The 62,085-nt window shown below is 41.9% G+C and overlaps 1 protein-coding gene across 1 annotated transcript; it reads left to right on the top strand.

Annotated features, from left to right (window-relative positions):
• The first annotated feature begins 36,934 nt into the window (after positions 1-36,934).
• On the top strand, positions 36,935-59,252 carry MSANTD1 (Myb/SANT DNA binding domain containing 1). Its single transcript, XM_009960988.2, has 3 exons — positions 36,935-37,188; positions 47,261-47,545; positions 59,012-59,252. The coding sequence occupies exons 1-3, from the start codon at positions 36,935-36,937 to the stop codon at positions 59,250-59,252; spliced, it is 780 nt and encodes a 259-aa protein (XP_009959290.2).
• The last annotated feature ends 2,833 nt before the right edge of the window (positions 59,253-62,085 follow it).

Here is a 62,085-nt window from a genome sequence, read left to right as displayed (position 1 = left end):
TGGTTATTATTTCACATGTACACAGTCAGTCTTTACTGGCTAGAAAATCTCATGTAGACAGAATGACTTTGGGAGCTGAGTGCCATAAGCAAGAATTTACCCGCTAAATGACATATTTTGGAGAGAGTTTCAAGGCCTGTCCTGAAAGGCAGGCACTCGTTCAAAAGAATCAAGAGTTGACGTTTTAGCAGGACCCAAAAAGAGGTAGCGATGAGGGTTCTCTGACATGCTTTTTTTTTTTTTTATATTCTCTTGTGCTTTTCTGTTCTGAATCTGCAGGACATGATGCAGGAAGCCAATGATGGCATTCTATTCAGCAGCCCCCTGTGTGCTATATACAAGTAAAGGAGCTTGTTGTCTGCTGATGGCTGGTTATGGCCAGGGAAAAGTATCCATGTTTGTTTAAAAAAAAAAAAAATCAAAAATGATCCCAACCCCAAGCAACTGGGTGACTCATTGCTGTCTGTGGCATATCATCAGCTTTTCTTTGTGCAGCCTTCACGTGGACATACATGGGCAAGGCAGTCTGTGGGCCCTGAAGATGGTGCCTTCTCCCTTGAGACCAAACAGCTGTTCTGCTCCCAGGACAGAGGCGCCTATGACACTTTCAAGGTCATTGTAGGACAGAGTCAGGCTGAGAGCTTCTGAGCTGAAGAGAGGGCAGCAATGGCTTCATGTAACAAGGTACCGCCCAGGGACAAAGCAATGATAGGAAGCATCATCCTCTTATTCTTCATCTTCAGTGGCTGTGTCCACTTCACCACATTATGCCTGAAAATGTTTCCTACCTTTTGTTTTAGGTTCAAGAGCATTTTCCAGGTTTGCTTCCAGATTTGGGTTTTATATTTTTTCTGGTTCCATGAGTGTTTACAGTCCAGCAAGGAAAAGATGCATGTTTTAGTGAGCTGTGATGGCAAGATGGAAGGTTGCAGAACTTGAAACTGCTTCTTAGTAGTGTTATTTACCCTTATAATTAGACTTTTAACTTGAATGTTCCTTTATATTCGATTATAAAAAGAATAAATACTTTATTTGTTCTTTGAACTACCGCTTTCCCTGTAAACTGCTACTCCAGAGTCAGCCAGAACTATCTTCTTTTTACTGGTGCCTTTCATCTAGTTGACGAAAGCAAGTGTGGGGATTTTTTTTTCCTCTCCTGACAATCAAAAAAGTAAAAATTTTTCTGTTTTTTCTAGTTACATTTGCACCTTCTCATATTGCTGCATCTTTCTCTAGTGACAACCTGACGCTTTGAATTTTCACAGGTAGTATTCTTGTGCTATTTTGTATCTCAATCACATTCCAGAAAGTTACTTCTCTGAAAAGACATTGTCGTTAAGTTATACAGTTGTGATATACCAGAGTGCAACACAGCCAACATTCAGATTTATCGGACACTGGTTCTTTCTCATTTTGTAAACTCACCTCTTGATACAATGATTTTTAAAAAGAAAAAAAGGTTTGACTGGAGCTCAGTTGTAACAACTTGGTATTGCACAGCTTATTCCTAAATATTTAAGTGTCGGGTGGTGCTTAGCAGTCCTGCTGTCAGGGAAATCATTAGGAAAAGAGGGGTGTGATTTGGTCTTGTCCAGTCGTGGAGATTTCATATCTCAGCGCTATGTGCTTACAGTCATACTGGAGAGCATGCAGCCCTGCGAGTTGCCTTATCCATGCAGCGCTGTCTCTTTGCTCTTCCCTTGCAGCATGCAGGTCAGCTAGAGCAGGTTGCTGGCTCATGTTTCATTTGTCCATCAGGTCCACCAGCTCTTTGGCTGCAGAACTGCTTTCCAGCCAGTCAGCCCCAGCGTATACTGGTGTATGGGATTATTCCTCCTCAGGTGCACAACTTCCACTTCCATTTGTTGAACTTCGGGAGGTACCTGTTGACCCGTTTCTCCAGCCTGTTCAGGTCCTGCTGGATGGCAGCACACCCATCTGGTGCATCAGCTACCTTTCCCAGTTTTGTATCCTCTGCAAACTTGCTGAGGTTTGCTCTGCCCCATCACCCAGGTCATTAATGAAGATATTGAGCAATATCGGGCGCAGTATTAACCCCTGGGTTATTCCCTGAGTGACTATGATCCATTTTGTGCCACTGATCACAACCCTTGGAGCCCAACAGTTTAGCCAATTTCCAATGGACCTCATCACTGTCCACATACCTAGCCCATGCTTGATGGCTGTTATGGGGGACAGTGTCTCCAGCCTTGTTAAAGTTGCACTTCCCTCCCTCCATCCGCTGACCTAGTAATATCATCAAAGAAAGCTCTCAGCTTGGTTAGGTACGATTACCCTTTCCTAAATCCATACTGGTTATTGCCAGTCACCTTCTTGTCCTTAGTATCTTTGGAAATGGTTTCCAGAATTATTTGCTCCATCACCTTCCTAGGGATCACGGTAAGGCTAAGCCTGTAGTTTCCCAGATCCTCCTCCTTGAAGACAGAAGTGGTGCTTACTTCCAGCCCTCAGGAACCTCCCTTGATTGCCACAGCCTCAATGACATCAGCCAGTTCCCTCAGCACCCATGAATGCATCCCATCACGTCCTGTGTACTTGGGTTTGCCCATTTTGTTTAAATATTCCCCAATTTGATCCTCTTCCGTTGAGGGTGAGCCTTTGTTGCTCCAGACCTTCTTATGGGTGGGACTGGGGTTACTGGAAGCAAGTTTTACCAGTGACAGCCAAGTTGGTGAAGCCATAGAATATCACAGCCATTTCTGTGTCCTTTGTCACCAGGTCCCTCACCCCATTCAGCAGTGAGCCCGCAATTTCCCTTGTCTGCCTTTTGCTGCTGATACACTTCTAGAAGCCTTTCTTGTCCTTCGTGTCCCTCACCAGGTTCCACCTTCAGGTGGGGACTGACTTTTCTAAGCCCCTTCCTGCATACTTGGACAGGATGGCTGCAACTGTCATCTAAACCAGCATTTGTGAATCTGAAGGAAGTATGATATGAAGTTAGGTGGAACCAAGCTGAAAGCAAAAAAAATGAGGTTTTTTTTTTTTTTTTTCACTTAGCAAATAGTTAAGCTGAAGAACTTACCAGATGTTTGGATGCTAAAGGTTTAGATGGCTTCCAAAGGAGACCAGACAAGATCAGGGAGTGCAGTATTGACGACTGTTACATACACAGGAAGCACATCTGCCTTGGGAAGTCCCTGAGCTGTGAACAGTTGAAGGCTTAGAGGATGCTTTGGGAAATTCTCCTACATGCCTGTCCTGCTCTGGTACACATCTCCAGGTGACCACTCGCAGCCTTTGTTAGAGACAGGACACTGGCCTTGGACTTTCTTTTCTGACACAGTAACATCTGGTTCCTTTGTGTTTGAGAATGAAAGTCTGGATATCTAGAAAGCCCCTTCCAATTCTTTGTTCCTTCTTGTTTCAAAATGGTAATATCTTCATTTCCCTAGATTTTTGCTTTTTGACTTGTGTTTTTGCACCTCTGCAGCGAGTGTGTCTTGGCCAGTGATAAAGGCAGTCGTGCAGTGGTGGTGTCAAGAAGCACCGGGTGCTAAATGTTGTCCATATACATAATTCAAATATGCAGAGCTGACCTTAAATTTGGCCAGTTCAGCTTTGTCAGCTGGAAGAGGAGAGGGTGGGAGAATCACACATCTAGTCAACATATAGCTGTGCCTACTAAAACACTTCTCTGTAGATGTAAATTTTTTTTTTCTGATCTAGCTTATTTCTTTGAGAAACATAAATGCTGAACTGCCGTGAGAGGCTTGTTCTAGGAGCGGGTGTTTGCTGGCATGTCTAGATCTGCAAGCTCTTTTTATCGTGGAGAAAGAACAACACAAGGCTACATCATTAGGGAAAGGGAATTTAAAGAATTATTTTTTCAGTAGAATGTCCTGGTGTAAGACTTTTTCTGGAACTTGCATAAAGGAAAATATATGAAGTTTTTACGGCTACACCTAGATTCATGCCTAAGTTGAAAGTTTTGCTGTTTGTCCCACAACTAAAAGCCATCAAGGATCCAGAAGGCAACGTAAGCGTTCATGTGTGTGCTGACCTAGTGCTCCTGGACAATGTGATGAGGCATCTTTTTCCTTTAGTCACAATCATCTTTTCCTCCTGTCTTCCATCATGTGAGAACACGTAAAAAAGATTCCGGAGACCAACCACATAATGCAAGCCAGGGTATGTCAAAATAAACAAATAAATTTTCTAAAAAAGGCTAATAGCGCGAGCCTTCAAATACGTTTTAATGTCAGCTCTAAAAAAGTGAGGTTTGAATAATTTTGCAGAGTCATCCCTTCTCCACCAAATCTGGCACTACGTTGGACATGAGCCTTGGTTCCTCATTTTCCTTTCAAAATGTGCTTTTACTATGCTTTTAGTACCTAACGAGGATGCTGAAACCAGGCTTTTTTTTATAGTAATTTGAAATTAAACCCAGCGCAGCCCACCAGCTATGTGGGCTTCCCACCTGAGGAGAGGTCTGCTCTGCGCTGGGGCTGGTTGGAGCTGGCGCAGGCACTGCCTTTCAGGCGTGGGGAGGGAGACGCTGTCAGGAGACTGTTGGTGGCAGAGAAAAACCTGAATTCACAGCCTGGTTCTGAAGTGACCTCTTCCCGAGGTAAAGGCTTTTGTAGCTTTTTCACTTAACTTTGAGCACTCCTGCCTTTCCTATCGCACAGTTTAGCTGTGACTTTCTTCTCCTTATCTGTCACTAGAGAGTAATTGTTCCTTTCATTAGGACCTTGCTTTAACCTTGAACAGCAGTTTGTGTGGCACCTGATGTGCATTATGAACTATATATACTGATGAAAGAGCGAGGTACAGTCCTAATGCCTTCCTTGATGTTTTCTCTTTTAATCTGTTTCAAGGAGCCCTTTCAGATGGGACATGAAAGATTTCCCAATTATTATAAAACTCCTTGTGAAATGTTTTTATTTGAAACATAGACTTATATTTAAAATAGTAGGGAAAAAAAAAAAAAAAAAAAAGAAACAGTCTGAGGCTGAAGCTGCAATATCTAAGCTGTTACCAGTTGCTGTTATCTGTCTTTTCGTCTGGGTCTGAATGTGAAATGGGTATTTTGTTATTAGATGCATATGGAGCCTTTCATTCTGGGGGATACCCAGGTATATACTTCACTGGGGGTTTTTTTGCAGTATGTGGTATCTTGCAGGTAAAAGATAGATGTTTTTATGATGATATTCTAACAGGGAGTGCTGCAACAGGATCATATACTGGAGAGGGAGAACTCTTTTTCAGCACGTGGTTGAGGAGAATCAAAGGAATAAAACTGAGGAGTTGTTCTGCAGCAGGTGCCTTTTTGTGCCTCAGCTGGTGGAGACGTGAGTTGGTTGTGCCAAGTGAAGGCAAGCAGAACTGAAGAGTTGCTTTGTGAATGGAGGGCACGGTGAGGGCTCCTAGGCTTTCCGCCTCAGATGTACTTGTAGAAAAAGAAACGGGTGCCGAAACTGAGCTTTATTCAGCTCGCAGGAGGAAAGCTACAAAACTGCCAGACGTGCAGAAAAAGGAAAAGCAAAAAAAAAGAGTAGAAGTGTTATTAAGGGTAATGAGCAATGCACATTCTCTAGCAGGATTAGGATGGGAGCAGGAACAGACTTGCCAAGCTAAGGCAAAATCCAATTTCTGAAAAATGAAGGGGAAAACAATCCTTTGATGAGATTTGATAGAAAAAGTATTGACAAGTGTTACCAAGAATCAGGAAAAATAAGTTATACAGCCAAGCTGTGCAAGATGGCTGAAGTTCACAACTCTTCACAGATGAACTCAGCAGTGATTGGCAGAAATAAAAGCTTGAGTGAAAATGCTGGAGGATACTTGAATTTGTTGTTAGCTCACTAGCACCTGTGATCCTTGCTGATGGAGTCTGCACAAGCATAATCTGGGCAGATGTGAGCACTGCAAGTGCTGCCCTTCTTACCCTGGGCTAGATCCTACCAGAAGTCCCAGTGTGGGGTCGGGTTTGGTAGCTCTGGTCCGGCATTGTACTAATGCAGTTGTTTGCTCTCTTGGTGGGCTATGGGCACAGCAAACTTTCTTCTGCCCAGAATATAACACGTGGATGCTCCTGTCCATCTCCCACAGCCTGCAGGGCGTATGTAAAACTTCTGGAAAGGAACAATGCAAGCAAAGAAAATTTATGGGCTAGCTCGGAGACATAATGAAAAGCACTTTGAAAAGTGCGCTTATGTTTGTGCAAAAGCAAGACGCAAAGATGCGAAGAGGAGGAGATAGAATGCCATGAGAAAAGTCACCAGACAAGAGAAATGCAGGGAGATGGAAAGCACTGAGTTGAGACACAAGTGGTGACCCAGTGAATGAGATTTTACAGGCACGACTTAGTGCAAAGCAGCAAAAATGATTTGTGATGTGCAGAGCATCACTGCATGCTCGGGGAAGGCAGCGCTGCTCCCAAAAGCAGCAGTTGGCAGGGATGCAGTGATGAGCATGTGGGGGTACAGAAGCTTCCTCAACCTGATGTGATAGAAGAGAAACTTTCAGCAAGCAGAGCCCAAGGAATATCGAACAACAGCATGACTGTAGTATGGTAAGGACCAAGTAAATGGAATTACAGGGTGTTTGGGAAATCAGGCATGCTGGGATTACCGGTCACACAGAAAACACAGGACTAAATGCAGGTGAAAGAAGAAACATACCCATATTAAACTGTGGACAATAATCCATACCCAAACAAAACAAATCCAAATAATTGATAGAATAGGGAAAGCAGCATCATAGATTCACCAGTTCCTTCAGGCTGAAAGTTTGTTAGCCTTCTCTCATGGAATGTGACAGCTGTACTGGGTTGCCAAAAAATTAATGCAGAGAGAATGAAGAAGCACAGGAACTCTGAGACACAGCCACTGCCTTCGGAGGGCACAGAGGTGAAGGCAGCAGCAGAGAATGGGGTTTTATGCAAGTTCTCCAGGGAACCGCAGGGCTTTCCCATGAAAGGCCCTCTTGACCTGAGGCCAAAGACTTCAACAAAGAAGAGACTTCTCCTCCTGATAGTACCCTTTTTTCCCCTCTTTTCTTTCCTAAAGAAAAAGAGGACTAGTGAGTGATCTAAGGTTAAAGGTGCAGTGTTGCAATTTTGGGGCATGTCAATTGTGAGAGACCAGACTGCCAATTAGAAAAAAAAAAAGGTAATTTCAGAAGCATTACTAGAAACCCCTTTATTAAAAAACCATGAAATAATCCTTGATAAACCCATGAATATTTGCCAAGCCAAGCAAAGGAGATTCCCTAGTGCATATGAAAATTTAAGAGACAGCAGGCAGTGCTCTGAGCATGATAAAAAAATTAAAGCCATTACAAGACAGAGACCTGGGGTAGTATGTCCTGCAGAGCTGAAAAGCTGATCTGCAGGGAGCTGCAATGCAGGCTAAGCAGCAACCTAGTTGGGGGCGGGGAGGGGGAGAAAAAGAGGTGAAATCTGCAACAGGTTGTGTCATTTTGCTGCAGGTGTGCAGCAGGGGCTGGGAGAGGAGGGCCAGCGAGGAGGACTCCTTCACAGGGGGAGCCAATGCTGCTGCAGCGGGAGATCATCAGCCTGAAAGGAAAATTGGGCTCTTGGGGAGCTGGATGCTGTGTGCAAGCTAGTGTGAAGCTAGCAATACTGAAAGAGCTTCACAGTCAGGAGAAGGTAAATAGATGAAATTCAGGGTTAGATTTGTACGATTTTCCTTGTAGAGGGAAGGTGGGAACCGAGCGCAAGTAACAAATAGGGAAAGGTACAGTTTGTAGCATATACTTGCTAAAAAACATTAAAAAAAACGTATGTCACCCTCCTGAATGGGTGGGAGCAAAATGATTGCTGCATTTGGGGATGTCTGAGGGGAAAGGAAATTGCTCAGGAAGGCAGCAAAAAGTATTCAGAGAACCCTGTTTTGCTATATTTTCCCCACAGGCTGAAAGACATGGTCAGAAGGGTCCCTGCTCTGCAAAGTGAAGTGCTCAGAGCTGAGGGAGTGTGTCCCGAGCATGGAGGGGCAAATGAGGCACTTTGATCCGTGGTACCAGCCAGATGAGTTTCTGATGATATATATACACATATATTAAAAAGCCTCACTAGCACTGAGATTATCACTATAGCCATCCCTATATGTATACTACCGTGGGCTCATGCCTATATATGCATTGGCATCAGCCAATGGTAGTTTTAGTCCAACATCTTTGATTTTTTTTTTTTTTCCGAAATACATTACAGTGAGGTATCAGCATAAAACGGTAAAGGTGCTCACCACAATGCCTCACCAAAATGCCTGTCTGGGAGACAGGAGGGCTAGACAAACTGGCACGCTGAGCTGTGCTGGGAATTGCTTGTTTATCTTAACTTGTGCCATGGCCAACTGCAGAGCTCTGCCATCAAGTATGTCTGTGGCGCATTGTAATGGGTTTGTGTGGCAAGGTTGTGGTAGTGGGGGGGTTGCAGGGGTGGCTTCTGTGAGAAGCTGCTGGAAGTTTCCCCTATGTCCAGTACAGCCAATGCCAACTGGCACTAAGACAGACCCACTGCTGGCCAAGGCTGGGCCCATCAGCGACGGTGGTAGCACCTCTGGAATAACGTGTTTAGGAGAGGAAAAAGTTATTGTGCAGCAGTAATTGCAGCGGGAGCGGAGTGAGAATATGTGAGAAAGCAGACACCAAGGTCAGTGAAGAAGAAGGAGGGGGAGGAGGTGCTCTAGGTGCCAGAACAGAGATTCCCCTGCAGCCCGTGGTGAGGCAGGCTGTCCTCCTCCTTGGTAGTGGAGCGGATATCTGCCTACACCCTGTGGAGGACCCCACGTTGGAGTAGGTGGATGCCTGAAGGAAGCTGTGACCCCCCGGGAAGTCTGCACTGGAGCAGGCTCCTGGCAGGACCTGTGGCCCGTGGAGAGAGAGAAGCCCACGCTGGAGCAGGTTTGCTGCCAGAGACCCCATGGTGGGAGCAGTCCATGGAGCAGTCGGTTCCTGAAGGACTGCACACCAGGGAGGAGACCCACGCTGGAGCAGTCCATGGAGAACTCTAGCCGTGGGAAGGACTCAGGCTGGAGAAGTCATGGAGGACTGTCTCCTGTGAGAAGGGACCCCCCATTGGCGCAGGAGAAGCATGTGAGGAGTCCTCCCCCTGAGGAGGAAGGAGCAGCAGCAAACAAGAGTTTGATGAGCTGACCCCAACCCCCCTTCCCTGTCCCCCTGTGCTGCTCGGGGAGGGGGGGGGAGGAGGGAAAGAAATCGAGACTAAGTTAAGCCCGGGAAAGAAGGGAGGGGTGGCGGGGAAGGGTTTTTAAGGTTTGGGTTTATTTCTCATTACTCCTCTCTGAGCTAATTGGTAATAAATTACATTTTTTCTCCCCATGTCATGTCTGTTTTGTCCGTGACGGTAAATGCTGAGTGATCTCCCTGTCCTTGTCTTGACCCAGAGCCTGTTGTTATGTTTTTCTCTCCCCTGTCCAGTTGAGGAGGGGAAGAGTGATAGAGCGGCTTTGGTGGGCGCCTGGCATCCAGCCAGGGTCAACCCACCACAAGCACGAGGTATTAGTCCTGATAAACAGCTTGAGAAACTGAATTTGAGGAAAGTGCAGAAACCAAAGGCTGAAGGTAAACTGGTGAAAGCCAAGTTTAGGTGAAAACGTTTGCTATCTTTTGTTTCACAGAAACAGGTGACCCTTGTGTTCCCTTATAGACTCTGACTGCGTACCATGAGCCAATATGCAGTGGTAGACAGAAGGGCTCGAGTGACAGATGAACACAGCCTCTAGCAGCACAGGTGAGTGCCTTCTGATCCCAGCTTTAGGGTAGACCATGCCCAGGCTGATAAGGCTTTGAGGTCAGGGAAAGTTTGCCCAGTTGCAGCACTGAAAGGGCAGGTACTGCTGCGGTCCTCTGGTATCAGCAAAGGCACTATCACTGGTGCAAAGCAAGTTAAGCATCGATATGCTCAAGCAGAGAAAAAGCAACATGGCCTGCTAACTGTGAGAAAGGCTCAGTCTTAGCTAAACTGACCTCTTAAGCACAAGTAGATAGTTTCCATAGTCAACTCAGGCACTGGAATTACTGTTCAGCAATCCTTGGAGATATCATACGCTGCAGACGGTGCTACATCTGATACCAGTGTCCCACAGCCTTCCACTCCAGGCACTGGGATGGTCATGGAGCGAGGACAGAGACAAATGTGCCTGTGGCCAAATCCGAGCTCTGCCCACCTGCGCCTTTGGCCGTACCTGCTTGCTGTCAGCAATACAACCCCTGGAAACACCCAGAGCCTCGCCCCAGCTTGCTTCCCATTGGGGCTGCGGCTCTGGGGAGGTTGCTTCCATGAAAGGCTTCGATATGGGGAAAATCTACCAGATGTACTAAGCAAGGGGGGGCAGGAGTGGGCAGACAGAGGGAATAAGCCCTGAGAAGGAGAGGAAGGCAGGTGCCTTTCAGTTCTGCTCTGTGCTGGCTAGGTTACACCTAGGACCTGAGCCAGCTTGAGAGCAGTTTGCTAGGACTGTCTGAGAGGTATCGCTATCCATACCCTTCGTTCCCCACTAGTAAATCTTCCCTGCAGCATTAATACAAGTTGCTTGAATTTAAATCTTTTCTGTTTCTTTTGTTTAGCCTGGTTTGAGTTGCCAAGTGGCTTATGACACTTTGCACCGACACAGTGCGGCTGTGCAAGCTGCTGAGCGAGGGGACCCCCAGCCAGTGCTCCCAGTCTGCTCGGGGACCGCAGGAACCATGCGCTGGTGAGTCCGGATTTGTGAAATGGCTGTGTCAAAGCCACGATCACATCCTGGTTGCCAGGGCACTGCTGTCTGCTGAGCCAACGTGTATGGCTTGTGGCTGAGACCATTCTCCAGTGAGCTGCAGCGTGGTCAAGCCCAGAGCTACATCACTTCAGTTTTCGGGGAATTTTGCCTCTGGCTTCAGTCAGCATTTACAAGTCCTGTTAAACCTGAATAGCCACAATCCGGGACTCTTGCTTCAAAAACATCAGAGGTGAAAATGATGGTTCCCAAAGCTTTAGTGGAGTAAACTTGTCTCTTAAGAATACTGCTTATGCACCGGAGGGGGGTGTGGGGGGGGTGCCTTAAGAAACAGACAGATTCATGGATTATAGTTGCCCGTGTTAGTGTCTAATCTTTGTACTTTCACACACTTTGCACTACAGATACTGAAAACTTTGTGTGAAGGGTGTATTTGCACATATTCACTCCCAGGACTCTTGCAGGGAGGTTTCAGTATGCAAAGTTTCCGGTCCCCTCACATGCCATCAGCCAGTGACTGCTAGGTCACATCTGCATTAAAAGTCACATTTGTTTATCTAAAGTTGAACTTTGAAACCTATTTAATTACACTGGTGCAAAACTGTTTGTAGGTGCTCTTCTGTGTGCTTTAATTGAAATCTGCACCACGTTAGTTTCTTTTGGAAAGCTGAATCTGTTTAAGAGTATCCACAAGGGTTTGCAATTGGTTTCAATAAATAGAATTAAAACCAGGTTTTGCTTAAATCGCTGCAAGTTTTACTGCAAACAGGGCCTCGGTGAAACTGAAAATCCCCTTAATTCTTCTGGAGCGTTTCTCTCCCCTGTGACACCCGAACGCTTTCGTGTGTTCAAACGCGCGCTGCGAACCAGTCTGCAGGTTCTCCAGTATCCAATCTTTTCCTGAAACAAGCAACCTACTTTAAGTTTAGCAGCCTCTCCCCTGCCCCTGACTGGCTCTTGCGCTTCCAATCAGGCACAGAGGAAACATTTAAACACGCAGCCCCTCTGCTTTGCCTCCCTGGCTCTGCTCAGAGCAGGAATCAGCCATGCAACTCAGCCCAGGTAAGGCCACGCTTCACGATCCCCATTGCGGCGATGTTACGTTTAACAGACTTTTCCCCTCGAAGCGCCTCGATTTACTCCTTGCCTCCTCACTGCACAAAGAGAGGGAGAGAGTAAAACCTTCCTGTGCCCCGGGAAGGCAGAGGCATGGTGAGAGCAACTCGCACACAGCTGCTGCTTCGCCCTGGTACAGCCGACACCAGCAGCTTTCCCTGGCTGAGGGCTGGGATGGGAGAGGATGGTGGGTGGGATAGGAAGGCTGCCAGGGGCTGGGGAATCAGCCCAGGTCCTTGTCCCGCTTCTGCACAAGACTGGTGTGGATGCTTGGGGCATGGGCAGCCCTCCAGTTCACCCTCTTGTGCAACTGGATGCTGTTTTGGCCGGGCAGTGTAAATGGCAGCGTCTAACGCAGCATCAGGTTTGCCACTGATGAACAGAACAGTTGCAGGAAATCCAGGAGGGCATGCACCTCCTAAAAACCTCCTTTCTGCCTTCTTCACTTGCTGTTAAATTGCCCTGATGCCTGAGTGTGATTTTCTGGCTGTTCCCTGTGCCCATGAATTACTCAACATGGCATGCTGGATCCTTAGCTGCAGGACAGTTTTTCCAGTTGTTTGTTTTGAAAGCTCTTAAGAGCAATATACTATCAGCTGAGGTTTCTAATTAACTCTGAATAGCTAGTCTGCTGCCACTCAAGTATAATTCTCATTAGCATCTCAGCTAACAAGCTTCAGTGTTTGCCCTCCTAATTAGCTTCTAGTTAGAAGTCTTTCCCTATCCTAAGATGTGCTGTTGTTAATTGCAGTTCCAATTGCTTCTACAGCAAACTCCTGAGAGACTGCTAAAACTGCTGGTTTATGTAGCCTGGTAGAGATCGATATCTGGGATACTTACAACTGCGGGTTCTTTATTCTCCTGTAAGTGTGTGTCTATACGGCATCTTTATGCAAAGGGGGGGGGGCAGAGCTGCAGCTTGTAAAATGAACGAGGAAATATTTTGCCTTTTGAACAGGTGGTATGATCCCGAAAGGAGTCTGCTCAAAGCAAAGCACAACTTTCACAGCTAATGCATAAACCGCTTTCCAGTTTGGGTTTTTTTTCATGCAGCTCTCCTTACAATAGTTGATTTTCTATGCCCATGGGTTTCTAAGGGTTCGTGAGTGCCCCGCAAAGTGCCCCACTGATGCTGAGTTTAAAAAGCAAGTGTCCTTGTTGCCTGGACAGAGCATGTATCAGGTTAGCTATTCCTCCTGGGCTGCTAGCTCAGGGTGGTATTTCTGTGGAATGCTCTTAGCATGGTTTAATGTATGCCTGTGAGTTGGATTAACCCCTTAGTCCCTACAGCTTGGGAGTACTTACAGCACGCTCAGTATTAGTGGCTGTGTCGGACAGGCGCGCTGATTCAGGGGGGCAGGGTGTGGGGTTGTGCAGGTTTCCCCTAGAGCAGAATGAAGCATGCAGATGGAGAAAGGTAGGTCCTACAAGTTTCGCTAAATACTTTCAGTTGTCAAGTGCTTGTCCCATGGAAGTAAATCTGCTCTGTGCAGACTTTCAAACCACACATGTACTTCTCAAAGAGAGGAAAAGTACTGCTGAGCTTGTGAAGCTCACCAGGGGGCTTCTCCCTCTGGACATGCCAGGAGTCCTTCTGTTGCCACTCTTTAAACCGAAACCGACTTTTTGCTGAGGGTTCTGAAATTGGTTTAACTAATCGGATCCTGTGCATCCTACTGCTCTGGGCAGGGTAAGAAGCGGGCCTAGACCCCTCTGCCTTGATAACTGCTTCCTACTTCTGTTTTTTCTAAATTGACGGGTAAGGTCTTGGTATTAATAATACAACGAACCTTAGAAGATAAAGATGAGTCTTTTTTTATTTGTCTTAGTAAAATTACTATAATCTTGTGATGCTACGACTGAAGGCTCTGGTTCTAGAGGACCCATGCACCTGAGCAGAGTCCCTTTAAAGCAACATACAGGCATAAGGAGGTGCCCATCATGTCCAATTGTAGTTGGATCAGGCTTTTAGAAAGGGAGAAATTCTGGTAATGAATACACTTTCGTTCATAACTCATTGAAAAATTGAATTTAAGTATGGCCTGCTCACAATAATAGCAATAGATTTAATTAGTCCTAGACCTTTCAAATCTAATTGCTTTAGAAAAATATGTAAGCACTTAGATGGACCTAAGGTAACTGGGCAAGTTGAAAGGGCAGGAGTATGTTTACACAATGTTGCATATATGTCTGGTTTTGCACATATCAGATTTAATCTTTTGGTCATAAATTATTCATTAGCATTTTCTAGCTGTATAAAAAAACAGGTATTTAGAACACAGCCCTTGATGAGAAGCTGATTTTCTTGATTTGACTGCCTATATCCAATTAATGTGTTGGAAAATAGAAGTAATGATGGTGAGCAAATCTCAGTGTTTGAATCTATTTCAGTTACATATCAAAGAAGCATATTTAAATGAACTGTTTAACTTCTTTTATCTGCAAAACTGTATTCCAAATCGCAAATATGCTGTTTGCTGCGCTGTACATTAGTTACAGACAGCAGCCTAAGTGAAGCACGCTCAGATGATAAAACTTTTTTAGAAGTTTTAAAGTAAAACTTGAGTTAGGGTTTGAGGGAAAAATAATATTTCAAGCGAGGGATCTGTAGTGTAAGTATTAAAATACAGATTAAGGCAGGGAATTAATCAAAGGTAGCAGAAAGAAGAATTCAGAACAAAAGGTTCTATTGGTAAAGCAGAGACACAAAGCACTTAAGTGGAAGTTTGTAGATACACAATCCTTGCCCAGCTGCTGAGGGGCTTTGCCCTCGGGGAAAAAAAAAAAAAAAACAACCCCAAATAATCCTTTCAGATAAAAATGGTGCAGATGCTACTAACATGTTAGTGTGAGCCATCAGATATGAATTTGCATGTCCTGCAATGCAAGGGAGGTGTTCATTGTTTTATCCATTGGAAATAATAATATATTTGCTCCTTCTTAAAATGTCTAATTTGTGAGGATTTTAATGCTTTTAGTGTCTAGAGGGAAAAACCTCCAAAGAGGAATGGAGCTTGGGCTGTAACAACTGTACTGCCCTTGCCGATTGCTGAACAGAAAAACCTAAGTATGGAGGGCTTCTCATGAACTCTGTCCCCTTTAACATGGTTTGCCCTAAGTAATTTTGTCATCAAACCAGTTTATATAGTGCTGGCTTATTGCCAAATTTGTCACACAAAGTATTTTTCTTGATGTGATTGTAAGCTAAATTGGTGTCGTGATCTTTTTGTTAAGACAAGCAACAAATTATATTCCAGGATAGAAAAATGGTCATAAAGTACCATCTATGCTGACAGTGCAGAAAGAACAATGTTGAAATAAGTCATAAACATACTGATTGAGCAGGTTCCTCTATAGATCATGTACAGCCTTGACTCTCTCTTGGTTCACTAAATGTTCGTAAAATTATTTGAGCCTGAAAGTGGAGAGGATCTTATAACCCTAATTCTTTCTTCTAATAAGAAATGGCCTGGATCCTAGTCTTACAGCAGAACAGCCTTTCTGCATAGACGGTTAGAGAAGGCATCCTCTTAATTGTTTATACTATGCATACCAGGTGTGCTGATTATGAAATTTCCCTCGAGGTTCCAGAAGGAAATGAACTCCTAATAAACGGATGAGATAGTGAAACAATCCTAGAATCTCCTGGATGAAAATCAGTCATCTGTGTCAGTGATCCTCCTTGCAGTAGGTTTTAGAAAACATTACAGAAGATAATCTTCTCAGACTTGTCATCGAAACTATCCTGTAGGTATGGAGAAGAAACTGCCCTTCCAGGGTATTTCAGTGCTCTTGTGGAAAACGAACAAAGAATAAGGCTAGAGAAATTCATTTCTTGTCTCAGATGTGGAGGTAGCAGTGTTGAATTGGTGTTGACTGTGTAATTAGTATTATTGCACAGTGATGACTAAAACGTGGTCCTGAAAAAGTGTGAAAGATTCTCCTTATTAAACTGCTGACTAAGAAAATCAGAGGACTCTGTTTGGGAAATATGGACTCGTCTTGGCAAATGGAGTCATTGGAGGAGAGGCTCGTTGTTTGAGACACTTGTTATTAACAGAATATTCAGTGAAGTACAAGGGAGAAAAGGGCCTTTCTCTGCAGAAGTAAATGGAGAAATATCAATGACACTAAACATAGGATCAGAATAGGAGAAAGACCTTGATGTGAGAGATGGCAGGGAAAGCAATGTATGGATGTGAAACAACCTAATATAATAGGAAAAAGGCAACACTGGTTTTAACCCAGAGCAATGTGCAATGACCAGGACAAACTGTTTTCTTGTCCCTGCACAAACAAAAACAATCTCTAAGAGGTAGAGTGCATAAATGTAGGAATGATTCTTACAATTTTGTAGTTCAAAGGAACAGCTAAAAGAGCAAGACACTTGCAGAGAACGTGCAGCTGGTGAGCAAACATCACAGTACAAGCTCAAGGAAGTGTGTGTGGCTCTTCTATCAAAAGGCTTGAGCAAAACTCTGAAAAGCTGGTATTGTTCAGTGGAAGAGCCGAGAGATGTTAGAAGTAAAAAGACATCTTTCAGAAAGCGGAGGTCAAGTTTGAACAGAGGAAATAGAAAAGAGCATACATTCAAGTTAAATAAGGCAAGTTAAACAAGGCAGGTAAAATCAATTTTGAGGAACAACTTGCTAAACTCAGAGAAACAATGAGAAAAACCCCCTCAAACACATGAAGAGTAGGAAGCCTGTCCATCAGCAGGCTTGATAGGTGATTGTAGTGTAATAAGAACACTCAAAGTACATAGGGCCGTTACAGCAAGGCTAAATAAATCTTTGCTTTGCTGTTCATTATAAAGGATCTCAGGGAGCGTTCTCTTCTGGAGCATTTTGGGATCTGAAAGCGTCAAACGGAGTGTTTTAAATTGAAGTGTCAGCAGAACAGGTTTAGAACAATTGGATAAAATGCATAATACTATTGATAAAAATAGGTGGTAGCCATGGTAGCCACCCAAGAGTCCCAAATGTGAAGTTGTCAAGTTAATGGTTTTGTTTGATATGAATTAAAGAGTTGCTGTGGCAATTGAAGGTGGCAAATGTGATCGATGTTTAAAGGGCTATGTACATTGGTAAATCTAGCCTTCCTTGGGCAGACTTATGGAAAATAAAATGAAGACTTGAATTCGTAGACTAAATATGATATTGGGTAAATGTCAAAATGGATTTTGTAGAAGTACGAATCTGTGTACTTCGAAGTCCTGCAGCCTTTGGGTAGAGGTGATTCAGTTGACAAGGTATAGCTGGTCTTCCAAGGTCCCTTACCAATAGCCATCAAGCACCCTAAATTCTCAAGAAATAAAAGGGAAAATGGTCCTGCAGTTTTGAACTGGTTATGGTTCTTTTTAGTTAAAAGTAATAAAATAGTAGGTGGGAATTGAATTATCAGTTTTCCAATTGCAGGAAAGTCACCAGCCTGCAAGAATCTCTGTTGCTATCTGTCGTTAAATTACCTACTAACGCTTTAGAAAAAGAGGAGGGATGACAAACTTTACCTATAAGAAATTTTCAAGGTAGTTAAAATTAACACTGGCTGTGAATATTCTCCATTTTCTTACCCAGTCTAGACAACTGCAAAGTAAAGTATAAGGGAAAAAGAACTATACCTATGCATCTGCAGAGACATAACCATCCAGGAAAAATATCTTGGTATCATGGTGAATAGCTCTTGGAAAATACCAGCTCAGTCCTTAGTAGTGATCAAGAAGATAAATAGGATGTTAAAGACTTAAAGAAAAATTAAAATATTCACAATGTGCCCAAGTGTTGCACAGTGGGGTGGCTGTGACTTGAATACAGTAGAAGTAGAAATTGTACGTAGAAAAGCTGCAAGAATGATCAGAGATACAGAAGGATTTCTGTGCCAGGAGAACTTAAACACAGGCTTAGAAAGGACCCCTGGGGTCATTGTGTCCTGTCCGCTGCTACTGCTGGCACCATGGCATACAGCTTTTGCATGTGTTTCTCAAAGGGTGCCAGAGAATTGTCTGGGCTCTGATTTGAATGCATTAAGCTCGTTCAGCTCTGCTTACGTGTCAGTAGATAGCTGTCCTACTCTTGTTCATACCACCTGTTGTGTCTTTCCCCCCTGCCCTGTTCGGCAGTGTTATTCAGGCTGAAAACTGAGCTAGATTCCAAAACTAATTATTTTTTATATTATTTTTGGATCACATCTGAATTATCTATTTTATCCACCTGAAAAGCAGCCCTGCTTTCCCTTCCCTGTTTCTTTTGTGTTTGTTAAAAACCTTTTCAATATTTGTTTTGACATCAGGGAAGGGAAATTTTTGAGAGTTTTGGCATCTGTGGGATATAGGGGGAGAGGTAAGCATGTAAAGTGTCTGATGTTTCTGCTGTTTCCCATAGACCTCATTAGAAGAAGGAAGGTGGATAGCAAATTTTTGCTCGTACTGCTCAGAAAGATGGTTATGTGATAAACATCAGGAGAGAGGAGTTCACAGTTAAGCTCTGTTACAGAATAACTACACTGACAAAATCCCTCATATAGCTGTAGTTAAATGGGCTCCTTCCTTTTGTTATGTTAGTTTTCCTTACAGAATGCCTTATTTTTATTTGAGAAAAAAATTCCATACCAATGGACTCTCTTTTTTCCATAGTAAAAATCGAATCTGTGCAACAATGACTTGATCATAACAAGACTACTACCCTTTTATAGCCAGGTGTAATTCTAATTGAGGATGTCTCTTTCAAGTGGGCCAAAATTTTCTGTATCATCTGTGAAAGAAAAAAAAAAAGTTTCTTCATTTTCACTGCTTGAGGCATGTTATTTGCTTGCTTGCAACCTTATTGAAATGCATCACGAAGCAGTGGTAGATGCTTTCAGTGATTCACCGAGCCTTTTTACATCTATACTACTAAAATAAACACGTCCTGGAGACTGTTCTCTGGGAGTCACGGGAACTGTTGGAAAGACTCTGATTAGTCTCCGACTGTGTGATTTGGAACATGTTCGTGGGGAGGAGCTGAGATACTGCCCTGGTCCATGAGAAGACAACAGCAATTCTGATGTTTCTTGTTTGAAGCATGTGGGTTTATCTTAGTTAGCGCCAGGCCCAGAAAAGGCATCCATTTCAATCAAATCGAATAAAATTTTGAATGATGCATTCATTTCAGAGGCCAGACTTGCCTCCTGATGAACAACCCTCTTTTTGTCTAGGGACATAACTTAAATCTGACTAGAAGCTGTCTTTTTTAGCATTAATTGGGAGTTGTTTCTTCTTAGGGCTATTGAGCTCTGCAACCACCACCCAATCTCTAGCTTGTGTAAAATGTCTTTCATGACTGATCTAGATAGAAGTGTGAACCTAGAGGGGATATTTTTTCAGATTTTGGCCGTATTTTGCCATCACAGAAGTGACTGTCTCATTGATGAAGCTCTCATTGCTGAAGTGAATGGCTGTCTCACTAAGAATATATCCCCAAGAGCTGGGTCTCAAGGGTTTGAAGATGATGTAGGCTGGCATGAAAGTACAGCCTTGTGGGTGTTGTAGGAGAGCTACATAGTGCTGTGTAGGATTTTCTTATGTGATCTTTGCTTCCTTCTTTGTTTTGGTAGTTTGGGAAAAATGAAGGTGGTGGGTCTGAGACAACAAATGATGCCAAATTGTGGGGTGTTAAATCAATGCTGAGCTCTGGTGCTAAGGGTGGAAAGTCTTGACTGAGGTCTAAAAGAGGAGGAAGGATATAGGGCAACAGTATCTTGCTTGCCACTGAATAAGGGAGAGGTGGTGGCAGCACCAGCTGTGGGTTTGGAGAGCAGGCCATGCTGGAAGAGCGATGCAATTTGTCTCCTGCTGCAGGGGCAACGGCATCCCTGTTGGTGGGATTCAGAGGAAGGTAGTGTTGTGTGCACTGTGCACTAGGTGTTTGTGAAGTCTGAATTCTCCTTCTTCATGGTGCAGAACATAAACTGACAGATATTACAGCAACTGATACGGGTGTCAGGTGTGCTCTGCTCTGCACCTTGGTGTTCCATGGGCAAAAAAGCCTGAGCTCAGACATGCCCTATAGGGTGTGCATCCATCCCACAAAATACACATGGGTAATCATTCTCCAACAGGCAGAGAGTACAGCTCATTCAAGTTAAGCATATTTAGAGAGGGCACTATTTATAAAAACATAAACCTGACCCTGATTTAGGGCTGGTAAGGCTGCGCTATGTGTTGGCATGTAGCACAATTTTTGGATATTTAAATAAATAACGTTATAGTGCAAGCAGGATTGGCCAGCATTGCTCTCCAAACGACAAAAGCAATGTTAAAATTTGTAATGCTCCCACACCATTGGAAATGACGAAAAAGCAGCTGTAGCAAGTCAGTGGAGACACAACTGTGTGGTGTTTCTCCTATAACCAACAGGATCTTGGCTGGAAGGACTATAAGCTGTGTTTGTGTTCTTATGCTCAAACTTATCAAAATGCAGGATCCTCTTCTTTTTTTTCTCAAAATATAAAAAGAACTCCAAGGAGTTTAATCTCTGTATGACTGTGAGCTTTTTCCACTTCTCCCAAATGCTTTCTGATGCTCTAGATGCAGGATATCAAATGCCACCAGCAGCTGTCTTCAGAGCTGTGGGGTCCAGTGAGGAGGTTGTATTCCTTGGCAGAGATTTTTAAATTATCACCTTGTTAAGGTGAGTGGGAAATTCTGTCTAAAAATCATCAGCGTGGAATGACGAAGAATTTTAGTGCTCATTTTCTCATTTTGTGGGAGGAGGTTTAGGGGCACTTGCTGTTCATTTTTAATGCTGTTGGATAAACTAATGACTGTGACACTGATATGAGTCTGAAATCTAAATCAACATCTTGTGTCAAACTTTATTTCCTAACAGGCCTGAAACAAATTCTGGAGCTCTTGCGCACATCTACCTACAAAATTATCTTGCCAAAAGTCTAAAATGAATTGCAAATATTCCCATTTACTCAGCCTACTCATCTATCCCTATTTAGAGGGATTCCTCCTCTAAATACCCACTGTTTTGTCAAAAAGTGCTTCTTTTCTGCCGCATACCTCCTATTTTTATGGTTAGTATATTTCAGTGAGATTAAGATGTACTTATTTTCTCAAAAGGCTTATTTGCAATTTTCAGACAGTGCAACCTGTCCTTCCACTTCCTTCAAATACATATTTAAGGAATTGGAAGAAACAAGAAATTTGAAGAAAATCAGGCTCACAGTATTTAAAAACACATGTATAGACTTGCTCTTTAATTACGTATTCTTTTCTAACAATTAAGCATGGAGCTAGCTGTTACTTATTTTATTGCATTGGTTTGTGGTAGAAACACACTGGCTACTTTAAAAATTCCTTTAAGAAACCCCTCTAGTTAAATTTTTGCAGGTAAAATCTTTTAGTTTGAGGATGAAGAAGGTTCAGGAATCTACCTAGGCACACGATAGTTAGTAAAACTGTAGAAACTTTGTATAGCCTGTTGGACTACAGACAGTTTTATGATCTGCTTAACAGTCAAGGAGCCTAGACTATTTTTAACCTCAGCTTAAACAAACACTTAAAAATTCAAGGTAAAAGCACTTTGGTTGTGATAAAAGAGATTTCAGTTTGACTTTTTAACCCTAAAGTATTAAGTTAGGACTTCAAATGGTGGGAACTGATGTCTCTGGTGATTTCAAGTGGGCTTGTTTGCAGGATCTTGTTCCCTCCCCAGTACTTGCCCTGATATCTGCTCAGGCTCCTGGGTACTCTTTTCTCACCCGCGTCCCCGTGCCAGCTCTCACGCCGCATCCCACGAGCAGCTCCCACACTCTACAAGCTCCAAACCCAGCCAGATGAGTCAAACCTGTCCCTGTTGCTGAGCCTTCAGCTCACAGCCTTGCGCTTGCTGCTTAAGATACAAATGATTGGTGTGGTGGTTTTCATATAATAATGATTATAATACTCGTCTCAGAAGTGGTCGAACTTGGGTTTGGGTCCTCCTTCTCCCAAGGGATATTCAAATCCACCTGTCCCTTCCCAGGCTGTAGGCAACCTCTCAGCCCTTCCTATTGAAGTTATGCCATGATGCGGAGAAGCATTCGCAGAGCCGGAGAGGAGAAGCAAGTGGGAGCCTGACTGCGGCCTACCATTTGGGACGTCCCCTGAAGGGAGGTGGGGAGCAGGTACCTGGCGGCATTCCCAAGGCTGATTACCACATGCTTTGCATTAAAACATCACTGGATAAAAATCAAAACTGTCCCTGGAGGCAGAGTCCAAACCCAGCACCTCTCTCCGCAGGGAGTGGTTGCAACCACCTTGCCCTGGCAGCGGGTGCTATTTTCGTGCTACCCCAAACACACCCTCTTCCTCCAGCCACGTCTTTAAATGAAACTCAGAGCAGCTGCTCCCGCATACTGACACCAGAGCCACGTTGAGGAGCGTTAGCCGTGCTCACGCCTTCCCAATCCCAGTGGGCTTTCAGGGCGTAAGTGCTAAGAGGTTCAACTTGGCCAAAATGGTGGGATCTCAGCACAGAGGAAGAAAAACTTGAGGTACCCAAATACCTTCTTTTGGTGAAATAATGGGTTCCCGTGGACTGTTAGGCACCTAACCAGTTATTTTCTTGGAGGAGGGGAGAAGTCGTGGCTAATTTAGCTCTGCATCTTAGACCTGGAATTGTTTGCAATTGTGATATTCTTTAGGTACCTCTGCAGCTTTGAGGACCTTGCCTTAAGTGAACTGAGAGTGCGTTTCATTTTGAGATGTGACTGAAGGACATGCAAGGTTGACTTCAGCTCTGGAGTGTCCAATTCTCTTTTGAAAATTACTTCAGTTTCACAGCCATTTAGAAGCTTTTGAAATTTTTCCTCCTGCTGTTTCTGGCTTCTCCTTGTGTAAAATAGAGATAACAATACCTTCAGGACACACCATATTTTAACAAAGATTTGTGATCCTCTGAAGGACAGCACGCTGAGCATTGAGCATTAACTCACTAGTGGAAGAGTTTGGCAGACAAGAGAGAACTTGGGAAAAATTGTTTGCTGGTGGCCTGGATGAGGCTGGCATGTCTTTTAAAGAGACACCTTTTGCTGGCAGTGGTAAGATGTGTAGATGAGACTGTCATGTTTTTTTGGCTTAAAGTGAGTAGCTTTCAGCACACAGGAATGAGGCTGTTGAAGGCTTATGCGCTGATTCAAATAATTTATGATGGGACTATATAGATTGGGGAATATATTTGTCTGTGCTGTTTGAAAGGCTAGAGTTTGTAAATTAAACTAAACCCACCTCACTAGACTTTTACAAGATAACCTTGGCTAAGTACGTCTGACCTTCCTACTTGATTGCTACGAAATGTTTCCTTGTTCCCCTTCCTGCATGGTGCCTTGTTCTGCCAAATTCTCTCTCCCCCAGACACGAAGTTCTGCTCCGGGTCGGTGATCTGCTGCGAGGACTCCTGCGTTGACTTCAAGGCTCATGGAGGATCTTCTGTTCCTAGGACAGCAGGTACTGATATTTTCTTCCACACCACAAAACCCCCAAAGCTATAAAAATGTAGGTTTGTGTATTAAGCCTGTGCCTCCCTTCTGCTCCACCTCTGAAAAGCAGGGCAAGGGAACGGGGCCGAGTGTTTCAGGGCTGCAGTTTCTGAGTGTGGAGAAGTTGCCGTGTTGTCTTCTCTTCAGCCAGGGAGGGTCAAGTCGGTCACTGTTTCAGTCTCTTGTAAGGAATCGCTTCACAGGTTTGTACCTTGTGGACAGAGGAGTCCATGTTATAACACCTGCTTTCTGTGGTGATTGCTGATTTGGGGTTTTATAGGGTTTAACTGATTGCTGCTTTGTCCCTGAACCCATTTGCTTTCTTCTGAGGCACTGGTTCTGAGCTTGCCATGCAACTGGACCATTTCAGAGATGTTAGCCAGTAGACTGGGAGGTGTGTATTTTAAAATTTGTTGACTTCTAACATTTCTTCACGGTTTTGAGAGACCAACAACTTTTTGTGTCTCATGGTGGACATTCCTTCATACAATCCTGTATTGGACTGGCAGTTGGTCTCGTCATCTCCCCAAGCTTTTATAGGCAGAATTTTCTGATGAGAATATTGCCTAAAGACAGACAAAATAATTTCTATTTTTGGTGATTCTTATGTAAAGCTACATCACACAGAAAAATGACTTGTGGTGTCCAAGCAAGTCTTAGTTTTTTTTAGCAGTCTTGGATTTGTCTTGAGATGGCGTCGAGTCTGTAGGGACATACAATGCATTTCTGAATTTTTGGAGGGAAAATACAATGCCTTTCCACTTCCTGAGGGTTAATCTGCACATTGAAATCTTTCCCTGGGCTCTATGGTGAGGCAGTGGCCCAGTCTTCCTTCAGCTGTTCCTTTTTCTCCTCTTCCAAGACCTATGTTGGAATAGTTGCTATTAAAAATCAACCAAGTAAAATAATGCATGTGTGTATATGTGTATGTGTGTGTAGATATATATGTGTATAAAAACAATGTAAAAGCATGTGTGTGTATGTATATGTATGTGTGAGTATAAATAAAATGGGCAGCAGCACAGACGTTGGTGCTCTGACAATAATTAACACAGTCAAATGCGAACAAAAACCCTATTCACAAGTTTTACTTACTTGTTTATTGTGGTTTCATAGAGAATTGAGCATTCGGGAATGAAAAAGACAGTTGATTTTTGACCATTTCTGAGTGTACTGCAACAATATAGTGTTAATAATCTAAAACAAAGCTGATCTTGCTTGTAGCATGTAGAAAGTTGTGGGAAGCATCTAAACTGTCTTAAAAGATTCCAGAAACTGTGACTGATAACTCACACCACCTGTAATATTTTAAATGCTTAGATGGGAACTTGCATGTGATGCCTGCCTGAAGGAGTTCTCGTTTGTAAGATAAAAAAGACAAAGGAAGACACAGTAGAACAGAGCACAATAATATTTTGAAAATTTTTGCAGTAATAAAATGTATAAAATACTCCCAAAATATTCCCAATAGTTGTGGTGACCAGTGTACAGGATTCTCTCCTGCTTTTACACAGAAGAAACCTGCAAATATGCATTTCTGTCAAAGCAAACACTAGTAAGGATATATCTGATCCTGTTTTTGGGACCATGAATTTTATTACTGAGTGAAGTGTCTGGTTCTGACATTCCAGGGGGTGTTTCTGTAGCTTCAAAATCTTTTTGGACCATTCTTTCAGCTTTCATCTCTGGTTAAATGACTCCCTAATCCTGCAAGGCACTGCAGAAAAAGCACATTAATTTTTTGTCTGGGGGTCTGCCATGACCCAGCATTATGCCTGTGGAAATCTGGACGTCAGTTGTTGTTATCTGATAGCCATGTACAATACCCAGAGAGGTGCTGTACAGATCAGAGGTCAGGGATGGAGCTGCAGATCAGTCGATGAAAGAATTTGGTTATTGTGGAAACAGGTTAAAGCAGGGATAAATACATGCTGGGTTTTGGCTGGGTGTCGTGGTATTCTCCAGATTTCAGGAGGCAGAGAAGATCAGAGAGTTTGTCAGGAATATTTCATGTAATGTCAAAGAGCTCTTGTCAGACTTGCTTCTTTGTTTTCAGAAAGGCAGGATGATATTTTGGAAAACGTCTGCTGTCATGGTTTTGCTAGACTTGTTTTTACAGCCAGAATAAATGGATAAGGGTTTGTCTTATGCCATTTATCAGGGATGTCCCAAGTCCTCATTCCCCAGGTGTGTGTTGGGTTGTCCAGCCACTCCAGCTCCTGTGTTCAGTGGTGCTGCCAGATCAGCACTTCACTGAACTTATCCATTATGTATTCACAAAAAGTGATAAAGCACTCCATCAGAAGCCTCAAGAAATGATTAGTTTAATCTTCAATTATTTCCCATTGAGACTTGATGAGAAATCATTTGAAAAGGTATGCATGAGCTTTAATATAATGTCCAGTTATCATGAAGCATAGGTGCAGAGAGGAAAGATGTTGCAAATGCAGAAAACCACTGAATATTTTAGACTGCTGCCTGTGATGCATTTTTTTGTCTGCTTGAGTGGCTCCAGCTACTGGTATATTGCTATGGGGCATTAAAGACAGTGTGGGGGAAGAGTCAGTGCAAACAGTGTGCTCAAGCAAGCAAGTCATCACTGCTGTGTTAAAGTTGCAGTATATCAGCAGAGAAGAATATTTTCATGTATACGGCTAGTGAGATGCTGACAAGAAGCAGTTGTACTTGTTCTGCTCTTGGCCGGGAAGGTTTGTGGATTGGGCTGTTGATCTGTTTATATATCCACCATAAAATAGGAGCTAAAGCCCGTTCAAGTAGTTTTTACAATACCCTTTTACAGTAAGGTGAGTGAGGTGAGGGGAATAGAGAGCTGACTTCGGAAGTCCTTTGGAGTTGGCCGATTGCCTCCAGTAAACAGTTGCACAAGAGTGCCTCCCTTGGGAAACGCACTATTGCTTTCTGTTTGCACAGCACATGAAAAACACTGGCCACTCTTATTAAAGGGAATGAGATACCGTGTTGTGAACTAGCTTCGTTTTTTTGTAAATTGTTTATCTTGTTTCTTTGCAGTCAGATGGTAGTTCCTTGTTGCTTTGTTTAGAAGGTCTCTAGTCCTGCAGTCATTATTTGTATAATCAAAAAATCCCAACCTTCTGAGCAATTTGCTTAGACGATTTGCTTAGAACATAGGGACCCAGAAGTGCTCTTTCTGGCTATGCAGAAATCTGTCAATTGAATCTTTAGGGATGAAACAAAGTAAGAATTCTCCAGTGCCCTTCACATCTGCCACAGACTCCCTTCGGACAGCTTGTCTGTACTTGCATCTGTGTGGTTTTAGGTTCCACGTGTTTTAGGTCTGCGTTCCCTACCTCAATCTTCTGGATTAGGTTTCTTATTTATGCTGGGTATGCCCAGCCCCCTGTGGAGTTTGGCTGGAAATAGGAAGGCTCTGCACTACTGAAAATCTGCTCTGTAGCTCTTCGGTTTTGTTACTATTCAGAATAACCATTGCTCACCTACTAGAGGGAGCTTTGCTGCCAAAAAAGGAGTTATTTGAGTTCTTGCTAACCTGCTACAGGCAAACTGAGTCCAGTTAATCGATAATTTCAGCTAATCTTGCTGATTGCATTCGCATGATCTACTCAGCAGCGAAATGGAGGGCGGCAGGTACTCTGTCACTCCTTTTGGCAGCATTAGCTTTGCTTGCCTCTGAACCTGTGCCGCAGGAAGTTCAGACTGGACATTAAGAAAAAGTTCTTCACTGAGAGGGTGGTTGGTCACTGGAACAGGCTTCCCAGGAAAGTTGTAATGGCACCAAATCTGTAAGAGTTCAAGGAGTTCCTGGACGACTCTCTTAGTCATATGGTTTAGTTTTAGGTAGTCCTGCAAGGAGCAGGGAGTTGGACTTGATGATCCTTATGGGTCCCTTCCAATTTGAGACATTCGATGAATACACACGTTGCAGTGGGTATTTATAGGTAAGCAAATCATGCTGCTTTTCCTTACACAGACCTACATTTATGCAGGGCACATGCTCTGGTTTACAACATTGAATGCTACGTTGAATGAAAAGCACTGGGGAGGATTTTAAAACCACTGGTGGTATTGGACAGCTGATGTTGGACATGGAAAAGTTTGCATCCAGAAGTGGTTTGTGGGTGTGCATTATTTCAGGAGAAGTTATACAAGGAGGCAGAGGGACTTCCTCAGGCTGGCCGGAATGCTCCTGCGTGCAATGGCTAGAATATGTTCCTTTGATCCATGGGCTGATGGGTTTACTGGCAGCATTTCACTGAGGCCAAGAGAGGAAGCAAACACATGCTTCTTGGTTTAGTGATAGCCAAAACAGAAGCTAATGCCCAGATCAGAGGAGCATGCTCAGGCTGGAATACAAACTGAACTGTGGTGGCTGGAGAGTGGTTGGAGCAAAGCTGCATCTGATAAACAGCGGAGAGTCCCAGAGAGGGAAAAACAGTTGGAAAAAGCCAGGAGTCAATGAGGAACATAAAAGCAATTGCAGTACAGGCCTATGGTGAAAGCAGTGAGGTAAGGCTGGCTGGAGGGGCACACTTCGATATGAGGGGGAGATCACCCCTCCTGGCTGTCCCTGGGATGTCCAGGGAAGAAGACTCTGCATGCTGTTAACGAAGAGGAATCACAAGACCCCGAATATGGGCAAACCACTTTAAAAGGGACAATGTTATATGCATATCACAATAAACATTTCTATACTGAGATGGGTCATCCTCCTGCCTATCATGAGACATGAGAACTAACACTTAAGTTCCCAATATTGTGATTGGAGTGCAACTGTGTCCTGGTAGCTGAAGAATTTGTGTGGATCATGTGCCCAAAAGCAGAAGTCATCCTTTTGGGGGAAGCATTTGCAGAAACAGACCATACAGGACTTCACAGGCCATATGGCTGCACAGTCTCCATGGGACTACATGGAAACATGTACTTTTACTGGAAACCCCACGTGTTTTCACTGGGGATAGTAGCTTTTCTATGTAGCTCTCTGATGGGGTACTAAACTCCCCTAAAACACTTTGAGCATGGCGTTGGGAATAAAGTCAAGACCAACTGTGACCTGCTGTGTGATACTTCCAGTTTGGTCCCTCGAAAAACATACACGTTTCCTGTGCAAGGACACAGAGGTGCTGTGAGATGGCTGACAGCGCTGGCAGCCTGTCCCAGAAACCTCTTGTACCGTCTCAACTTCCATTAGCAACCACTTAAAAAGATAAGTTCTTCGGCTATCACAGTGGTGCTGGTGGATTTGGTTTTACTTATCTTTTTGGCAGCTCTCAGATCGGGCAGTCTTTTACGAGTGTTGTCTGAACTTTATAGGTTGCAACACTTTTCTCAGATTTCCATACCTGAGGCTGCCTTGCAATAATACCCAACACACCATTTACAGTTTAGTACTTAAATCTTTATGAGCTGATATGAGAATCTCCTGTGCCCTAAATATTTTATCTGAAATATATATTTTTTTTTTAATCTTGTAAATTTTCCTCTGTGGGACTGGAGAGCTGAGCGAGCCCTTGCGAGGCGAAAGCCTGCCCGTGGGGGTAGCCTGGGGTCTCTGAGCAGAAGCACAGAAAGAGAGTCGGAGAAGTTCCTCCCTTTCTCGACTCAGCAGACATCTTTGATTTTAAATGCTTTTTATTTTCAAAAACCTTGTGGCTGATTAAACTGCAGAAGAGCGGGACCTAATCCCACCAAGACAAGCCGGTGCGAGGCGTTCCCCGGCTGCCTTGGGGTGATCACTGGGCTCACCTGGAGCGTGGCTGCGGGCGGAGGGCAGGGTACGGCAAGGGACTGGAGCCTCCCGCATCCATCATGAGCCTTGGCAGGGAGTCAGGGAGAGCCAGCGTGGGGATGCAAACAGCTGCTAGGTGGATGGAGCAGGCTGCCAAGCTAGTAGCAAGCTCCAAGCAGCGAGGCTGGGCTTCTGGCGGGGAATTGCCAGCGACTTGCACTGCAGTTTCTCTGAGGTTGCTGGAAAAGGGCCCAAGCTGCTCTTCTTTCTGGAAGAAGAGCAAGCTAGAACCCATTTATTCAACGCAGCTCTCATGCTTGCTACCACAATGGTGCAAAATCTTGCTTAGCTGGAGGCCTGTGCCGGTGCCAAGCTCCCTGCGCTTGGCTCGTTCTCATCTGTTTGAGTCCAGGGGATGGCTTCTCGCTAATGGATCAATGGAACAACGACCTCTTTCAAGCATTTATTGAACTATCGCTACATTTTCCGCTGCTGCTAGCAAGAGATGACACCAGCAGCATTAATTCTTGCTGTGGCAGAAATGGTGCCGCGTGCAGTGGCACCACCACCATGGTCCAACCAACTGCCGTTTTTTGTGACCATCTGTTTTTTTGTGACACAGTGTTTTTCTCCTGCCCTGCTGAGTCATGGGAACATTGCTCGGCACAAGGCACAGGCAGACTTCTGCGCAACAGGGATTATTTTTCTGGTTTTGTGATACACCTCAAATTCAAACTGGATTAAATCATGGTCTATGTCTAAAGCAAACTGTTTAGAACAGGTTCTCAGAGGAATTTACTTCTGAAAGAGAAATATTTGCATAGCATTTTAGCAGCAGTTTTTAATGAACTAGACACTTTCAGCATGTAGCTTGCTAAAACGTGCTAAAACCCAAACATGAGCAGGAGGACCTACTAACTCCCTAAGTAAGCAGGGCCAAAATAATTTCTTTCAAGTGGGATTTTGGAAACCATTCATTGGGAACTGACCGATTTTCATTGTAATCTGATTTGTTACTTGCTTACCGGGGCAGGAGTATGTCTGATATTACATCCTTCAGGGTTGTTCCATATGCTAAGGACCTGAAAATTATTTCTTAAGAGTAAGCAAATCTCAGAAATGCTCTGTTTGCCATAAATTGAACTGGGAGCATGACACATGTAGAACTGATGTCTTTGCTCTCTATAACTAAATTTTTAAGAATGTTGCCTGTCTCTCCCTGTATGCCTGAAAATTTAGGAACGTGTGTCACTGAGAGTCCATCTTGTCTGGCATCCTGCCTCCACATATTGTAAGTGCCAGATGCTTTGGGAGAGGTTATTTGTAACTTCTGGACGTAAGGGATTTTTTTTCTCCCCCAATATGCTAAACCAAAGTCTGTAGCATGCGTGTTGATGTTTCTGCTAAACTTTAAAAAAATACAAAATAGCTGAAAAAAAAATTCGTGGTACTGTAATTTTTAATCTAATTGCTACCAACATACCAGTCTACACCTGGTTTCTCCAAGCAGTGAATTCCTTGAGTTCCCTGCAGGCATGAGCTACTTCTTCTAAAGCAGCATACAATTCCAGTTCTTCCCCTTGTCTGTGCTTATTCTTCCTGGTCTGACCACAAAAACTGCTGAAGCCCCATTTCCCAGCTTGTCTGCATTCACCTCACTGTCTCTCGCTATCCTTCTCTCTCCAACTGAATGTCTGTGCAAGGCTGGCTCCCATGGTTACTACTAAAATAGGCAAAGGAGATATTTTTGGTCAGAATCTGCCAGTTCAGCAAGATTAAAATGCTTTTGGGAAATGTTCTGATTACAGTGAAATTCAGGCAGGACGTGGTCTAGCAAAATGAAATCAAAAACCTCTCCAGCTACCTTTGGCTTACCTGCACCTTCTCAGACCATCGTCCTCCTGGGCTGCCAGGTGCCCTGCTCCACCATCAGGGAAACCTGCCACACAGACAGCCCTGTGGCAGAGCATTTGTGTGGAAATGGTTATTTTTCTTGTTCTTGTTGTTCTAAGGGGTGACATGTCAAAATCTTCTCTGCCCTGTGTTAGCCAGGATGCCTTCCCCTCAGCCAGCTTCCTCCAGAGCACTCATTTCTGTTGTCAGACTTCTTTGCAGGTTTTATTTATTTTAGACGCACATGAAAGCTATTCAACCATGCAATGGCATTTGCTCAGTAATGTATTGCTGTCACTTGTCCCTCCTGGTCTATCCTGTTTGTTTCCCTTGTGGCATGTCCCAGTTAAGCTGCAGATCCTCTGAGGAAAGGGACTGTCCATTTTTATGAGACACCTACTGTACTTCCTCAGCCTATTTCTTTTTTTTTTTTTTTTTTTTTTTTTGTCGTTGTAATAGGACCTCCTGCATCTTGGATAGCTTTTTGCTTCCTTTACAAATGCTGTTGTATTGTTACACTTCCCTCACAGGTATTAGGACAGCATGAGCTCTGGTTCGTGTGCAGTTTTACAGCACTGACCTGATGGCTCTTATGGTTTTCTGTAGCTTCTGAGCCTTAACAAACCCACGCGACCCCATCACACAAGGAGACCAGCAGACTGAAGGGTCCATGGACCTTATCAGAGTTTCCAAGCCTAGTTCTGCTGCCTCCAAGGTACATCCCTACTTTGGGGGGAGCTCCTGATTTCCAGCACTCTCAGCACAACGGCTTCGCTGACATGGACCTGTTCGTTTAACGGAGGAGAAAAGAAGGCAGCTGCTCCTCCGTGGTCACCTGTCCCTGCCTACCTCCTCTGGCCAAGCTTTTTAGAAGCAGTGCAAGAGTATTTCTTCTGTTGTTGCGTTTATCTCTCTCTGCAAATTGCATTGTGCAGCTATCAGAGACACTAAAAACATCATTTTCAGTAAGACTTTAGAAAGTGGGCATCTTAGCCACTGGGATGGATGGCAAAATGTGGGGCAGGAGACAGCCTCCCAACAAGTGCAGACAGCTTTTTTGAACTTAAAACACAGTATCCCATTGCAATGCAAAACTCAAATGCTTTGTTTTTAAACAGACACATACACCCTTTTAAACAGAGTTATCAAGGTGCGCCTGTGCTGAAATAACCAGGGGATGAACACATGCTCTGCAGCCACTATCCAGTTTCAAGATTTCTCAATGCCATGTGTTATGCTCCTGGTGGGCCAGACTGGAGGACTGCAAGGAGCAGTGACAACCCTGTGCTTTGGATAACTTTACTTTCAACAGCTTGCCCTAAACACAAAAGTGTGCAAGCAGCTTTGTTTTTTGAGTTGCATGTAATCAAGACATTACAGGATGGTCTACTGAAACACCCATGTGTTTAAAGAGTTGGACTTGTGTCTTTGAGGGGTGATGCATACTTCTGATGGCCCTCCAGTGGACCTCCTCTTCTCAGCATCACTGCTTGGAGTCGCTGCCTAAAAGTGTGTTTGCTGCCAGCAGTGCTTAAACTGGGACCAGACCAATTGGTCTCAAGACTTACTCGAACCAAACCTAATGTGCTTCCATTTCAAATGGCAGTGGCGTGCGTGTCAGCACCTCTACAGGCCAGCTGCCCATTTGGATCTCAGACACGGAATTACATTTAGGAGAAGTTGCAGGAATTTCTTGCATCCTAATGGAATAAATTCTGATTTGCCAAGAATGTGCTGCCTGCCGCCTTCTACCACAATCCTCATCAGCAGGATCGGACATGCTCTTAGTAATCGCAGTTTAATGGCTAACAGTTTGTGGGTTGAGCTCTGGTAATTGACTGACTAGAGCTGTTATGTCCCTGCAAACACAAGGGAAAACACCTTTCCCTAAAACTTGGCTAAAGGAACTTTTTTTTGGCATGCGTTAGCCCACGCTTGCAAAGCTGAAGGCTGTATATGCAGTCAGTTAGCATAGATCACTTAAGTATAAACAACAAATATATTAGGATTAATGGAGCTGTCTGAACTCTGTGATAGAAACATCTATAGGCAAACTTCATTAGATCCACATTGCAAATGAGAAACTCTTGTACTCTGTTTGGGGTTTGTTATCTTTAGAGATCGCCATGAAAGGTGGAACAGCTGTGAGAGCTATTATTCAAGCTGATATATAATGACTACAAAAAAAAAGTAGGGTGTTTAGACAGATGATATGAAGAACAGATTTGCGAGACGATCATAAATCCATGTTCCTCTCTGAGCTTTCAGGAGCAGGTGTGCTTTAAAAGGAAGGGCATGAATGAGATCCTCAAGCCCACTGGGGTCGATGTTCATAAGAATATCTTCTAGACTTGTCATTGCAGTGCCTGTCAGTGGAGGGTCTGGGGTGAGCAGGAGAGTGGAGGACAACAGAACTCCTCTCCTACAGAGCAAAATCATCTACAAAGGTGTCCTCAGAAGCTCCATTATGCATTTCAGTGGTTTCCAAAAGAAGTAACATCCTTATTTTATTGATGAGAACAGTTACAGCTTCAGTTGCTTGCAGGGTACTCGGTGCCAGGCTGGTCCTTAGTCTGGAGGAGGCTGATGCTGGAGGGCTCTGCCGTCAGCAGAGACATCGGAGCAGAGTGTGTGAGGGATGCCAGCATCAGGTGCATTGGTGCCTCGGGTCTGGCAGAGCTGCAGCTTGTCATGCCAGCAGTTATTCTGGTTTCATGACCAGCCAACCTTTGAGGTAGATAATGAATCTTGACTGGCCTCTAGCTTGAGAGGGGCGAGAAGCAGCCGGGTGCTAATGGAGCTTCTCCTGGGGAGGAACAGGTCTCTTGCTGCCACAGGGCTGCTCTTCCCCTAAAAGTTTGCCAGTCCTCTCTTAGCTGTTTCTACTGGCTCAGGGGCCAGGACATGGGGTTAGACCCCCAGGGACTGCACAGATCTGCAGAATATCAGCAGAGGGAGGCACAGCCTGGAGAGGTGGCTTTTTCCTCCTCTGGCTCTGATGAGGACTGCAGGGATTATTTGGGGGTAAAAAAAGCTTTCAGCTCTGCGTAGGAAAACAGTCACTTTATCAACCACTTGGCACATGTGCTTCAACAAAGCAGAGGAGGCATGTGGTGTCTCCATAATTAATATCAATGACTTTCTCAGAGGAGGGGATAAAACTGAGTCCTGGAAACTTAGATTCCCTTCTGGTGCTGAGGGGAGGGGAATAAGGGAGGTATTATTAGAAAGCATTTCTTTTATTTAACAGATGTTAAATAGCACTAGGCCACTATATCAATCTGTCAATTACACTAATAGGAAACAGCATATAGAAAAGTTAAGAGATGTGAATTGTACAGGGAAACAAGTGCCCCCCTTCCACAGGATCCCAGGTTTGGGGCCAGGGGCTGGGCACGGCCCCAGCAGACGGTGTGGAGCATGAGGAGCAGCAGCACATATGCCAGGCACATGTGGATGAAAAGGGGAAGGAATAGTTGTGGACCATCACAGAAAAACTTGTTGCAGCTGGACAGGTACTCTCTCACCCTGTCCTGGTTGTCATGCTTGAAACTAGATTTAAAAAAAAATCTTTAAAGCAGAGATCGCACTTATCTTTGGGTTTCTTACAATGTGTATATATCATGTTATAGATTTCAACGGTGTTAATCAGCATTTTCAGAACCTAGGTGGATTAAAGTCTGGAAGGAAAAAACAAACCTCTAATGGATGATTAAAAGGTGAAAAGCAAGCTTGGCTTTGCAGTAGCATGTGTTGGTCCCAAGTCAGACCCGGCACTGTAGCAAAAGACTGGTGGTGTTTTCCTCTCGGACACGGCATTGTTTCCTTAAACTTGTCCTGGTGATCCCCAGCCGCTGGCTACGACTGCAGCCAGCCGAGCTTGGTACGGTTTTATCAACATAGCTGCATGCAGCCCAAGGTTAAGTGATGGGAATTTCAAAACAAAACAAAACAATAAATTAATAAAATGAACATGTCACCAGCTGATCCTCTTCTGACCACCATCTGTCCCCTGATCATGTGATGTCTCCCAGCTGGCCACCCAAGAGACAAACCATGCAAGATCATCATCGCAACATATGCTGCTATTTACACATTTTTAAAGGTAATAGTTGCTAGGCTGTCATATTAGTAGTTAAAAGTAGTTATTTGGAAGCTAGGGGATTTTTTTCTTTCTTTTTTCTTTTTTTTTTTTTTTTTGAGGAAGCCAGTGACTCAGCAGGTATATTTCTGACAGAGACATGTTCAGGGTTGGATCAGTGGAAGTTCCTATGTACAGTATATATATGACTCTCCCCCCTGCCCCCCTCCTTGTTCTATGGTATGCTGTTGCGCCTTTTTGTAATAAACAATAGACTAAACAAAATATAAAGAAGGCAATGATACTACAGATTTTACTAGTGTACCTTTTAAGAACATTATGTGCTCTCTTTGCCATCTCTAGGACGCAAACCAAGCTGTGCATTTTTAAACTATTGTTAAGATCAAGGATGTGGTTATGAGAAGACTTACAATTTATAGGATACTTAAGCATTAAGGATTGAGGCACAGAACATTTCCTGGGGATTAACGACTGACTGGGTGAGCCTCAGGCCATTAACCCCTGCCTGTCATTAATCTTCAGGAAATGCCCTGCAGTGAGGTCGTTATTGCTGTTATATGCTGAAACAGAAAATAATAGTAAGAAAGGTCCGGGGTTTATTTATTTATATTTTACATAACACGGTTATTTTTGGACTGTAGGAAATTAGCATCTTTCTCTTTAGCTGGTCGTACTGCTTGAATTAATGCAGTTCCTGCATCTCACTCTTTTGTGAAAGACTATTGTCAGATTGCACGAGTGTAAGCAGGGGCAGAATTTGGCCCACTGCTTGTGTTGCACTGTATTTAATACAACAAATAAGTGGTGCTTCTCTGGTATAACTGCTGGCAGAATTTAGCCCTGTATAGAAACCAGCTCAAAATGCTTGTTTTACAGCAAAGCAATTTATTCACAGTTCTAAGCATCTCGCAGCCTTTTTTTAACTCATTGAATAATCCTTTTAGGTTCCCCATAAAGCAGGTGAAATGCTTCTGCTGCAGTCCTAAGGCAGAACACAGGCTGCATAAATAGCATCTAAATTACTAGGAATACAAAATACACATACAGTAATACATACCTACAAAGGCAAATTCATACTGACAGGACTGCAGTGTGTGCTTATCAGCAGCAAAACATCTCGGGGAAAAAAGTGGCTTTATATTGAAATTGTATATACATTTCTCTCTATATTTAAACACTTAAATACTATTTTGTGCATGTTCTTAAACCCAGATGCAGGCTCCTTTTTAATGAGCCTGCCTGCTTAAACATTTATCAGCTTAGAGATGTATAGTTTTCATAAAGCTGGCTGAAGCTTTTTTGCAGAATATCTTTGCAAAAAAAAGGGTTTTTTGTGTACATGGCCTCAGTCCTTGCAACCTCCTAGAGAGTCTGTCAAGGCGCAACTTAAAAGCTCGTTCAGGCGACCATGACCCCCTGCTAGCAGATTGTCTGCCTAAAAGGTAAGGGAAAGCTAAAAAAGAAGTAGAAACTTAAAAGTAGCTTCTCAAAGGCTGCATAGATCTTTTTTTTGTTAAACCTAAAGTGTTTAAAAGCTTTAATATTGATGGCCTGTCAACTTTGTCCTGATTCTTTGGCTTTCAGTTAAAAGGTTTTTGTTGTTGTAGCTTATGCAGTTGCTCTGTTGCTATGGAAACGTGACATCAAAATGACGTTTCTCTGTTTAAAAGCTTTTAACTAAATTCCTGCCTGTCAGATGTAGGCCCCATTTTGTGCACTCAAGCTTCAAGCTGTTGCAAAAAGGTTTCATATGTTCTGTTGTCATTCAAATTCTTTATCCACATATGCATGTCTTGCACTACAAAAAACCTAAACTAAAAACTCAATCTATATTAAGTGTCCTCTTTTAAAACCCTTTTAGGTCAGTCAGCAATGGCTGCAGCAGAAATTCCCAGTTACATTGTCTCTTCTCAGACTGAGAAACACAGGAGGGCCAGAAACTGGACTGATGCAGAAATGAGAGGTTTAATGCTGGTTTGGGAAGAATTTTTTGATGAGCTGAAACAAACTAAAAGGAATGCCAAAGTTTATGAGAAAATGGCTAACAAACTCTTTGAAATGACTGGAGAAATTCGCCACGGAGAGGAAATAAAGATAAAAATTACAAATATGACATTCCAGTACAGGTAAGCTTCAGTTAATTCTTTTTATTTTAAGAGATTTTAGCAGGGACAACGCAGTGATTTTTGCCTTTCAGAAAGAAGTCTCCTAGAGGAAATCTGTCGATAAAAGATTAAAGATTGTTCGTATCGCTTTTAAAATTCTCTCTTGCCAGTGCTGTTACGTCATTGTTAATTTTTTCCCCCATTTCATGTCAAACTCCGGGACAACTTTGTTTCTTTATGATTAGCCAGTGTTGTTATGATGCAGAAGGATGGAAATGTATTTAGTGGGAAAAGAGATTTATTTTTTTCTCTCTTTGCTGAGGGGACTGATTGTGTTAGCTTGGCAGCAGTTCGTTGCAGTGAAACTCCTGCAGTTTGAAGTGGCCAGTGAGAATCGGTATTGCAAGGCAAAGTTTAAAAAAAAAAACCCACGGAATAATGTTTTGGGGGGCTGAAGCTCCTAGATTTTGGTCTCGTGAGTTGAAGGGTTACACTTCACGGTGCCAAGAATAATTGAATGTCTTATTACTGAGTGACACACATTGCTATAATTATAAGCAGCAGCAGCGAAAGAACTATTATATCTGCAGAGAGAGAATCAATGTGCACCGTCAATACTGCTCCAAAGGAGTCGGGGGGAGGGTGGAGGTGTCTACAAGGGGATGATAAAGAACAGGCAGTGTCAGTCAGGAGGGGAAGTTGGCTTTAGAAAATGCAAGGCATTTGTACATTTGTTGTTTGCAGGGGAAAAAATAATTAGAACTTAACAGAAATATTTGCGTATCTTTTTTTTTTTTTTCCCCCCAATTCTTATCTCTGTGAGGCACAAGCAGCCTCATACTGGAAATCCTGAGTGGTGATTTTAGCTATGTGCTTGTAATGCAAGAAAATCAAATATGTGACTTTTATTTAATCTCTCCTCAAAGCTCGTATTAATAATAAAAAAGGTTATTACAGCAGGCAACCATGTTAAAACTGCTCGCTTTTCTGTAAGGCACCCTTACTGTATTTAATGCAGAGACTACTCATCAAATAGAAAACTAGGGAAAATCCTGTAAACCCCTTAACTTTGAATGTCCTCCTTCTCCATTTGTATGATCCACAAGTATAATCTTTAACATCATTTTCCATAATATTAAAGTTGATATTTTGTAGCAAATGGTAATGTCTCCAAAAATGTTTTACTAACCCTGCTGTAATCCTTACAATTTTGTTAACCCAGACTGTAGATGAGAAAGCTGGAAGTAAGATAATTTTTTCCTCAGCCTCACCCAGCAATTCACACTCGGGTGCAGATTTAGAAGTCGGGAGTTGTTGGCCACCAGGCCTTTGCTTAGTCTGCTAAATCTGCAGTCCTCCCTGCTGAGAAACACATCTCGCGGCACCGAGATTTTACAGGTGTCTAGCAACACTGCACGATATTTAAGTGCCTTAATTGCCAAGTGGAATAGGTTATTTCTGTCAGCCTTTGTTCTAAATTTTCAGTATTGTCATCAATCAGGCAGCCTCAGTTTTTCTAATGAACGTTTTTACTTTAAAGTTGCATTGGGGGAAAGGAAGAATAAAATCACCCACATACAAGCACTCTGTGTGTGTGTGTGGGGAAACACAGCACTTTTAAAAAAAATTCTTCTTGTGTTTCTGTGAACTTCTAAGGTTGCTTCTGTTGCATGTTGTCATGCTGCTTTTCTGTTTTGCAGTGCATTGCAGCTCCCTGCCAATTGATTAAGATGCTAATTTAGGAGAGTTAGAAAACTGCCTTGCACTGTCACGGTGCTGTTTCATTTTGTACTCCTGAATATGAAATGCATCTTTTATTGTTTGTTCTTATCCAGAGCACGCCTGTGTGCTTTGCTTTCAAGGCGAGGTGGTAGAGAGAATAGGGATCCACAAAAGCTATGACTTACCATTTCTAGTTTTCTGGGTACTTTTTGTTGGTGTGTGAGGATGGGAAATGTTGTGATGAAACCATGAATGATGTGAGTTGCCACAGACTGCTGGTTTGCTGTGTGGCAGCTGCGTTTTAATCCACGTTTTGGTGCCTGCAGGACACTGAGGAAGATGGTTTATCTCACTGTATTTCTGGGTATCATCGCTGCACTGTGGCATAAACTGAAAAAGAAGAGCCTGAGAGTGGGAAAATGCTCTATTTTAAGATAGTACTTTGTAATGATTACATAGGGTTAGTAAGCGTGACGTGGGAGAACATAGCACCAGCAGCAGGAATCAGAGGGGTGTTCTGCACCTGAGCAGTTAATTTTTCCCACTTCTTCGGGATCCTTTACTTTTTTAGGCGACTCTTTACAGTGTTGCAAAGCTGCTATGGTCTCTAGTCTTACTTTAATAGTCAGAAATGAACTGGATTAGAATATTTAATCAGACCACATTATTATTTAACTGTGTGCCACGATTTCATAAAGGAAAATAAAATTTCAGTCCTACAAATTGCTATACGCACGAATGTGCCTGTACACATATATGTTTGGGTTTTTTTTCTGTAAATGGAAAAGCAGTACTTGAATATTTCTACTAATCCTTTTAACCAAGTTCAGTGTTAAAACTGCTGTCACTGGCATATCTTATCTTGGGACATCTCCTGAAACAGATATTAATGACCTGAAACATTAAAGGATCTAAAATAGAGAGCAGTGAACAGATTTACAATGGTGCTTTCCAGCTTGAGGATCCCATAGCATTTTAAGATGCAGTTCTATAAATATTGCTTTGTTTATTTTGTTCAGTCAAAGCCATTACTCATTGTGCAGGAGTCAAAGTCAGACAAACATATGCAGAGGTAGGGGAGGAGCATTTCTTAGCCAGTGATTATTGCAGCTAATGCCACTACATGCATGCGGACCATGGCACAGGGCTCAGAATGGGCTCACAGCCCAAGTGTTCACCCTGGGTCTGGGTATGTTGGGATCCTATGTGGAGTTTTGTGCTGCCAGATAAAGTTAGTTCGGGTGTAGTTGAGTGCATGCAAGCATCTCTCACAAAAGCAATTTTAGGGTGATCGTATCCCATTCCTCCACATCTGAGGCAAAAACATTATTCAGATCTTAAAATGCCATTATATCAATCTATTTTCTGTCATTACTTCCTCCTTGAATTCTTGTGTTTATTTCTGACTGCCCTATATTTCAACAAGGTGACAAGGAAACGAGAAGGTGTTTAGAAAACACAATTAGGCTAGGATGCGGAAAGCTTTCTTTATTAAGGGAAACAGAAAAGTTTGTGACTTGCCTGGAAAGAGGGCAAAGAAATATGAAGGAGTTCTAGAGGTGCGTAAAAATATACAGTACTATTTTTCAGAATATAAAGTAGATATTTCTTTTGCTGTAATGCAAGAAGTTATTTATTGGAATTGCAAGGCAAGAAATGTAAAACTCGTTAAAGTCATATAAATTTGTATTACACCGCATAAAAAGCATGTGGAACTCATTACCACTGAAAATCATTGAAACCAAGAGAGTGGTAGGTTGTTTTATTATTATTATTTTTACTAAAGATTAGATTTATTAAATAAAAATACAGACTTTGTTTGTCTTCAAATTAGATAGGGTTATAAAAGACAACAGGTTTCAGGATATTACTAGCTGTTGATGGAAAAGTGAGCAAGTGTCTTTATGGGCGAATGTGCCCCCCTCAAACTGTCCATCAAAATAGTCTTGAGGTATTTAACACCGACCTTTGTCAGAAGTGAGGCAGCAGGACGATGGGCTGATCTGGGAGCAGTTCCTGTATTCCTCTGCATTACTGTAGTCCAAGTGCATTTGGAGGAAACTATTCAGGGAAAAATATACCATGACCTGAAGTAATTCTTACTGGAGTCTCAGTATATTAAAGGACCACTTCATCCACCATGGAAATTGGCTGGGTGGAAAATTCTGCACAGCACCACAGGTGGAAGGAAAATTTTTTGCAGGTGCATTTGAGTAAAATTCAGCTTTTAGGAATTGCTGTAGAATCGGAAATATCTGCTGTGGATAGATCAGCCACAAGGTTTTTAATGTTCAGTTTTAAAGACACCTGTGAGGTGAGCTGCGTGAACCTCCCTATTTATCCATCTTGAAAGGAGGAAGGGCTGAGTCAAGCCTGCTGGAATTCAAAGTTAAGCTTTCTGATGTGCTGGTCATCACAAGTTTTGCTGAGATTAGCATGCCAGCTCTTGCAGTTTAGCATCACTTAGAGTACGTGCTGAATTCTTTCTATTATGTAGGCTACTTGGGGCATTCAGCACATACGAACCTGTAATTAGTCCTTCTGAAAGAAAGCACTGTCCTGTCACTGCTGATCTTAATGAGTAAGAGTGCACTCTATCTGTTGTTATAATATTTCCACTGACATAAGGCACATGGCTTATAAAAAGGAAGCAGGGTTTTTAAAGCTTGCACAGTGGTCCGCAGTTTTGACTGATTCCTTCTGATGTTTTAAAATATGAGCTGTGTGAATGCAAATTTATTATTTTCAAAAACATCACCCTCCCCAAAGCCTAGAAAACAGGATGCAGCTGTTGCTTTTTGATGTGAATTGCAGTCAATTAATGTTAATGATTGGTAAATTTGAATCAGTCTCATGATTTGAATAAAAGATTAGTCTAATTTTTTATTTTCATGTGTACACGATAGCAATTAAACATTGTTGCTTGTGTAATCCATTGCTAGACTCTATGACATTAAGCAACTGGAATATTTGACCCCTGCTACAGCCAATGATAAAATATATGTGCAGCCAAATTCCTGCAGAAAGTTGAATTTGAATATTTTACTATCCTTCTGTTTAATTTCAATAATTTATAGCAGATGCACAACTTAGTACTGTACTTTCATACATCTTTCTTTTCCTTACCATTGATTGGTTCACGAACAGTTGCTATTTATTATTTATTTTGAAAGCTTTTCTCAGAAACCCCAGGAGATGATTCTTGTATCCATTCCTTAAGGCAAGTAGTAATATCAAATACTGTAATAATAATAAAAAAGAAATAGTGTTTTGAGCAAAGCCTAAAAAAATAGGCAAGTTATAGATTGCTTGCTTTTTCCTGACTGAATAATGATGACTTAAAAAAACTCTTTTAGAACATAATATTGTAATAATTTTATTTTAGAAGGTAGATTAATAGGCACAGAGCATGAAGTCTGAAGAAAGGTCAATGGCAGCACAAATTACGCAACTGTTGTCTCATTCCGTTCAGTGGAACGTTTTGGCAGTAGGATCTCAAAGCCCATTAATTTATTCACTTCTTTACAATAAGACAAGCAACCACCTTTCAGATTAACTGGGTTGACAATGTTTTTCATACTTCAGATATTTGTCCACTGGAAACTTGACTTTGATCGCTGAGTTTTTGGAGAGAGTTCTCAGTTGCCTCTGCTCTCAGCTGGATTTTAATAGAGCTTCATGAAACAGCAACAGGTCTAGATAAACTCAGTGTGAATTTATTTTGCAAGCTCTGCTGACTTTCTCACTTAGCCCTGTATCTTACTTAATTTTTCTGCCTGGCTTGCTCACTCAGGCAGTGATTTGCCCAATTTCAGTGTGTTGAATGTTTGGCTCATCTTCTGCTCTGACTTCTGCACTATTGCATCCCAGCTGTACTATTGTCTTGTGTCTTTTTAACGTCTTCATTTTCCATTAAAACAAACAAACAAACCAAAACACAGAGAAACAAAACAAACAAAAAAGATGAACTTAAGTTTTGGATGCAACTAAGACCTGTTGTGATGAGTTGTGGTAATGACTGACTTACAGTGGCAAATTCATCTTTGCTTTAGACTCTAGTTCTGCCAGGGTTATGCTTACCTTGACACAGGCAAAACCTCTCAGCTATCTCATTAGGTTTTCTGGACTTCTGACAGTTGTAGAAAAAAGATATTTAAATACCAGTGAATCCTGAAACTTGATATTAATGTTGCAAAGTTAACTATTTGGTTTGTTTTTACCAGAAAGCTAAACCATCACCACTATTCCAGTGAATGTTCTCCCTGTTTGCCTCCACCTGCAACGTTCCTACTTCTTTTCCAAAGGACTGACACTCCCTTACTCCTTATCTTCCCATCTCTCCATTTAATTCCTTTTTCTTTATGTATGAGCCAGACTCCATACAGGAAGATAGTTGCTGCTGGTGCTGCTTTTAATCTAATGAAGTAGTAGTAGTAGTAATGACTCCTGGTAGTCATCCCTTGTTTTTAGCCCAGAGCTATGGTAAGCAGTCAGAAGTGGAAGAATTAGTAACCATGCAATGCATTCAGAGCCAGGAAAATATGTCGGTTTATATAGCTGCAGCTCTACAGCTGTGTGGGCAAATAATAAACTGCTCTTCCTTCAAAATCATGATAGTTTTGTAAAAAAATGGGGTCTGGGTACACAGCTGAGTTCAAACATAACAACCAAGGTATTGACCTACTCAGGCAAAATACCTACTCCTGAAAACTTTTCATAGAATCATAGAATAGTTTGGGTTGGAAGGGATCTTTAAAGGCCATCTAGTCCAGCCCCCTGCAGTAAGCAGGGATATCTTTAGCTCGATCAAGTTGCTCAGAGCCCAGTCCAACTTGAACTTGAATGTTTCCAGGGATGGGGCTTCTACCACGTCTCTGGGCAACCTGCTCCAGTGTTTCACCACCCTCATTGTAAAAAATTTGTTCCTTATATCTAGTCTGAATCTGCCTTCTTTTACTTTGAAGTCATAACTCTGTGTCCTTTTGCAACAGGCCCTGCTAAAGAGTCCCTCTCCACCTTTCCTGTAGCCCCTTTAAGTAGTGGAAGGCCACTGTAAGGTCTCCCCGGAGCCTTCTCTTTTCCAAGCTGAACAATCCCAACTCTCTCAGCCTGTCCTCGTAGGGGAGGTGCTCCAGCCCCCTCATCATTTTTGTGTTCCTCAAGCAGGTCCATGTCTTCCTTGTGCTGGGGGCCCCAGGGCTGGATGCAGTACTCCAGGTGGGTTCTCATGGGAGTGGAGTGGAGGGGGAGAATCACCTCCCTCGACCTGCTGACCACACTTCTCTTAGTGTGGTCCGGGATGCCATTGGCTTTCTGGGCTGTGAGCACACATTGCTGGCTCATACTCAGTTTTTTATCCACCATCACCCTGAAGTCCTTCTCTGCAGGGCTGCTCTCAACCTCTTCCTCCCCCAACCTGTGTTGATACAGGGGTTGCCCTGAAAATCACCACTGGGGGTGGGTGATTTAGTGAAAGCAGATGCAAATAACGAGGCTGAGGATATTTGGTACCTTCTTTATCTCAGTCTTCACTGCCCAGGTCTCAGTCTGGTGTGCCTGGAGCAGGGTTAGAGGAAATACCAGCAGCAGAAAATCACTGACTCAGGAACCATCTCTGCAAGTTTGTGAAGATTGAGGGAGGTCCCTGGGACTGAAGAAAGGCCGCTGTTGAACTCATCTTCAGAAAAGGCAAGAATAAGAATTAAAAGTTGATCAGCTTCCCTTCAACTCCTGGGAAGATCACAGAGCAAGACATCTTGGAAGCAATTTCCAGTCACGTAAAGGAGAAGGTGGTGACTGAAAATAGCCAGAATGGATTTACTAAGAGTGAATCATATCTGATTGACCTGCTTGCTTTCTATGACTATATTACTAGATCTGTGGATGAGGGTAGAGCAATGTATGTTGTCTAGCTTGATAGTAGAAACTCTTTTGACATGGTCTCCAAGAACATCCTTGTATCCAAGTTGGGAAGTTATATTCCAAAGGGTTGGATTACCAGCTGGATGAAAAACTGTCTGGATCTCTGAGCTCCAAGAGTAGTAGTTAATAGCTTGCACTCTACCTAGAGGCTCATTGCAAGTGGAGGATTGCAGGGGTTTATACTGGGACATGCCCAGTATCATGCAATGATCAGCAATCCGAAGGAGGAGATGGTGGAGTGCATGCTCACTATTTTGCAGATGATGCCACACTGGGGGGGCTGTAACCTGCACATGTGAGGGTGGGGCTGCCATTCAGAGAGATGTAGGCAGGCTTGAGAAATGGGCTGACAGGGATGTCATGAAATTCAACAAAGACAAATGCAAAGTTATGAGATGGTCAAATCCCCTGCATTGGTACAGATTTGTAGACAAACTGGCTGGGTAGCAGCTCTGCTGGTGAGGATTTGGGGGTCCTGGCTAATGCTAGGCGGAACACGTCTGCCCCCAGAGCAGAGTCAGCAGAATACCAGCTCTGAGCTTTTCCCATCCTTTTTGGCACAAGGTTTCGCAGTCCGCAAGGCTCAAACCATGTCCCGTGCAGTTTTAATGTAGCTGCTGGACTTCGCACTGACATGGCTGAGATGTGCTCACGCATGACTGACCGTGGTGAATGCGTTGCAATGAGCAGCTGAGGACGGTAGTATTTTAAATCCCATTTCTTGAATATATTGGGTTTTTCAAGATGGGCAAACAAATGTGGAATGTAGACTTGGCTAGTAGCTTATAGTGGTTTAATTGATATGTTTTTCATGAAAATAGCCTAAACAATTGAACTAAAAATAATCGATATGAAGTGATGGTTGCTGTCAGCCCTGCATTTAGCAATTTTGTATCTGTGCTGGAAGGATATGCATGTATTTGTAGGTTGTGCTAGATATTTCTGACTATGAAATCATAGCAGTAGGTTGTGAAACACGTATGAAATCACAATTTTGAATGCATAGAAGGCATAAAAATACGGATAGCTGTGGAGGCTTTGCTATGCAGGACTATGATGTGCATTTCTAAATAGCTGGAAAAGCTCATCAGACCTTGCAAGGATGAGGAAAAAAAGAAGAATCCTTAAATGGCTTTAAAATCTAAGCAAATTGCTCTGCCTTCTTTCCTCACTGGTGGATTTCCCCTTACCCTAGGCTGAAAGCTGTTTAAAAGGAAGAACTTCAAGTTCTCACTTTAAAGTTTGGCACCATTTTTATCATGTTTACATGTTATTTAATTCTATAATTTGTAGGACTGGTGTGGGCAGGGTGGATTCTGAGGAGGAAAAACCTGAAAGTCTTCAAGAAAAGGGGTTGGGCCAGGTGTCCAGGAATAGTTTTTATCCTTTTTTCTGCAAATAGAAACCCCTTGCTAGCTGTGAGAATCAGATTTGGTTCCGCTTTTTGTTAATTTGAATGAAGTCTGGTTCATTAAAATGGAGCATTTGCCATTGGTCTTGCCTTTCCTGTTGTGTTCCCTTGCTGCATTTTGATTTATGGTAACAAGATCACAACTGGGAAAGGCAAATCAAAAGGAAGTTTGTGACTCTAGCTGGGCACTGGAGTTTCTTTGAGATGTATAATTCATCCATACACCTCAGTTTTATAATTCTCAGTAGAAGTAAATGAAATAACAATGGGTACCAAGTGACATAGCAGTGAACTTTGTGTTAGGACTGAATAATAGATCTCAAAATAAGATGCGTGTGAAAGACAAGGTCATGGTTGATAGACCTTTCACCATAATGTTTTTGTGCATGATGTTTATAATGCATTATTAACTGTTTTCATTGGGTTTTTTTTAATAAATTAATGAAATGATATACTTCCTACACTGATCTTTATTCTGTAACAGGTGAACAGGTATCTACATTTTGTGGTTGTTACTAGGATATTTACCAAGGCAATTTGGAGTTTTTACGCAGTATTAGGAAAAGAATGTGAATTATATTTATATAGCCACTTGTATTCATAATGGAAAATAAATATTCATGCCTTGAAGTTTGGAAGGACAGGGCTGCCCACAGTTTGACAAAGGCTGTGGTGTGTTACCTATTCTAGTTGTCAGGGACTGCTGTCAGATTGGTTAGTCTGGCACTCTGTAAGGGGAAGAAAAATTGTTCTACAACCAGCATAGTACTGTTTCTATAAGAAGATGTAGAGTTCTTTATTTGTATTGAATTTCACCTAGGGTTTACATGCAACTTTGAATTGCAGGTCAAAACTAAGAAAAGAAGCTGAAAGGCTTCATTGGAGATTAAAAGAAAAAAGTATCTAATATTATTCTCATTAAAAGCATTTAGTTCAACTTCTAAATGTGACCAGAACAAATGTTTTGAGATAGAAGATCTATATGAAAAGTACTTTTATAGGAAAACAACCTTTAATGTTTTATGCTTTTTCTTACAGGAAATTAAAATGCATGACTGACAGTGAAACAGTTGCACCTGACTGGCCTTACTACAAAACCATTGATAGGATCTTATCCAAAGTGACAGACCACAGCGATGTGAAAATGCATGAAAATCAGCAACCAGGTCCTTCTACATCACAGACGGAGGCCTCGCAGTCTCCATCAGCTAAGTCTACACCTCTGTATTTGCCATATAACCAGTTTACATATGAAGGAAGGGAAGAGTGCTTTGAAGATGAACACTCAGAGAGCTCGTCAAGCTTACTTTCTTACAAGCTGAGGTAGCATCTATTTTTCCCCCTTTCTTGTATTTCACAGGATGAACCAAATCAGCTATGTAAAGGGGATACCCTAGCACATTTTTCTCTAACAGCTGTTGTATCTTTTCTGTACAACACAAATGAGATCTGTTCCCCAGTCTCAGCCGCTTTCCTAAATTAGGGCATTTTCTTTATTCCTTTATGGAAGATTGGAAGGGAGCAGGAGGACTGGGCAAAAAGTTGTGTAACATTGCCAAAACTCAGCATGTATGTCACTGCTCACATGAGGTAGAGTGTTTATAATAGTAGTATAGGCATGTTCAAGAGAGTCCTGCAGTGCAACCAGAGATATAACATACTGCTTAGATGATTTTTGGCTTGCTTTAGTTTTGCTTTTGGTATGAGTATGAAATTTCTCTGGCTTCAGCTATTATTAAAATGGTGAAAAGATGCAAACTAAGTATGTGGACACTGAAATACTACTAATGCAATTTGGAAGTACATTGCAACATTTGAAATACAATTGAGAATGTCACTTTTTCAAAGTATGTGCTAGTCTGAGAATGCAAACATGTGTTTCCTTTTTTGATAAGATTGGAGTTCTCTGGAAGGCAGCATTTTAACAAAAGGCAGGGTTGTACACTTGATACAAATTTTAGACTTTACTGGTCTCATTTTTCAACCAGAGTGGTGTGAAATAAGAGTTGACTACAGTTTTCTGGCAGGAAAAAAGTCGAATCTAGAGATCCTTATCATGAGTCTGTGAGGCTTTAACTGTGACAGTAAAATTATCTGTCAGTCATGCAACTGAGAAGGTGTTGAGTCAGAAGGAGAACCAACCTAACAAGCTTGGATTATTGTTGCCAGGCCTACTCTTGGATGAATAAAAGTAGGGTAAATTCATTCAATCACTCAAGTAAATAGCCCTTGAATAGCTGGCTATTTTTTGAAACTTTGGGTTTTTGGCACCTGAATATTAAGCTGTATAATTCTTGAACTGTAGCAAACTTTTTGTTCACAAGCAACAATTTTTTTCATCCTAGCTCATTGTAAGTAGTTGATATTCCCGATACACAATCTGTCTTGCTTTTAGGATTTGCAAACTCCAAGATCATATTTCTGATGCAGTAACTTTTCTCCCAATTCACAGTTTGATTTCCAATAATATTATTTAATTAGAAGGTCACTTTTCCACAAACATGAGGTATAGTCTATTCACTAGGCTACTTGATAACATCAGACTTTTTAAAAATGCCAGATGTTAAGATCCTTCAGCTTAGGGACAACTCTAGGACAACACAGATTTTGTACTGTAGGTGACTGGTAGGGGAGGACAGATGTCACCACACCAGGTTTCATTACAGAGTGTAGACAAGCCACCACAGAAGTCAAGCTAATCAACCACAAATGCGTATCTATTGCGCTTACAGTTTGCATGTGGACTCCCACTCTCATGTAGATGCTTTCATTTACAGCTAAAGTTGACTTAAGCCACTCTAGCTGAATTATTTCCATAGTGATAAGATCTGGAGAATTTAAGCAATAATGCGTTTTAGCCAGCTTCAGGTTCAGTGGTTTTTCACTTTGTCCAAGGTAATTACCTGACCTGTTTTAGTAAAAAATATTTGAACTTTACTCGGCCAATTCAGAAACTGCAGGTCATTTAAATCTAGCTTTTAATGGCACAAGCTGGCTTTCAACTGGCTGCAAGTCTGTATGGCAGGAAATGATGTTTTGCCCTTGCAGCAGGTCAGGCTGCAGTGCTGTTGTTGCCTGCTAAGGATGGCTGTGCAACAGGGTTTGGGAGCTGGAGGGAAGGATAGGTCAGCTATCCATATGGTAGGACCTCCATAATACGTGCGCCCTAACTTACAAATGCAGCCATGCTGTTGCAGTCTCTACTATAAAAGAATTTGTGCAATATAATACTGTGTTTATCAGTTCTGTATAATATCTTTATTAGTCTCTTCATTGGTGATCTGGACGAGGGGATCCTAGTAAGTTTGCAGACTACACCAAGTTGGGCAGGAGTGTTGATCTGCTTGAGGGTAGAAAGACTCTGCAGAGGGATCTGGACAGGCTTTATCGATGGGCTGAGGCCAATGCTATAAGGTTTAACAAGGCCAAGTGCCAGGTCCTGCACTTGGGTCACAACAAGCCCAGGCAGCGCTACAGGCTTCAGAATGAGTGTCTGGAAAGCTGCCTGGCAGAAAAGGATCTGGGGGTGCTGGTCGACAGCTGGCTGAACATGAGCCAGCAGTGTGCCCAGGTGGCCGAGAAGGCCAACAGCATCCTGGCCTGTATCAGCAATAGTGTGGCCAGCAGGAGCAGGGGGGTGATCGTGCCCCTGTACTCAGCATTGGTGAGGCTGCACCTCGAAAGCTGTGTGCAGTTTTGGGCCCCTCACTACAAGACAGATATTGAGGTGCTGGAGCGTGTCCAGAGAAGGGCAACGAAGCTGGTGGAGGGCCTGGAGAACAGCTCTGATAAGGAGCAGCTGAGGGAGCTGGGGTTGTTTAGCCTGGAGAAGAGGAGGCTGAGGGGAGACCTTATTGCTCTCTACAACTACCTGAAATGAGGTTGTAGCGAGGTGGGTGTCGGTCTCTTTTCCCAGGTGACAAGTGACAGGACAAGAGGAAATGGCCTCAAGTTGTGCCAGGGGAAGTTTAGATTGGATACTAGGAAAAATTTCTTCACTGAAATGGTTATTAAGCACTGGAACAGGCTGCCCAGGGAAGTGGTGGAGTCACCATCCCTGGAGGAATTTAAAAGACATGTAGATGGGATATGTTTAGTGGTGGACCAGGCAGTGTTAGGTTTATGGTTGGACTTGATGATCTTAAGGGTCTTTTCCAACCTAAACGATTCTATAATTTAGCAACAATGTATGTACATATTCACAAGTTAAAATACAGTTCTACTGTGTCTAAGAAAAGGAAAAGTTGAGCAGAAAATACCAGATTAGTACAACATTTTAGGTTAGCATTGTGATTGGATTAAAAGTTAGAAGTCACTTGTGATATTAATGGCTCACATATCTGGAAGGAGAAAAAGTGGTGTGCCAATAGTCATAGAGGGTTTTGAAAAGCTTGTAGAGCTTTGGCCTGTTTAGTTTAGCCTGATGAATGAGAGAAGAGCAGAGAACCCTTTCCTGGCCAGAAGGAAATACAGCACTTGCTGATGATATCAGACGGATTAAAATCAGTTAGAGCTGCCATGGTTAGACAACGAAGACAATCATTTTAGAGTTACTAATGGAAAATTATGAACTGAGAAGCAATTTTCAGCTTAAGCAATTAGTGTGTCATCCTGTATTTGAAAACCACTTTGAAATAGCCAACAAGAGAGAAAAGAATTAGCATATAAAACTTGGGTCCATCTTGCCTCTAAACAGTACACGGTTGATCTAACAGATTCAAAAAAGAAACTAAAGACAGTAGTGGGATTTGAAATCCAAAGAGCGTTTCAGGTCCTCAATTTCCTCCTCAATTTTTGTAGTTTATAGCTAAACAAAATAATTATTTTGAAACATATTTTGAAAAATATACAAGCATGTCTATATGTAAAATACAGATATGTTTTATAGCTGTATGTTTTTACAACTGTATATTCCTTATTTTTCTGTGAAGCAGACTATACACAGATCAGTCAAATGTGCAAAATAAGTTAAATCCTGTAGGATTTTTTTTCTTCAGTAACAAAAATCATGTTATGGCAACATTGGATAGTGAAAAAAACCCTCAAACAGCACTTTTTCTGAAGTCAGCTTTTAAACTTCTGAAAACTTTACTGTTATTCCCTTAAACTCTCAAACACAGCTTTTGAGTACCAGCTGTGTATTTTCCACATTGTCCTTGAACGCAGCAGAAGGCTACTTGGCTATATAAATGACAACTTTAAAAAAAATTATAGAATTTAATGTTTAGCTTTCATGATAGAGAAAAATGCCAAGATTTACTTCAATCAATAGATACATACTCTCAATCTAAAAATAGTTGAAACTGGGTTTCTTTGCATTTTATTTGAAATTCTTTGAGTTTGGGACCTTCTTACAAAAAACAAATTTAGCTAGTTAGTGATAATACAATTATTGTGGGATAAAATTAATTTTTATTTTTGTTGCAATTTGCAGATGAGGAAAACATTTTGAATCCGTATTTCCCTTTAATGGGATGCCTGCTCTTTGTTTAGTATTGTTCTAGTACTGCTTTTGGGCTTCAACAGAGCTTGTATTATATTGCAATGTCCACAAAACATCTGACAATAATAGAATTATTCTATTATGGTCAGATAATATAATGCAATGTGGCGGAGTCTTGTACTGCAGCTTAAACTTTTAAAATCAAAATTCCTGACACCACTATAAATGACTTTTTATCTAATTGAAAACAGTGTTTTTTCACCCTGTGGATTAATTTATAGTCTTTATTTTCAGTGTTAAAATCATGACAGAACATAGTTACACAGACTGTGAATCTGACTTCATCTGCTCTGCCATTTCTATCGTACTGAAAATGGGAGTGAAGGAGTTACTTTCATAGATTAACAGACCATAATAAAACCACCATGTCATCTAGTCTGACTTCTTGTTAATTACCATCCATGTATTCAGATGTTATTCTGGTGTGCAGCCCAGAAATGTTATGGAGGGGGTTCTGTGACATGCTTCCCTTCAGCAGAGGAGTACTCCACTCAGGAGCCCTGTGTCTCTGTTGTCCTCCACGACTTTTTTTTTTATGATTTGTTTGACTCCTGGAAATTTTCTACTAGATATCCAGTCTAGATCTGATATATTGAGAAGATGGAGAATTCACCCTTCCCTACAGGGATCTGTTCCAGTGATTAATCCCTTGCTTAAACCAGTGTGTTGTTTCTGATGAGAACATAGTGAATTAAACTTTCAGATGTTACTTCAATTTATCTTTCTTTTCACTATATTGAAGATCCTGTCAGTATTTTTCAATTTTTGCCTCAAGGTAGCTGTGCACCATGAATACTGTCTTTGGTATTCTTTAGTTTTTAACTGTAGATTAAATAATTTGGTACAGAAGGTTTCCACATGCAGAAAGAGTAAGAATTGGTAACATTCATCAAGATATGAATTGTTTAATAGGAGTGCATTAAAACTTGGTGAGGATGCTAATTCAGGAAATAACAGTTTTGGCAAAGCCTTTAATCTTTCTAAAATTATGCCATGGCTATTTAAAATCTGAATGGGCAGTATCTACAAAGAAGTTTGAGCTTTAGGCTATATGCATTATGTAGTGCATCTTAACTCATTATGCAAACTTGTTATCATAGCAAGATGCTTTGCCCAGGCTCCAAGCCATTTCTGTGGTTCTTTTCTACACTTCAAGGATGAGCTTCATTAATTCCTGAATGCATTTGGCTGCATTTGAATGAGCCTATTTTATCAGAAGACCCAGGCCGCCTGATCCTCAGTCCTCAAACTCTGAAGATCTTTGTGCCATCTCTAATATTAATGATACTTATTTCCACATAATTGTTAATTATTTTCCATAAACATATGGGTTATGGAGGTCTACTCAGATTTGTACATAGCTAAAAAAGCGCAAACAAGCCAGAAACAGCTGTTAGCTGTTGAAAGCTATAAATTCCAGAAACCGACGGTACCTGGAGACTCATTTGCCATGAAGTAGTCAGAAAGAAAGAGTTGGTTGTATGGTTTTGTGAAGGTAATACATTTTGGTAGACAGATTACTCTTTGTATTCAACTCCTGTTTCATTAATTATTCACACACATCCCTGAAATGAGCCTTATTGGGTGAGTGTAGGCAATCAATCAAGGAACTTTTAATTGAACAGTGAATTAAATTGATCTTAGATACGTAGGCAGCAAATGCATTTGAGACTCGCCTAATATCTTGCCTAATTATATCTGGAAGTTTTGCTTTGTTCTCGCTGATCCCAAATACACACTGTCATTTCTGCTGAGCCTCCTAGGTGAGAGGGAACATTTTCTTTCCCTTGGTTTGCTTCCTCTGAACCCTGCCTGTCTGTTTTAGAGCATACTGTGGAAATAGCTTTGCAAGATTCTGCTTAGAACATGGTCCCAGTGCCAGACCTCTTCCACACTTCGTTTGTGCAGTCACAGGAATACCACTGCTGATTCTTTTCATGGCCCCCTGCTGTAGACACTGGAGGGCCAAGAGTATCAGAAGATTGTATTTGAGGTCCTGTATTTCCTTGACCCCTCTTTCCTCCAGATCTCAAAATCTACCTTCAGAGACTAGTCTTGACAAAGAGCAGACGTACTTCTTTGGCAGAAGCTGTAGATGCTTTTGGATCTGTTGCACCCGTATAGTCACAGAGGTGTTGGCTGCACAGGAATGCAATATGGAGAATCAGCAACAGGAACTGCCTGGTGTTTGCACAGAAAACATTGATCATTTCTTATGCTTGTGCCTGTAGATTGCCAAACTAGACACGCTCCTAGCTGAAACTGTTTGAGGATCCTGATGCTGGTGGGTTACTCAGTGCTGAATCCATATTCCTATCCCTGCTTCCCTCTTGACTTTCTGTAGAAGGTTATTGACACTGGAGAGGTCTCTCTTGCATCCTTCCTAGGAGACCTAGAACTTCTCACGAAAGATGGCTCAGTATCTGATGAAAAATAGTATTTAAATAACTCCTTCAGCCATCATTAGGTTCCATATTAACATAAGGAAAAAGTTTTTCACTGTGAGGGTGGCAAAGCACTGGAACAGGCTGCCCAGAGAGGTTGCAGAGTCTCCTTCTCTGGAGACATTCAAAACCCGCCTGGACGCGTTCCTGTGTGACCTACTCTAGGTGGTCCTCCTCTGGCAGGGGGGTTGGACTAGATGATCTTTCAAGGTCCCTTCCAACCCCTGACATTCTGTGATTCTGTGATTCTGTGATCACTGGACATTTTATGTTGTTTCATTCATGGTGCTGAGGGTTCTTTATGCATAAATTAGTCTTTAGATCCTTCTTTTGTAGACTCTGTCTCAAGAGCTCTCCTTCAAGAGCTATTCTGCAAGAAGAGAGGATTGTAAATTCCAAGACCTTACAATGGACTTGTGAGTGATCCTAAAACCCTCTCATTGGTAGTTACTATGCCTGGAAAGAAAAGGGGACTGGGAACGCCACCAAAGCTAGGAGCGTCTAAAATAAGTGTTTCTTTCCAATGAAGGCTGTCTAATTACCAAGTCGTGTTTGTTAATTGTAAACAAACATAGAGAGTACTTGGGAGACCTTGAAGAATCCTTGTGCTCTGGCTTTTGGGGGGACTTCTCTGTGCTGAAACACAATTTTGAGCAAGCACTTGTCAGCAAGTACTTTCTCAGTTATTAGCAGACTGCAGATACTGCCGATACAGTTCCCCAGGTAGCTGCTATCACCACCAGACAGTTTGCCTCTCTTTCCTCTGTGGAGCTGCGGAAGACAGTTATTGTCTTTGGTGTATGGTTATACGTCTTACAGGTTTTTGATGGACCACATTTGTTTAACTGAAAACCAGATAAAATTCTATGCAGACTCTAGGAAAACACTTCAAGAATTTAGGTTTTTTCTTCTCTTAAAAATAAGGCTTGTTTTAGATTTTTCAATCCAAACCACTCCATCTCCTTTTTTCATGTTTTTTTCTGGTCTCAGTTGAAATTAAAAAACAGATGGAAGCCACAATTGCAGAGAAAGTCAAGCAATACTTAGTGCAGCTTAGTACCATTGACATGCCTCAGACCTTCTCTCTCATTCCTTACGAAGGACCATTCTCATCAGGACTTACTCTGACAAGACATAAGCCCTCTTGTGGCTCTAGGAGCCGGTTCCTACTTGTTTCAGAACAAGAGGTCTTACCAAAGCTACTTTCTAGTACTTTATAGGGAAGGAATATAAGGAAGAGGGTAGAGATCCATTGAGTTTTCAATATTTAAATCCTCTGTGAAGACAAGTTTAAATTCACAAGGTGACTTTGGCTAAAATTATACCATCATTTCAGAAAGCTGCTTGCTCTGCCTACCAGAAAGCATGCGTTCTTTGTGAATGTGAGTGCAGTGATGGGAACCTTGGAATAACAGATTCAGTGTTATCCTTACACTGCTCTAGACCTTTTCCACTTGCTTGACCTCTTTGAGAACCACATTTCAAATCATTCTGGCCCTTAGAGTTAATGGGGGCAAACAGATTTTGCTGTCAGCCAAGACCGTTCTTGGACAATTGTCTAGCTGTGATAACCTCGGTGATCAGTTCCAAGCTTCACACACACTTTGAGCAGAGTAGCATGTGTTTATTTCATGCACGTTTATCTGATTCCCCAAATTGAACACTGTCTATAGAATCTGCAAAGGTGAGTTTATTATGTAAACCTTCCAAAGTTTTGTTTAGGATAAAGATGATGACTTGTTGTTTCCCTTAGCATGGTGATAAAGCCTTTTTAATTGTACAAGTAACTTTAAATTCTCGGATAATCTGAAAGCCAGTGGTCTTTGTTCACCGTGTTAGTGTACATTTATGAAGGAAGATTGTTGTTCTTTCTTACCTGTGCACAGGGGGACAACCCATTCAAATGACTAAACAGTACTCCAACAATTTCCCTCAAGACCAATTCTAAATTTTTTTTTTTTCTCTAAGATTTTATAAGCATTTAATGTAATCCACTGGTTTCTTTTCATAGACTCCACCCTTTACAGGTCATTGCACTCTTGAATGTCAAGGGGCTTGTGTCTTTTTGTTATATTTGCATTGAGTCTTTCAGGTACTTAGGACTGTTTATTTCTCTTGCTGAGAGATCTGAATGTCACAGTCACTGTTGAACAAAGCCTGTCAAGTAGGATAAGAACTTGAATGAAATTATGATACAAATCTGCCACAATTTAGCAACCTCCTTCCCCACTCCCCTTCTTCACATTAATAAAAACACATTCCTCAAGAGTTTAAGTTATTCTTACTCAAGGATGTCTTGAAATCTGCAAGGTGTTGACATGGCATACTACTCGTAACTGTGCTATCTCATTATTGCATTTCACCTAGAAAGGCTACTGTGTTTGGCAGAACATGACTGAGATTGCTGTTTGTGTGAACGGACTTCAAGACCCATCATCAGATAACTTTGATGTTGGGGATCACAGCCTGGAGTTACAAAAACTGTGAACAAACACATAGACTATCACTTTAAGTTAGAAAAGAAGTTACTCAGATGTAACTGGAGGTTTTTAAGATCTGTAGTACACTTACATATTTGCCTTCTACTTGCCCTTCTTCCTCCTTCACAATTCACCTTCTTTCTTAGATTACAGGTTAAGATAAACAGATCTATGTGTGTGCATTCTGACTTGTATGCCATGTAGGCTGCTTTTGAATTCATGTGTTGCACTGTCACCCCAAGTTAGGATGGCCTTGTGAACTATATCCCTTGAGAGCACTGCCTTTATTGCTAGGTTTATCTCTTTCTTCCAAAACAGAAGCTCAGCATGATGCAGCAGAGAGGACACTCTTAAAATATTACCCAAATTGCACATGGCAGTTCTACAGATTTCAGATGACGATGTACAATTTGATAAGATGTTTGTCTAACTTTTATACCCTGAGAGAGCTGAGAAACATTCTGCTAGAGGAACATCAGCATGACTGGATACATAGACAGACTTGGATTTGGCAATCTGGTGTACTCCAAGGGCTACAAATACTCTCTTTGAATTTCAGAAGAACTTTTTTAAAATCCAAATAACAATTAATTACTATATTGAATACAGAGTATTGCCATTACATCGTGGCAAAAGTGTATCTATAGTCAGAGGGTTATACTGTACTTGAAGTTTTAAAATGTTAGGCGTTTGACACTTGTCATTAACGTAAATATGAGAAGGTAGTGATAGTATGTGTTCGTGACAAATAACATTTATTTAAACAAAAAATATGTTGAAGTGCGACTGGCAAATGCTTCTAAAAGCAGATATGAAATGTGATCAATCTTAGAACCGTTTAGGTTGGAAAAGACCCTTAAGATCATTGAGTCCAACTGTTAACCTAGCGCTGCCAAGTCCACCACTAAATGGTGTCCCTAAGTGCCACATCTATGCATGACTCAACCACTTCCCTGGCAGCCTGTTCCAGTACTTATTAACCCTTTCAGTCAAGAAATCCTTCCTAATATCTAAGTTAAACCTCCACTGATGCAACTTGAGGCCATTTCCTCTTGTCCTATCACTTGTTACTTGGGAGATGAGACTGACACCCACCTTGCTACAACCTCCTTTTGGGTAGTTGTGGAGAGCGATAAGGTCTCCCCTCAGCCTCCTCTTCTCCAGACTGAACAACCCCAGTTCCCTCAGCCACTCCTCGTAAGACCTGTTCTCCAGACCCTTCACCAGCTTCGTTGCCCTTCTCTGGACACGCTCCAGCACCGCAATATCCTTCTTTCAGTGAGGGGCCCAGAACTGCACACAGGATTTGAGGTGCGGCCACACTAGTGCTGAGTACAGAGGCACAATCACTTCCCTAATCCTGCTGGCCACATATTTCTAATAGAAGCCAGGAGGCTGTTGGCCTTCTTGGCCACCTGGGCACACTGTTGGCTCATGTTCAGCCGGCTGTCGACCAGCACCCCCAGGTCCTTTTCTGCCGGGCAGCTTTCCAGCCACTCATCCCCAAGCCTGTAGCGTTGCATGGGGTTGTTGTGACCCAAGTGCAGGACCTGGCACAGGATTTAACTCCATTCACCACCACTCTTTGGGCCTGGCCATCCAGCCAGTTTGTCACCCAGTGAAGAGTATGCCCATCCAAGCCATGAGAAGCCAGTTTCTCCAGAAGAATGCTGTAGGAAATGGTGTCAAAGGCTTTACTAAAGCTTAGGTAAACAACATCCACAGCCTTCCCCTCACCCACTAAGAAAAGAGGGAATATTGTAAGCTGTATCCTGCTAAACTTTTGTGTGGTTTATAATGTTTTGTGATGGAATATATATAAACGAGTGGTCAGTGTAACTGCTGTGTCTCAGTGCAAGGGCAAATTCTGACACTAGTATTCTGTAGTGGGATCAGCCTTACTGATGCGATGCTTTAAAAAATAAGCTATAACTTACCACCACACATAACAGCGCAGCACTTTCTCTGGATGGGATGGTTATTGCAGCTTTAAAATTGGAGTTCTAATGGCCAGATGATCAAAATATCTGTCCCAATACAATTTATAAATCAATGTGTAAGAAATGTCAAGATTAAAAAAAAAAAAAAAAAAAGCCTGATATTCTATAGTGAAAATTCTTATTTAAAAAAATGAGATTTAAAAACTTTTTTTTTTTTTTTACAGTCTATAACACTATGTAATAATACAGTAAATACTCATGTTTTGGCATGAACTTGAGAGGGAATTTATTGGAGAACACGGAGGTGTTTAAAAATAGGACTAGGTTGTAGCTTGGCCAAGAATGTAGTATAGAATTTTACATTCTAACATAGTTTTTTTAATAAATATGAGTTTAATTCCTAACAAATATTCACATTTCAGAGCTGAAGAAAGACCAGTTAAGAAAAGAAAAATGCAAAGCTGCAGCTTCCAAAAGAAGAAGCTAAAATTAATGGAGGCCATGTTGGAAGAACAAAAGAAGTTGAGTAGAGCTATGGAAGAAACCTGTAGAGAAGTGCGCAGGATTCTGGATCAGCAAAACATCATTCAAGTTCAAAGCTTACAGTTACAGGAGAGAATGATGAATCTACTGGAGAAAATGATCTCCAAATCCAATGTGTAGTTTCTTTGTGAATGCCTTTGAGATTACTATTGATATTATAGATATCCCTTTATTGCACACCATATGTGTTGCCCTACTCCCAGGTTTTCCATGGAAATTAAAATCCTAGTGTAATCTTAGTTGAGCAAAGAGAACAAATAATGCCAGGTGAGAGCTATCCAGTATGATAAAATTAGTGCAATATATGCCTAAGTTGAATTATTTTTATACGGAAAGGTTAAGGGATGAATAGCTCTGGGAACTTCAGTACTATTTATGCCTAGGTCAGGTATTGCTTTACAAAGAGTGGTGTTGTATATCGCTTCACGCCAAGGACTATAGCTTGACCTGTTGTAGGAGAACGAAATAGTGCATTTCTAAACATGGTAATTGCATCTTGACTTTGCTGATGATTAAACCCTGTTTTAAAACATACACCGTGATTGTACAAGTGAACTATGGTTCTTGTGAAGAGCTAGTTGGGACCATGAGATACATAATTTTAAACTCCATGCCTGATATGAATAGTACTCTAAAGTATTAGGGTAAAAACAGTCTATTCAAATACACTTTTGATATAAGAAGAAAACCCTAAAACCACCTTACTATATACTGAATACTAAAATGTATAGAAGATACTTGAAGTTGCTTTTGATATTAAATGTTTAATTTTTTTCATTATTAACTGGAATCTGTTGACTTAATGAACAACCAGCAATGAAAACTCTCATTTATTCTCTATCACAAAAGAAAAATATTGTACTGTGTGTATATACATATATATATATATATAATCTATCAAATGAAATAAAGAAAAAGAAGAAACTTATTTATTATTTCTGGGCAGATGGTATGCTTTGGGACAGTGAAAAATAATGGGAGATGACCAAGGTCAAAGGCTTTTGATTCTTAATTGCAGTGTAAAGATCTCCTATACTGACGCCCAAAATATAGAGATGGAAGTCACGGAGAACATTCAACACCTCTACAGAGGTATTTGCTGGAGGCACAACTTCGGTGCCAAGTAGATGTTTTAAGGTGTGGTCTGTAAGGCAGATCAACATTGATAGACCACAAGAGGGAGCTGGAGGCATAAAGGATTGTATTTAGGTCGTTAAGATAAAGTACCAGCAAGTGTTTGGTTCTTCAATGAAATACGGCATTGAAATAACGTTTAACATAAATTCAAAAATTCGTCGGCTGAATTTTCTGTATACGATTTCTTTTTGTGTTCTTGAAAAACCTATTACTGATGCTTTAACTGTATTTACAAGACTGAAGCTTAGATTCAGATATAGAAGTATAGAAAGTATAGAATTAATGTTAGTACTAGGAACTCAGGCCATTTTCCATTCCCACTGTTAAATAATGTCCCCTCTTGAAACTTTGGTTTTGAAGGCATTGCATTTTCCTATATAATTTAAGGTATTGTTTGCTAAGCTAATGTTAGCTAAACTATTTTAAACCCAGACCCAACCAATTAATTATATTTTTGCTTAGTGAACACGATAAAGGTTATACTCACCAAGCAAATTAATATTAAGTGGAAATATTTCTTAGAAGATTCTGCAGGTATGAAATTAAGAATTAAGAAGTATGTAAATGTGGCCCATTCCTACAGAGTTTAATTCATGATGACAGGATAATGCAAATATAGTAGAAGACTGAACCTGCAGAAAATGGTGGCTGCTAAAGTATAAATGAAATAACTTTCCTTCACTCCACCTTTACTATGGTGATTGGGAAAAGGGCAAGCTCTGATTCTGCAAAGATAGAGTGATAGCTGAAATTAGCAGAAGTGAAATTCCAAATACTCTTCTATGTGTAAAGTGCATTAGTCATATCTGAAAGAGAATCATGAAACCTTGTTATATCTCTGCCTGAAGAACTACTGGTAGAAGCAGGACTGTTCCTAATGTCATATAGGTGATCAGAATACTTGCAAGAGCATTGTCATACAGGCATATAGGAGAGAGGGAACCTATGTTGTGACCTTCGTCATGGTTTTCACATTCCAAATGTAGATTGGCCACAGATTTGGGTAGGCTGATGTATCCATGTTGTAGTGCTTCCTGACGCTTTAACTTGTTTACAGTAAGATATAAAAAACCTCTCCCCTGACTCCAGGGAATTAATCATATTTACTGATACTATCTACTTGAACCTTATAGCAGTTAAATCCAATTAATGAGCAATAACAATGTTTGAACCTTGTACTATGGAGTAGGTAGCCCCTCTCCTTGCATGCTGTGAGAATTATAACTCCAGAGCTGTAGAAACACAGGAATGGAGGAAATCCATCAGTTCATTCCCTGCTACCACAAGCAACCATGTCATATAATCCCTTTTGTAAATGTGTGGACCTGTACCTTAAAATGGATTAGGTGTTTTGTCCCCAGAATCATATGAAGAGCTGCATGGCACCCCAGAAAGAACTGAGACAAAACACCCAACAGGTAGATCAGGCTGCTAAGATTGGTTCAGGTGGATCTGGATTGGCAACATAAGCGTGAATTATTCATAGCTCAGTGGGCCCACGATGCCTCAGGCCATCAGGTTATCCATGAATGTGAAACATGTGCTGCAATCAAGCAAGCCAAGCAGTTAAAGCCTCTGTGGTATGGAGAACGATGGCTGAAATATAAATATGGGGAGGCCTGGCAGACTGACTATAACACTCCCACAAACCTGCCAAGATAAGCGCCATGTGCTTACAGTGGTGAAAGCAGCAACTGGATGGCTGGAAACATGTCCTGTGCCCCATGCCACTGCCTGGAACACGATCCTGGGCCTTGAAAAGCAAGTCTTATGGCGACATGGCTGATGGGTAAGCTGCAATTTAGAAGATTGCTTC

This window comes from Leptosomus discolor, chromosome 4 (genome assembly GCF_034619465.1).
Source record: "Leptosomus discolor isolate bLepDis1 chromosome 4, bLepDis1.hap2, whole genome shotgun sequence".
NCBI lineage: Eukaryota > Metazoa > Chordata > Aves > Leptosomiformes > Leptosomidae > Leptosomus > Leptosomus discolor.
This window is presented reverse-complemented; position numbering and strand designations above follow the sequence as displayed.

Bases quoted from the DNA above. Each gene is read 5' to 3' on its own strand.
- MSANTD1 (XM_009960988.2), top strand. From the start codon at position 36,935: ATGGCTGCAGCAGAAATTCCCAGTTACATTGTCTCTTCTCAGACTGAG. The intron at 37,189-47,260 runs GTAAGCTTCAGT...TTTTTCTTACAG, and splicing joins AATATGACATTCCAGTACAG to GAAATTAAAATGCATGACTG. The intron at 47,546-59,011 runs GTAGCATCTATT...TTCACATTTCAG, and splicing joins TTACTTTCTTACAAGCTGAG to AGCTGAAGAAAGACCAGTTA.